The sequence below is a fragment of the Cherax quadricarinatus genome, chromosome 18 (genome assembly GCF_038502225.1).
Source record: "Cherax quadricarinatus isolate ZL_2023a chromosome 18, ASM3850222v1, whole genome shotgun sequence".
NCBI classification, from domain to species: domain Eukaryota; kingdom Metazoa; phylum Arthropoda; class Malacostraca; order Decapoda; family Parastacidae; genus Cherax; species Cherax quadricarinatus.
In genome coordinates this window covers 36751261-36823349 of record NC_091309.1, presented here as the reverse complement: position 1 = coordinate 36823349, position 72089 = coordinate 36751261, and the positions used below count along the sequence as shown (strand labels likewise).

At 39.9% G+C, this 72089-nt stretch overlaps 1 protein-coding gene and 1 long non-coding RNA gene across 2 annotated transcripts; one reads left to right on the top strand and one right to left on the bottom strand.

Annotated features, from left to right (window-relative positions):
* The first annotated feature begins 13195 nt into the window (after positions 1–13195).
* LOC128689480 (ceramide synthase 2) lies at positions 13196–37921 on the top strand. Its single transcript, XM_053777817.2, has 2 exons — positions 13196–13443; positions 36514–37921. The coding sequence occupies exons 1-2, from the start codon at positions 13369–13371 to the stop codon at positions 37603–37605; spliced, it is 1167 nt and encodes a 388-aa protein (XP_053633792.1). The 5' UTR covers positions 13196–13368; the 3' UTR covers positions 37606–37921.
* A 1245-nt stretch (positions 37922–39166) lies between these two features.
* LOC138852888 (uncharacterized) lies at positions 39167–49198 on the bottom strand. The gene is made up of 3 exons (XR_011392161.1): positions 48746–49198; positions 45918–46049; positions 39167–42120 (listed from the first exon to the last, which is right to left on the bottom strand). It is a non-coding gene; the product is annotated as an uncharacterized lncRNA (long non-coding RNA).
* Between the last annotated feature and the right edge of the window lie 22891 nt (positions 49199–72089).

Genomic DNA, 72089 nt, shown 5'->3' with positions numbered 1-72089 from the left:
GTGAACTAGCTGTAAGGCTACATTCACTAGTGACTGGAATTACTAACTGGTATACTCTTCTACTAGGAGTACCCAACTCGGCTGTTCGATACAGTAATTCTTGGTTCATGACAAAGTCACTGATGGATGCTGGTGGCTTCACAGTCAGAATAAGATCTACCTGGAGCAGGAATCGAATCACACCAGACCACATGGGATCTGTTCATTGAGCATTCTTTACATCCTCAGCAGTAAATGGAGGGTCTTCAGTTACTATACTAACATGTCGCGATAAAGCATCTGCGACTACATTTGACTTGCCAGGTAAGTGTTCAAAGGTAGGATTGAACTCTTGGATAGTCAAGGTCCATCTGGCTAACCTTCCAGTAGGTTGTTTGTTCTGGAATAAAGGTATCAATGGAGCATGGTCTGTCAATTCATGAACAGGATACTGATAAATAATGTCTCAGAAGTGCTTTAAAGACCATACTATTGCTAAAGCTTCTTGCTCAGTTACTGTATAATTACGTTCAGCCTTCGTAAGGACTCGGCTAGCAAATGCAACTGCGTTGTACTTGCCATCAGTCTTCTGAGCTAGTATGGCACCTATGCCAATAGAACTAGCATCAGTTGTAAGAAAGAAAGGCTTAGAAAAATCTGGAAATTTCAAAATTGGAGCAGATGTTAGCTTTTCTTTTAGAGTTCGGAATGCTCTTTCTTGACGGAAGGTCCAAACGAAAGACCAAGAAACTTGATTTCTGATCTGAAAAATTGATCTTTAAATTGGCTTCTTCAAGCTTACCAAGTACTACATCAAGTCTTTTCAAGTGTGTATCCATGTCTTTAGACATGACGATTATGTCGTCTAAGTACACCATAAGTGCATTACCTATGAGACCTCTAAAGATATTAGTCATGAGCCTTGAGAACGTGATAGGGGAGGATCGTAATCCAAAGGCCATATGGAGGAAGTGATAATGACCTGTAGGAGTGGAGAATGCGGTTAGCTTTTGGCTGTCCTCATGAAGAGGGACTTGCCAAAACTCTTGTAACAAGTCCAGGGTTGAAAAAACTTTGTTATCTCCGATGTTACGTAAAAAATCACCAAGTACAGGAAGTGGGAAGCGATCTGGAATAGTTTTCGCATTTAACTTCCTAAAGTCAATCAGTGGGCGCCAAGTACCATCCTTCTTAGGTACTAGGATCAAGGGCACATTCCAAGGCGAATTGCTAGGTGCAATAACTCCATCATCAAGCATTTGATTGATCAATTCTTCTGCGACAGCAACTTGTGAATGAGGCATTCTGTACGCAGGTATATAGATAGGTCTAGTACCAGGTTCAAGTGGAATACGATGGGACAATAAGTTTGTTATACCCATCTTCTCACCTGGTAAGCAGGGCCCAGGGCCTTCAGGCACTTGTTGCCCCAACAATTGTTGGTTGTGTGGCATGGGCTCTAGGTACGTTCAGGCTTCTACCTAGTAAATTAGTGCAGGCTCCATTGGATTTTTTTTTAAGCAGTTGGGAAGGGAAGGTAGGGGGTGAAAGGAAGGAAGAAAGGAGGAGTAGGAGAGTCAAAAGACAGGAGGGGTAGTGGCGAATCATCGTCTACATGTGGCGTCATCATCGAGGCGGCGGGTGGGCAGCCAATACAGGGATGAGAGTTCCCAGGTCTCAGACGGCCAGGTCCACCAGCCGGGCTGCGGTGTCTTCTTGGGTCGGGTCCCCAGGTGCCATTGGGAAGTGCCTCCGTCGGAGTGGCACCATCGCTGGGCAGTCGAGCAGGTATTGCACTAGTGACTTGGGGACCATCTGGTCGCAATGGCAGCAGTGCTCCTCTCGCACACGTTCGATGAGTCTTCTGGCGGTAGGGTAGCCAAGTCACAGCCGGTGGATCCCAACCTGCAACTTCCTGTCTAGCCTCCGCATGCTCGGTGGGGACATGGAAGGTGACTGTAACATTCTCTTCACTAAGCTTAAGCTCGATGCTGCACTAACCAAAGACAATTCCACGTCGCCTGGAGAGAGAGTTTTATATCTTTATTATGCACCCCAGACCCATGGTGTGGGTGGTAGTCAAAAGATTTCAGATGTACATAATGGGTCCAGGGACTGGGCCGTAAAATTTTGATAGCTAAATAAGTTACAGTTGTAATGAACTATTTACATGTTTATATCTGGATACAATCATTTATGCAGACATGTATTAGGTAAAATACTTTGACATTTGTTGAACATTTCTGAGCGAGTTGTTTCTGAATTTATTAATTTTATCACCACCACCAGATGGTGGTTGTGATAAAATTCAGTCACCACCAGATAGTGGTGATTGAACCTCCCAGAGATACTGGTAACCCAGCCAGAGCCTCACAATAGTGACAGGTGACTCCTCCTACATGATAAAGTGATGATAGGAACTGACTGGTGTCAGTCACCCTCAGTCACAAGCCAATGAAATGCAATTGAAGTTCTTTTCGTATAAACTGACAGCCCAAGATACAATCTCCTCCCTCTTTGAAGGCTTATAACTTGGCCAATTCATCAGTTTTATCATGCATTTGAAGACTAATGTGAGATGGCATACACAGAAGGTGTACTCCGATTCCACTGTCCACAAAATAATAACCTTTATGGTTATAATCATAACCATAATTTTTAAAGAGGTGGACCGGTAAACCAGTGGAAGGCCTTGGTCACATTACAAAAATCTCCAGCTGTAGGTCATATATGACTAAGACCCGCATCAGGAAACGCTTGTTCTGTTTCCTGACTAACATTATGTCTACCCACACTGTCCACAATCCTTTCATACCTGTGTCTGGCTTCTGACACAGGTATACCACAGTTGATACTCAGGGAGTTAAGAGCATTTATGGATGATAAAGAATCAGTTACAAGTAAAGCACCAAGATTAATACATAGACACATTTCAGTGCAAGGAGTATGGCAAACAGTTCAGTTTGAAGGTTATAGGACCAGTTATTGATGGGTGCTCCAGCAGCATAACCAGCTGCGGTAGTGCATTAATAATATAATAAAATCTTTATTTACTACAAGTACATGTACAAGGTATACAGTCCTGGCTGACATCAGTGACATACTACTATATAGAAAGCCGCTTGTTATGCTGAGCATTTCGGGCAAATTAGGTCAGTTTTGTCCCAGGATGCGACCCACACCAGTCGACTGATGGGTGAACATGGACAACAGGTGTCTTAAGGAAACACGTCCTGTTTTCCAGCCGTACCGGGGATTCGATATCCGGACCTCGGTGTGCGAGCTGAGTGCGCTAGCGATCGAGCTACTGGACACCTAACAGAACCATCAACATGCAAAATTTGTGAGTGTGCTGTGTGGATGGTACTACTTACAGCATACTAAGATTGTTCTGTCGAATACCGGGTAATTCTTTACTTAAATTATATAACATGAGCTATGTAACTGAGGAGCTTCCTAAATCATGAACCAATAGCTTCATCATTTCCATTCCAAAAACCAGTCAACATAATGAATTTCGCCCAATATTTTTTATTAGCTGTTTGTGTAAAACATTTAAGAGGGTGATTGTAAATCGTCTCATGCACACAGTCAAATCATTTGTCTCCCCTTGTGGAATGGTTTCATGCATAGGAGAAGTGTGCATCATTTCATTGCGCACATTTTCACCCTGCACACATACAGCTTCACTACCTTACTAGACCTTAAATCTGCAATAATTAGTGAACTTGCAAGAATGGATGTACGAGGATGGCTTCTCCGCTGGATTAAAGGTTACCTGTCCAACAGAAAGTCTTTATTGTTCCAGGGTCATAGAAGTGCAACTAAAAACAGAATTAGGAACCCCACAGGAAGGCGTCCTCAGTCCCACCCTATTTAATATTATGATTAATGCTTTACTAAATGCCAGCCCAATCATTATATGATCAGCTCTGCTGATGATGTAATGATTCACATCACCTGATTCTCCAGCACCTAAAATATCATTAACTAAGTACTAGTCTCGTGTCAGGACCTGGGATTGATTATCTCTGCTGAGAAAATGAAGGTACTTAACACATGTCGTCCACGACAGAGGCGCTCTCCGCTGAATCCACTTGCATGACGGGTCTCGGCTAGAGTATGTAACCAGATACAGGTATCCAGTTGTAATGAACTATTTGCATGTTTATATCTGGTCTTGTAACAAGATTTTTGTCGTCAATATAATGAGAGGCTGTGGTAGATTGAATATACCTGATCCGTGCTTGCTCTTGTATCAGACTGGATGCTTGGAGGGTTAGAAAAAATTCCGAACGAAGCAATTTGGATCAGGCTGGGATATCGTCGTACTGCCAAAATTTTAAACATGCAGAAAGAACTTAATAGTATTCTAAGCATGAGAGGTCGTGTCACTGAACGAAATGTCCTTATTTATAATAATATGCTCAGGCAAACCCATCCAAACCTTTGCACGGAAGCCCTGCAAACTTTCTTCAGCACCGAGGAGCATTTCTCTGCAATTTGTGATATTACCTTATTCCAGACAACTATCCCTCATTTTCTAATTACCCACCCCAAAAAACTCTTATATCACAACCAAAGCTTCGCCTTGAAACCAAATATGATGCCTTAAATTGTATTGATTCCTAAGTCACACAGCACTCTCCCACAAATTATGTTGATGGCTCAGTTCACCAATCCACTGGTACAGCTGTTAGTGGTGATGTCATAAAGAGTGATGGCTCTCATATAACCACTGAAACATACATCTATAACTGGGCTTCTGCCCTTCAAACTGAATTGTTTGGAGTACTCGTTGCACTTAGATGTGTCCATGTATCTAAGGTATCTCCTTCAGAGTGCAGTCATTGTATATCCCACCTCCAAGACTCAAGTCTGGCTAATTGGTTTCCCTGAATTCCTTCAAAGATGTTTACGTTGATCACACTCCAACAGCACATCGAAGCATAAAAACTACTTACCTTCACTCTTCAGGCTCACACAAGCCTGTTGGATGTCTAAGCCTTTAACATTTGAAACCTCCTTTATCTCTTTCCTCCAACCCTTCCTGGGACGAACGACCCTTACCTCTTCTTCCCTCCGTCCTAGTTTGCTTCATCCTCTCTAAATGTCCATATTACCTAACAGCACCTCCTGTGCTTTCTGTATAATACTGTTGGAAACCCTACACTTTCCATTCTCCACATTCCAAATTCTCTGCATAATATTCATACCACACATTGCCCTCCAACACGACATCTCTACTGCCTGCTTCACATCCCACGCTTCACATCCATACAGCAGTGTTGGTACTCGGGTACATTCCCCCTTTTTCGCCTTCATGGATAAGATTCTTTGTTCCAGAGATGCTTCAATGCACCATCCACCTTTTTTACCCTCGTTATTTTTACGGTTCACTTCATTTTTCATAGACACATATTCCCTCCCTCCCTCTAATACGATTTCTAATCTTTCATTACCTAGATTTTTGTTACCCTCATCACCTTGCTTTCTCCTATGTTCATTTTTTTAATCTCCTTTTTCATACCCTCCTCTCAGACACTGCATACCCTTTATGGGTTTAGCGCTTCCCATGATCATAATAATAAAATATACCCTACCAATTTTGTCTGCCAGTATTTGTAATTTGTCTTCAGAATCTTTCAAAAGAGCCATGTCATTGGCAACAAGCAAATGTGACAACTCCCACTTGGTATCAGGATCGTTATCTTTTAATCTCACAACCCCAACTGTAAATGCGTTAAACAACTAAGGGGAAATCAAACATCCCTGTCTAAGCCCTACGTTTACTGGAAGAAAATCTCCCTCTCTCCTACATACCCTAACCTGAGCCTCGCTATCAGCATAAAAACTCTTTACTGCTTTTAATAACCTACCACCTATTCCATACGTTTGCAACATCTGCCACATTGCTCTCATATCTACTTTATCATAAGTTTATTCTAAATCCATAACTGCAGCAATAAAGCTCCTTACCTTTATCTTAGTATTGTTCACTTATATGCTTCAATGTAAATACCTGGTCTACACATCTGTTACCCTTCCTAAAACCTCCGTATTCATCTGCGTTCCTCTTCTCTATCTTAACTTTAATTCTTTCGATGATAACTCCACCATGCAATTTATCCGGTATACTCAACAGACTTATTAACCTATAATTCTTACACTAGTATCCCTTTATCCCTTATACAAAGGAATTATACATGCTCTCTGCCAATCCCTAGGTACCTTTCCCCTTTTCTTGCAGCTATTGAACAAATGCACCAACAACCTCATTTCTGCCTTGATCTCATCTTTCCCAGCTGGTTTACTAATTTTCATTCTCCCTTTCTCACGCACTGCCCTCACACACACTTGTATCTGACTGACTCTTCTTCATTCGTACATGATGTTATACCTCCCTGCCTAATGCATAAAATAACTGCCTCTCTTCTTTTCTCAACTTTTAATAACTCCAGATATTTCCTCCATCTTCCCAGTCCCTCCACCTCCCTGTCAAATAACTCCCCTCTTTTGTTTATAACTGTTAAATTCATTTGCTCCCTTGGTTTTCTCAATTTATTGATTTCACCCCAAAATTTTTCCTAATTCTTATCAATAATTTTTGATAAAACTTCACCCAGTCTCTCACTGGCTCTTCGACTTCTATAATGGATCAAAACTCGTATAAACTTTCTATATTAAGCTGGAATATTGCATCACTTAGAAAAAGATTTCCTGACCTTCACCATAAAGTAACCACTGAACCCATTGATATTGTGTGTCTACAAGAATGCAGAGTCCCTGAAAAATCCCAACCCTCAAATCTACTAACTCTTGTGTTCTATATATTAAAAAATCATTTCCCCATCAACTTCTTGCACATAAGAAAACAGAGGGGCTATAATACCACGGTGTTAGGATATATACTGGGAACTCTGCTCTCAACTGGAGTCCTGCAGCAAATGGTTAGTAGACAACAAACTATCATTACACCTAGGGAAAACTGAAGCCATTCTCTTTGGCACGAAACATAAACTGAGAAGGGTAAATAATTTTAATGTTCAATGTAATGGGGAGCCCATCACTTTGGTTTCATCAGTAAAATATTTGGGAATCCCCTTTGACCCATGCATGTCAGGAGAATTGATAGGGAACAGTGTAGTAAAGAAAGCGAATGCCAGACTGAAGTTCCTGTATAGACAAGCACAGAGTCTACCTACTGAGGCTCGCAGGACCCTATGTCTAGCCCTTATACAATGCCATATGGATTACGCTTGCTCTTCTTGGTACTCTGCCTTGACAAAAAAAACTGAAAGATAGACTGCAAATCACCCAGAACAAAATCGTAAGATTCATCCTGGGGCTGGGACCAAGAGAACATGTAGGCCAGGATGAATTACAGCAGTTGGATATGCTGAATGTTGAAGACAGAGTAAAACAACTGAAGCTAAATCATGTTTATAAATTTGCTCACAGTGTCCAGAATATCTTGCTGTCAATTTTGTCAAGGTTGGGAACCAAAGCAATCATAGTACTAGGGGGAGAGAGCACAACTTTGTAGTACCCACAGTCAGTGGCCAGGCTTCAAACACCTTTTATTGTACAGCAATAAAGGAATGGAACAGACTGCCCGCACATGTCAAAGCCAGTCATAGCATGAACCAGTTCAAGAAGAGTGCCAAAAGGTGTCTGATGAATGTAGCTACAGAAAGGGAGGGGAATGATTTTCTATTTTTTAGCTAACATACGTGTAAATTTTACCTTATTCCTAGTAATGACCCTCGTATTGTAGATAGTCTTAATGACCTTGGTTTAGTAGATAGTCTTTTTAGTATGATAATAAGATGTTATCTTCATTGTAGAATAATAAGAAAATATTATAACCTTTATATTATAATAATAAGGTAAAAGGACCCCAATGGAAATAAGTCACTCTGTCTGACTTTTTTGGGTTATCCCAGGTTCTCTACACATATGCTGCTATGTATGATAATTCTATGTAACTGTATTTGTGTATACCTGAATAAACTTACTTACTTACTTATAACTTGTACGCTCCTGCTGATAAGTTTAATTACTTGGAGCTTCCAACTTGTGCTCAGTTTGAACCTGCTCTTATTATTGATGATTATAATGCAAGACACAAAAGCATTGGAAACTCTCAGTTTGGTAATCGTAATGGTAATCAACTGTTGTGACTCTTAAACAGTCATGATAATGTGCAAATTTTAGGTGACCTTGAACCCACACATATCTATGGAGGCGTCCTTGATCTGTGTCTTGGCTTCAACATTACTTCTGCCAGCTGTGAGTCTTCCATTGTAACAGATATAGCGTCTGATCATTTCCCAAGGCTAACCTCTCTAGATATTGGTAATACTATCCTTCCGGGTGTGATATTCAAACGGAAACGTTTTAATGTTTCCCCTGATCAGCATGATGACTTTGTTGCACATGTGACTGACTGATATAATTCCTGAGTGTCCCTCCGTTGAGACCTTTAACAATGACCTTGTGAGCAGTATTCAGAATTACTCAGAACCGCCGCTGAAACCCCATGGTAATATAAACTCATCTAACTTCCATAATAATCATACCTCCTATAAAAGCCATACTTATTACATTGATACTAAACTTCGAACACTGAAACGTACTACTCGCAGGCTAGGCCTAGCCTATAGAAACCATCGTACCCCTGGAATGTTGAGGCTCTTCCAAACTGCCCTTGCTGCTGCCAGAGAGCGTATGACAGAACTGCGGCAAACAGACTGGTGTCATTACGAACTCTATCTCTATACAGAGTTCAATTAGAGGCCCCCATTATTATTTACCCCGGGCACTCTAAACTTACCTACTATGCCCTATACAACAGTTTCTCTCATTTTAGCATTTAGAGCTCCCACACCAATTATTTTCGCACTTGATTCAAAGCTTCCTAAAGACGCGCTTAAATCCTCCCAATCTCTCTCTCTCTCTCTCTCTCTCTCTCTCTCTCTCTCTCTCTCTCTCTCTCTCTCTCTCTCTCTCTCCACACATTTCTTCCAAACTTTCTATAAAGAACTTTTCACATCACACCCTTATTCTAATCGACATAATTCATGAACTTATACACTTATATCCCCTCTTCTGACATAGTTAATCATTTAATATTATTGTCACACCTGACTTAACATTATTATTACTAACACAGATATACGAAGAAAGGCCTATTGTACCTAACCATAAATCAAGTGTCTAGACAGGAACCAGTCCTTAAGCAAATAAAAGCAAGGGCAAACACAGAGTGATTTTGAGTACCCGTATATTCCCTTCACCAATGTTTACAATATAAACAGTTCAACAGAGCACAAAGATGTTAATGAGCGATTGACTTTTCACCTCATACAAAATAAGATTTGTTCGGATTTTTATCCCGGGGGGTTAGCCATCCAGGATAACGCAAGAAAGTCAGTACGTTATTGAAAACTACCGGTCTTATTTCCATTGGGGGTTCTTAATTTTGTCCCCCAGGATGCAACCCACACCAGTCGACTAACACCCAGGTACCTACTTACTGGTATGTGAACAGGGACAGCAAGTGTAAGGAAACATGCCTAACGTTTCCACTCTACAGGGAATTGAACCCGGACACCTAGTATGTGAGGCGACAACGTTGGCAACAAAGCCATGGGATACCAGTATGTATGTATTCGAGCAGCCTCAGTCAGAGTTTACCCCGGAAACAACACATAGGGAATCGGAAAAACCACGGCCCCTCCACAGCTGCTCCGACGTAGCTGCCGGTTTGGCTTATGCAGAGGGAATGCAAGACGTGGTTGTGTGATGAACGCCAAATTAATTGAAACTTTCTTGATGCACACTACACCGTTGACACCCCACTGAAATTCTTCTACCCTATTGGTTCCACGTAGAGCTAGGATATCCAGCTTCATTTAATTCATAGCATTCACAATCAATTCTTTCTTCTCATCCATACTGTACCCATGCACATTCAAACGCCCCACCTTTAAAAGTTCATTTTTTTTCCATTTAGTTATTTATACAGAAGTTACAAGCCTTTTACGCCACGCATGTCTTACTGAGGAAGGACTCTTCTCCATGTCCCCATGGTAATGAAAGGAAACACTGTAAGAACAAGGACTGTTCAACGTGGTATCTCCACTGCCTCTAGCCTCCTCACTACAATGTTTAAAGCCCATGATTCACACTCATATAAAAGTGTTGGTACCAATGTTCTCTGGCACATTTTGCCTACACAAATAAGCTTTTTTTCTTTCTACAGATGCCTTAACATACCACCTACAGTTTTTGCCCTCGTCTACTCTGTAATTCACCTCGTCTCTCATAGACCCATCTGCCGACATGCTCATTCCAAAATATGTGAATGCATGCACTTCCTCCATATTTCCTTCAGTTTGATATCCAATCTTTCACTGCCTAGGTTTGTTGTTGCTCTCATCACCTTAGTCTTTTGTATCTTCACTTTTAATATTCCCCTTTAGGTTCCTTCCCCAGCCTTTAAAACATTTGTTCAAAATGTTCCAAAAGAACTGTCATCAGCAAAGAGCAACTGTGACAACTCTCACTTGTATCTTCTTCAGTGTCGTTAATCCCACACTTCTCAACACTCCAGCATTCACTTTTTACATACACATCTATAAATGGGCTAAACCTTCAAGGGAGGCTTGAGTCAGGTATGGGGGCTCTCGATCCAAGGAATTGACTTATCCTACCATTCCTTGGATGCAATATGAATGCCTCCTATTATCTGGATGCTATATGACCCCCACGGGCTTAGCGCTTTCCCGGATTAAAATATATGTTAAACCATGGGGACATCACACATCCCTGTCTAAGGCCTACTTTTAGTGAGAACTAGCCTCCCACTATGCATAATAGGCTGGATAATGAGAACCTTCAAAACTAGGGATGCAAAGCCCATGATGATTCTCTTCAAATCGCTTATGCTCTCTAGGCTGGAATACTGCTGTACACTAACGGCCCACTTCAAGGCTGGCGACATTGCAGACCTGGAGAGTGTACAAAGAACTTTCACGGCACACACAAGTATAATAAGGCACCTAAATTACCGGGAACGGTTGAAGTCCCTTGATCTGTATTCCCTGAAACGTTCCCAAAACTACTCAAGATGGCAAGGGTTACACCAATACATAAAGGTGGTGACCCTACAGACTTAAACAACTATAGGCCAATATCTAACTTACCATTGCTATCCAAAATCTTTGAGAAACTCGTGCACAGGAGACTGTATTCATTTATAACGGCTCAAAACATACTCAACCCCTGCCAATTTGGATTCAGGAAAAATAAAAGCACTAATGATGCAATCATAAAAATGCCAGATCTGCTTTACACAGCATTGGAAAATAAGGAATATCCACTAGGAATTTTTATTGACCTAAGAAAAGCTTTTGACACAGTAGACCACGCCATCCTACTCCACAAACTTGATCATTACGGTATAAGAGGCCATGCGCTTGCTTATTTCAAATCTTACATTACTAATAGGTATCAGTACGTCACCATTAAAGACACAGCATCAGCAACACGGCCACTTGATACTGGAGTTCCTTGGTCCCCTGCTCTTCCTCATATACATCAATGACCTTCCAAACGTATCCCAACACCTGAAACCCATTCTCTTTGCTGATGACACGACTTATGTCATCTCTCACCCTAATCTTGCCACCCTCAACACCATTGTGAATGAGGAGCTGATTAAAATATCGACTTGGATGACAGTCAATAAACTTACGCTTAACACTGACAAAACCTACTATATTATGTTTGGTAGCAGAGCAGGAGATGCTCAAATTAACATTAAGATTGACAACACTCTAATTACCAGAAATAATAGGGGCAAATTCCTAGGCTTATACCTTGACAACAACCTGAATTTCAGCACCCATATCCAGCATATAACCAAAAAAGTATCCAAAACGGTTGGGATCCTCTCCAAGATACGATACTACGTGCCGCAAAATGCCCTTCTCACACTATACCACTCACTTATTTATCCATACCTCACCTATGCTATTTGTGCTTGGGGATCAACTGCAGCAACACACCTAAAGCCAATAATAACCCAACAAAAAGCTGCAGTAAGAATAATCACTAAATCCCATCCCTGGCAACACACACCCCCACTCTTCATAGAACTAAACTTACTCCCAGTTCAGTACATCCACACTTACTACTGTGCAATCTACATCTACAGGGCCTTAAGCTCTAATATCAACCTTGACCTAAAACGCTTTCTTGATAGTTGTGACAGAACTCACAGGCATAACACCAGACACAAACATCTCTACGACATTCCCCGTGTCCGACTAAACCTTTACAAAAATTCAATGTATGTCAAAGGCCCTAAAATCTGGAATACCCTACCTGAGAACTCTAGAACTGCAGACACATTCATCACCTTCAAAACTACCATTAGAAAACATCTTATCTCCCTGATACACCCCGTCAACTAACTACACGAATACCACCTGGTGGTTCACACTTACACTCACTCACTCATTTGACCATAAACAGAAATATTAATCTCAATCTTAAAATAATGAATCCTGTGATACTCCAATACTGAAACTATGTACTGTGCCAAAACAAAAGCATTCACATTGCTAAACTCACAAACTAGTATTTAGTCACTTAGCCATAATACCAACTTACCTCATAATTTGTAATATTTTACAATTATGAATAAAACTAAGTCTGCCCGAAATGCCTAGCCATGCTAAGCGTTCTAGTGGTACACTCTGTAATCACAATTTTACTACATGTAAACCACACAATAACCAAATTTCTGTTAACTCAGCATTGTAATCCTTATAGAGAATAAACTTTGAATTTGAATTTGAATTTGAATCCAAGGTTCTCCCTTTAATGGCACTACTTGGCAGTGTGTTCCAGTCTTCTACAAAACTGCTCCTAAACCGGGTGCTTCCCTACATCCTAAGTCTAAATTTGTCCAACTTGAATCCCTTGCTGCGAATCCTGCCTTGATTCTGATATTTTCAGCACGTTATTTATGTCACCTTTATTTATTCTTGTTTTAATTTGGGTGATGCCTACTGATGTTAATATAATCTACGATAGAAAGCTGATTTTAGAAAGTCTGAAATCATGGTTATCTGTGATATGATAAAAGATAAGCTATCTACTTTGAAGCTAGCAGTGTAGAAGGCTGGGTTCAGTCTTGGTGTTACGCTGATGATAACACCGTCGCTGCTCCACACTACTATCAACAGATTCAATTATGGTGTTAAGTTTGTGTTAACAGCGTCGCATTACAACGTACCACAACCACCTTAGTCGAGCTCTTCAACACCAAATGTGAAGTGCGAACACAGAAAAGGAGAGAGAGTTGGTGCCAGCAAGATGTCGACAATCAAAAGTTATACAGAAGTGTTTATGAGCGCCACCATAACGCAGTACCTGACCAACAACACCCTAGTGAGTCTTATTTAATCTCCATTCTTCTATTGTATAAATTAGTACACTACATTGACTTGTTATCCTGCGTTATGTATAGTATTTTACAAGGTTAGACAGGGAATTAACATTGCTTTTGTTTACATAACATCCATCACGCAAGAGAGTTTTTCTGTCATACTCCACCACACAGGATGGTTTATACTCCACCACACAGGATGGTTTATACTCCACCACACAGGATGGTTTATACTCCACCACACAGGATGGTTTATACTCCACCACACAGGATGGTTTATACTCCACCACACAGGATGGTTTATAATCCACCACACAGGATGGTTTTCCTGTGATGGTGTGCGTGAGTAGGACCTGCCTAGTATGTCAACACCAGCCTTCCCTCACCACTTCAGCGTTCAGAGATGGTAAAAGTTGAAACAGGAGTACCATATCTGAGCGAAGAAAAGTTATAGGTGTGGTGCCTTAGGACACTTCTAGGTCCTTTGTTAATAACGTCTTAACAAAGGAGTGAATAGTAACATAAATATGCCGATGTCATTTAACATGTGGCGGGTAGTTAATTCGAAGACTCGAGGCTATGAGCTAAAAACAAAAAAAAAAAAAAACATACCATGGGCTAAAAATTAGTTAAACCAATGAGGTACCAAGTATCTGCTAAACAATATGAAAAAAATCAATAAATTAGACACTTGTGCAACATTTGGGTATTTATATTCTGTAAACGTTTCTCCACACAGTGGCTTCTTCGGTCTAATGCAGAAAAAGGTGTAAGATGAGGAGAGTTTGAGGTTATCAGTCCCTGAGGCTGGATCGATGTGTTCGGTCCACCAACCTTGACAAAAATGCAGCATATTCACGGAGATGAGGTGTCCGATCAGACACAGCATCGTCTTGGGATCTTGATTCAGGGATTTCTTCAAATACTTGTCTAACATATAGACACGACCTACTTCCACTAATGTTTTTGTTTGCTGGTGACTCCGTCTACCACTGCTCCACCTCATCTGTCATCAGTATATAAGAGCCCCATCCCCGTGAATAGACAGATTACTCCACTCCACATCTTACATCAATAAAAAGATAAATTTAGCCAAAGCCCGCCTGAACAATCTATACAGGTTTAATCAAGCCCCTTCCCACATCAAAAAACACCTGTACAAGATAATGATAAGACCTATGCTAGAATATTCCTGTGTACTCTTGTCATTAACAACTAAACCCAACATGCTACAGCTACAAAGAGTCCAGAATAGAGCATTCCGTTTCATCACAGGTACCAGGAGGAGAGACAGAATCAGAATGGAAGATCTACACATCCAACAGGACATAGATGCAATAAATGTAAGGCTTGACAAACTAAAGAAGAGACAACTACACGCCATGCAAGAACTCTATAAATTAGACAGAGAAAATCCTCCCCAACTTGCAAATACTACCGACTATATTATCAACACACCTTCCCACAGAACCCAAAGAATGACCCTTCAACAGAGAGTGACGATTCATCCACAGGGATAATCTCCAGAGGCCAAAGATCCTGAGCGACCTCCCAGAAGATATATATGTATGGGTAACACCGGAACTTCTTTTATGTCCATTAAGGATAACACCATCCTAATTTATGGAGACTTTCCTTATAACTTATCAACTATTACATTTAACCATGTAACATAGGCAAACCTACTATGACAGGACACCACCTCTGAAGAAGCCATTCGCTGCCTGGATGGGGTAGAGTGCGGTCGTGCTTAGCAACCCTCTATTGTTTACCCAGACGAGCTACTCAGAAACAACATGGCGCTAGGTGTGCGCCGGAGAGTGAATACAGTGGACATTGAGCTCGTCAGTGGGGTGCTAACGCCTACGTCATCCGAGGTGTTGTTGCCAAAAATTATACGAGAAACATACGGCATCAGGGACGAAGACTTATATGGAGTGGCACTGAATGGTGCTTATAGAATGTTTGTGAAACTGCTAACAGCTCAAGTGTATGAGGCGTTGGTGGATCGTTTCCAAGATGTCTGTATTAACATGACGCCGGCAGTGAGGGGCAGGTTGATGGATGTATCGTGACATTATACATGGGTCAAGCTCCGTAACATGCCTTTTGAGGCTGACGAAGTGGATATTCGAAGTGTCTTCGAAAGATATGGGACTGTTCATCTAGCCCAACCTGGAAAGTGGATGAAAGGGGCCTACGCAGGATTTCCGGGGGGCACCTTTAATCTTAAGATGACAGTGAGATATCCTATACCCTCTTATGTATATCTTGAGGAGATTAAAACCCAGGTAATGGTGGTGTATGCCGGGCAGAGGCGTACGTGCCATCTGTGTGGTGAATATGACCATATGGCAGCAGATTGTGGCAAGCGGAATTGGGCTCCTGGGCTGGCAAGAGGCGGAGCATCTGCGCATGAGAGAACGGTGTCTGAGGAAGAACGAGGTCAAGGAGGAGGGCATGGTCATACGAGGAGTGAAGAGGTGGTGGCTCCTCCTGTGGAAACGGGAGAGGATGTGGAAACCCAAGAATCACCCAGCCCATCGTCAGTACAGTTGTTGAGTGAGGAGGCACAAGTGTGCACCGAAGTGAAGGCTATAGAGGAGGAGTTGGCGACGGTGTTACAGGCTATGTTACAGCCTACCGAGGAGGAGAGTCACAAGGAGCAGGAGCCTGGGCTCAGGGCGGAAGAAGGTGTGTGTGAGAGGAGGGAGAACCATGTGGCACCTGCGATGGACAGTGCTGTGGACACAGAAGGCCATGGAGGCGAATTCAGGGTGGTGGAGGTGGAAGTCCATTATGAGACCTCTCAGGACACAGATATGGAGGCGGAGGTAGTAGCGAGGAAAAGGGCGGCAGCGTCAGATTCGGACGATGTCCTGACGCCGGTGCAAAGGCCCGGGAAAAAGACATGGGGTTATGGGACCCAGAGTGACCCTAAGAGAGGGCCACAAGAGCCGGGGGGGAGAGGGTTGGGAAGGAGAGTGGAGAGAGTGGCAAAGGTAATGCCCAGGGGAATGGTCAGAAAGTGAAGAGTGTTGAAAGGTGCCGGGGAGGGAAACCTTAAGTTGGCCTCAGGTGTGTAACTATAAATATAAATGGTTTGTGTGACGGCATGAAACGTGAGTACTTTAGAGTATTTTTGAACAGATATAAGGTAGACGTGGCTTTTGTGCAGGATCATAATTTTAAGCTTGGTCGTGAATTAGTGGTGTCTGGTTACCAAGCTTTTGTGTTGCCATCTGAGTGGTTGAAAGAGGGAGTAGGTGTGTTGATCAGGGAGGTGAGCCCATTTGTTTTGCACAGGAAGGAAGGAGGAGGGGGAGAGTATTATGTGTGGAAGGATGGTGGATGGGAGAGAGAGTGGCATTTGTGTGTGTATATGCCCCAGCTGAAAATGATACGAAAGTAAAGGCAGATTTTGTGCATGAGGAACTTGTGTACTTCCTACGCACGTTACCATCTGTGGCGATTGTGGGGGGTATTGGAATTGTGTAGTTAAGAGGGCATACATGGAACCCAGGGGAGCGGGGTATTTTTCTTCAGTCTTAGGAGGCCTTTTAAGAGATCTCCAGTTAAGAGATGCATTTAGGGGAGGTATGTGGGAGGTGGAGCATACTTTTGTATGGAGGGGATATGCAGCTTGGTTGGACAGGATATATCTATTGCAGAGGGTTTTGGTAGAGTCTTTTAAAACCATTGAGATGGTGTGTTCCGATCATAGGGCGGTAATGGTGGAGGTGGGGTGGGAGGCTTTGGCTCATAGGCATGGGAGTTATTGGAAACTGAATACAATGGTTCTGGGGGATAGGGAGGGAGTGGAAGGTTTTGCAGTATTATGGGAACAGCTCTGTGCAGAGGGAAGGACTGTGGAGGATGTGGTAGGATGGTGGGACAGTGTGGCAAAGGCAAGACTCCGTCAATTTTACATGAGGGAGGGCAAACAAATTAATCAATTGTGGTATGGCTTGTCAAATTTTTTGGAATTTAGATTACGGGAATGTTATGTGGGGGGACGGTGGCTGGGGATTACCCAGTGGAGGAAATACAAATGTTGAAGGATAGGATAAGGGATTTGCAAGAAGAGCGATTTGCAGTGATACGGGTACAGGCGGGGTTGGATGAGGTACTCTGGGGAGACAAGCCATCGGCTTGCATGCTATGAGGCCAGGAGGTGCGACAGCAAATGACTGCAATACCGGGATTGCAAGTCATTTCTTCAGTGGGGGGATTTCGAGTGGGTCAGGTATTACGAGAAACAAAGGGGATGAGTGCATATGTGGATAGATGGTATGAGGGGTATTGGGAAAGTCGTGGGGTGGATGGGGAGGTTCTCGGGCAGGTGTGTGGGTATGTGCCGTGCAAACTGGGAAGGAGTGATCGGGAGGCACTGGGTGGGGTCATTGAAGAGGAGGGAATATGGAGAGCCCTTATGGACATGAGTAAGGGAAAGGTGCCCGTGATAGATGGTTTACCTTGTGAATTTTATGTGCAACACCAGGGGCTGCTAAGAGGATTCCTAGTTAGGTTAATGAATGCAATGAAAGACGGAGGTAAGATGGGAGAAACGCAGTCATCGGCGGTGGTGGTGTTGGTTCCAAAGGGGAAAAAGCAGAGTACCCTTGGGGATTACCGAGCCATTTCGTTGCTATGTGCTGATTATAAGTTGTTTGCGAAAATCCTGGGGAATAGGCTTAGATGTGTTGTGGGGAGGGTGGTGTCTGAGTCTCAATTTGGGTTGCCAGGTAGGTCAGTGGTCGAGGGTCAAGGGATCATCAAGGGGTTCGTGGAGGACATGGAAGGGGGAAGAGGGGGTTGTTGGCATTGGATTGGCAAGGGGCTTATGACAGGGTGGAAAGGGGAGCTTTGCGGAATATTCTTATCAGACAGGGTTTTAGGGAAGAAATTGTGGGGTGGGTGGATACATTGTACTCGGGAGTGAAAGCACAGGTGCAAGTCAATGGGTGTATGGGGGAGGCAGTCAGCATGGGGCAGGGTCTTCGGCAGGGCTGTCCAATATCACAACTATTGTTTGCGTGTGTTCAGGATCCTTTTTATAGGATGGTGGAGGACTGCCTAAGAAATGGGGGAAGGGATGGTGTGAGGAAGCCTTGGCCTGGGTTGGTAGGTTACGTGGACGATACAACTATTCTGGTGTGTGAGGAGACGAGGTTAGGGGTTTTGGGGGAGGTTGTACACATGTTTGGGGGAGCTACCAGGATGAAAGTAAATCTGGAGAAGTCAATGATAATGGGGCTGGGAGAGTGGGCAGGGGGAGTGGAGTGGGGATGTGATGTGCAGCATTAGGCTGGGAGTCTGAAAATCTGTGGTGTCCTATATGGGGCTGACCAGAGCGCTGCAGGGGTGGACAATTCGAACAGGATGGTGGAATGGGTGCAGTGACATTTAGGAATGCTGCGACCTCACCATTTAACCCTTAGTTAAAGAGCAATTGTGACCAATGAATTATTATATAGTAAAGTCTGGTTTGTTTCGGCAGTGTTGCCGCTGACAGGAACGGCGATCACGAGTATTCTCAGAAGGGCGTTTAAATTCTTGTGGGGTTAGTTAGTTTAATATCTTTATAATGCACCCCATACCCATCCTGTGGGCGGTAGTCAAAAGATTACAAAGGTATATAATGGGTCCAGGGATTGGACCCCAAAGTTATGATAGCTGAACTAGTTACAAAGGTAATGAACTCCAGGTAGATCTGGTCACAATCATGGCAAGTTACGAAGGTAATGAATCAGGCTCACTCCTATACATGGTTACAGTCGTGAACAAATTACAAAGTGATGAGCCACTGATATGTCCACACCTGGTCACAATTATAAGGGTTCTGGGTGCGACTGGTTGCGACAGGAGGTAGTGACATTGCAGTGGAGGTGTGGAAAATATTGTATATTTTCCGAAAATGCAGTGTATTTTGTATGTAAATTGATGAAATATATTGTAGGTAATAAAAATTAATTTATAAATAAATACAGAACCAGCGAAATGGGTGAGCGTCGCTGGGGAAGAGTCGCCATGTTTTGAATGGACCAAGACAAATGTTAGTGAAAATCGGAAGAATTTTTGTCGCTGTAGAGGTTATATTGGGCTTAAAACCTCTCAAATAGGAGCCAAAATTGTTGGAATTGCAGTCCTGCAGAATGTGAGAATTAGGCGACTGGAAAAGACTCCGTAATTAGATGGAAACAGAATATTACCACAGATGAGTCGATGTCTATATTTATGTTGAAATTCTGGCCAGTATTTTCTTCATAATTTAGGCAGGGGGTTTTGTGTATGACACACCGTAATCTCCAGACTAATTGGTGAGTGGTATTAAGATAAATTCCTCTTCAATGTATATGTATTCATTTTTTAAATTTAATATACAGTCCACATATTTATATTAATGTTTTACCAGAATTCCTGGTGATGTATATTTCATTTGAAATTAATATAGGTCCAGAGTGACTTGTGGAGATAGAGATGTAGTAGGTATCGAAGGGGGACATTTTTTGCGACCTAAGTGTCCTAAAATTCCTACTTGTCTCTGTAACTTTGATAAAGAATAATTATCTTTGTTACAATTTACTGGTATGTATCTTATGAGATTCATCCAAGTAAATTTAATTTTCCACAGGAGGGTTGTGATTGTTGGACATGAGAAGGCCCATGAAATGTGTGTTTATTAAGAGGGAAGTGATGCGTGTAGGCGGATGGCTGGGGAGGGGAGCTTGATAAAGTACATGATCACCTACGGAAATGGTATGGGGGAGCGGAAATGAACGAATGTGAAACGGTGTTACGTGCCTTAGTGTTAGCTAGGGAACTGGGAAAAGTAAGCGTGGGAATTTTGTTTAAATTGTTTGAGGGAAACATAGTGGTACCGGTTGAAGGGATTTACTCTATGTATGCATGGGACGTAATATGGCGAAGATTCAGTAAATTAAGTATACGACCTAGGGCATGTGAGATTATATATCGCTTCCTACATGGCATATTGACGTTGGGAGCGATGCTCTGGGATAGGAGGGTCATGGAGGGTGGGGAGGAGACTGCGTATCATGTGGTCTATTTTTGTGAAGGATTGGAGTGCATCAGGGTATGGATGAATAGGGTAATAGAAAGGGTAGGGGGTCAAGGTGTGTCGGTATTGCGAGCGTTGAGTCTTGATATGGGTTGGGTGGATGAGGATGTAGCAAGGGGTTTAGCATATATAATCGTGGACTACGTATATGTTTTGTGGGGTATGAGGGGAAGGAGGGTGGGGAAGTGCGGAGAAGGGTATTGGCGGCGACGTTTTATCGAACATTGTGTCGCAATAGAGACATATATGGGAAACGGTGGGGTGAGGCTTTTTCTGAAGGTTAAAGAGGGCTAACAATAGGGAATTTATTGGTGTTATAACAGGTGTTTAAACTGCAGGGGTGAGTATGTTGATGCATGGGGAGGGGGGGGAATCAGGGGTTTGAAACGGGCTGACCACCTAGGGTGTGAGGTGATGGGTGGATGGGCGTGAGTGGAGGTATACGTGTGTAAATGGTTGTGTTGGTGTGAAAGGAATACTTATTGTTTAGTTCCCTTGTGGGGAAGGTATAAATGATAGGTTTAATATATGACGTACCATTGTTAAACGATATAGAGTTCTTGACATGGTGTGAATGTTGCGAACTGTGAGAGTGTGGTAGCAGGTTCCTTGATGGAAGAACATTAGTGCTGCAGGCTAATTGCTCATGTTGTTGAATGCCTGTGTATTCGTATTTTGTTACTGACCAAGCCTGGAGCATTTTAATTGGAGGCGAATGTGTCCTACTTGTAACGGTCTTGCATGTGTAATTTTTAACTTCTCTTGAGAGGATAAATCTTTCACTTTGTTCTTTGAAACATTGTGGTTTATTTGTATATTTTTGTAATGTGGTTCCTGCATCACCATTGAAATGTAGATACCTATTATTAAGTCAAGTGAAACAGGACGAGTGACCTAAATTAATATCTAATGTAATAGTGTGTAATATCGCACAAAATGCGTGCTAAAGGAATAACAGGAAAAGTTGGTAGATGGATCTATAATTTCCTCACAAACAGAACACAAAGAGTAGTAGTCAACAGAGTAAAGTCCGAGGCAGCTACGGTGAAAAGCTCTGTTCCACAAGGCACAGTACTCGCCCCCATCTTGTTCCTCATCCTCATATCCGACATAGACAAGGATGTCAGCCACAGCGCCGTGTCTTCCTTTGCAGATGACACCCGAATCTGCATGACAGTGTCTTCCATTGCAGACACTGCAAGGCTCCAGGTGGACATCAACCAAATCTTTCAGTGGGCTGCAGAAAACAATATGAAGTTCAACGATGAGAAATTTCAATTACTCAGATATGGTAAACATGAGGAAATTAAAACTTCATCAGAGTACAAAACAAATTCCTTCCACAAAATAGAGCGAAAACCCATCGTCAAAGACCTGGGAGTGATCATGTCGCAGGGTCTCAACTTCCAGGACCATAACATTGTATCAATCGCATCTACTAGAAAAATGACAGGATGGATAATGAGAACCTTCAAAACTAGGGATGCTAAGCCCATGATGACACTCTTCAGGTCGCTTGTTCTATCTAGGCTGGAATATTGCTGCACACTAACAGCACCTTTCAAGGCAGGTGAAATTGGTGACCTAGAAAATGTACAGAGAACCTTCACGGTGCGCATAACGGAGATAAAACACCTCAATTACTGGGAGCGCTTGAAGTTCCTGAACCTGTACTCCCTGGAATGCAGGCGGGAGAGATACATGATTATATACACCTGGAAAATCTTAGAGGGACTAGTACTGAACTTGCACACGAAAATCACTCATAACGAAAGCAAAAGACTCGGCAGACGATGCACCATCCCCCCAATGAAAAGCAGGGTTGTCACTAGCACGTTAAGAGACCATACAATAAGTGTCAGGGGCCCGAGACTGTTCAACTGCCTCCCAACATACATAAGGGGGATTACCAACAGACCCCTGGCAGTCTTCAAGCTGGCACTGGACAAACACCTAAAGTCGGTACCTGACCAGCTGGGCTGTGGCTCGTACGTTGGATTGCATGCGGAGAGCAGTAACAGCCTGGTTGATCAGTTTCTGATCCACTAGGAGGTCTGGTCACACACCGGGCCACGGGAGCTTTGACCCCCGGAACTCTCTCCAGGTAAACTCCAGGTAAATACTTACGTATCGTCTTTGCCCCTAAAAAAAAAAAACTTTTTATATGACTAATGTTGTAGTGAGGCAGGTGGTGGCAGACAGTGAATGTTGTAGTGAGGCAGGTGGTGGCAGACACAGTGAATGTTGTAGTGAGGCAGGTGGTGGCAGACACAGTGAATGTTGTAGTGAGGCAGGTGGTGGCAGACACAGTGAATGTTGTAGTGAGGCAGGTGGTGGCAGACAGTGAATGTTGTAGTGAGGCAGGTGGTGGCAGACACAGTGAATGTTGTAGTGAGGCAGGTGGTGGCAGACACAGTGAATGTTGTAGTGAGGCAGGTGGTGGCAGACACAGTGAATGTTGTAGTGAGGCAGGTGGTGGCAGACACAGTGAATGTTGTAGTGAGGCAGGTGGTGGCAGACACAGTGAATGTTGTAGTGAGGCAGGTGGTGGCAGACACAGTGAATGTTGTAGTGAGGCAGGTGGTGGCAGACAGTGAATGTTGTAGTGAGGCAGTGAATGTTGTAGTGAGGCAGGTGGTGGCAGACAGTGAATGTTGTAGTGAGGCAGGTGGTGGCAGACACAGTGAATGTTGTAGTGAGGCAGGTGGTGGCAGACAGTGAATGTTGTAGTGAGGCAGGTGGTGGCAGACACAGTGAATGTTGTAGTGAGGCAGGTGGTGGCAGACAGTGAATGTTGTAGTGAGGCAGGTGGTGGCAGACACAGTGAATGTTGTAGTGAGGCAGGTGGTGGCAGACAGTGAATGTTGTAGTGAGGCAGGTGGTGGCAGACACAGTGAATGTTGTAGTGAGGCAGGTGGTGGCAGACAGTGAATGTTGTAGTGAGGCAGGTGGTGGCAGACACAGTGAATGTTGTAGTGAGGCAGGTGGTGGCAGACAGTGAATGTTGTAGTGAGGCAGGTGGTGGCAGACAGTGAATGTTGTAGTGAGGCAGGTGGTGGCAGACACAGTGAATGTTGTAGTGAGGCAGGTGGTGGCAGACAGTGAATGTTGTAGTGAGGCAGGTGGTGGCAGACAGTGAATGTTGTAGTGAGGCAGGTGGTGGCAGACACAGTGAATGTTGTAGTGAGGCAGGTGGTGGCAGACACAGTGAATGTTGTAGTGAGGCAGGTGGTGGCAGACAGTGAATGTTGTAGTGAGGCAGGTGGTGGCAGACAGTGAATGTTGTAGTGAGGCAGGTGGTGGCAGACACAGTGAATGTTGTAGTGAGGCAGGTGGTGGCAGACAGTGAATGTTGTAGTGAGGCAGGTGGTGGCAGACACAGTGAATGTTGTAGTGAGGCAGGTGGTGGCAGACACAGTGAATGTTGTAGTGAGGCAGGTGGTGGCAGACACAGTGAATGTTGTAGTGAGGCAGGTGGTGGCAGACAGTGAATGTTGTAGTGAGGCAGGTGGTGGCAGACACAGTGAATGTTGTAGTGAGGCAGGTGGTGGCAGACAGTGAATGTTGTAGTGAGGCACGTGGTGGCAGACACAGTGAATGTTGTAGTGAGGCAGGTGGTGGCAGACACAGTGAATGTTGTAGTGAGGCAGGTGGTGGCAGACACAGTGAATGTTGTAGTGAGGCAGGTGGTGGCAGACACAGTGAATGTTGTAGTGAGGCAGGTGGTGGCAGACAGTGAATGTTGTAGTGAGGCAGGTGGTGGCAGACACAGTGAATGTTGTAGTGAGGCAGGTGGTGGCAGACACAGTGAATGTTGTAGTGAGGCAGGTGGTGGCAGACAGTGAATGTTGAGTTATGTGCAATGTATGTTAATAGTTGGTATATTTGTATGTACCGTCTTAGTTGTTATAATGGTTGTTGGTGTTTCTAATTTACTGTAGTCACGTTGTGTCATGTGGAGAAGCTTTATTAATGTCCTAGTATTGTATTCTTTTACTATATTTATGAACATGGAAATGGACGATTACATCGTCTTCACGTCTTCTGCTTCTATCAACTTTTCTCTACTCGACTGAAGAAGCCTACTGTGTAGGCGAAACGTTTGGAAATAAAGATACCTAAGTGTTACATATGTGTCTTATCTAACTGCTATATTTATACATCGTTGTACTTTCCAATAATGTAGTAATGTAGTGTATTTAATAGTACTATAAAATGTCAACTGTACTTTATGCAATGTTGTTATAAAGCGTGAACTTAATGGCGGCTACATTAATATTGATATTTATAACTTGTACGTGTATATTCCTCTACTTATAAAGGTTTATAAGTGTTCAGGAATGTAATGTTCTTATTTGTTAATAGTTTGTAATTTTATGTTTTGTGATTTTGGTGTTGGTTTACATATTATTCTTAAGTTATTGACGAGTTCAGGATATGATCCTAAATTTACGGTTAATTAATATTATGTTTCTTGAGAATGGTGAATGTGAATGTATTTTTAATGTGAGAGTGCGGTATAATGTTGAGTTTGCAGGATATGTTGTGAGTTGTATGTTTAGTTGTAATACTGCCATTATGTATGGTTTACCTGGAGTTTATCTGGAGAGAGTTCCGGGGGTCAACGCCCCCGCGGCCCGGTCTGTGACCAGGCCTCCTGGTGGATCAGAGCCTGATCAACCAGGCTGTTACTGCTGGCTGCACGCAAACCAACGTACGAGCCACAGCCCGGCTGATCAGGAACCGACTTTAGGTGCTTGTCCAGTGCCAGCTTGAAGACTGCCAGGGGTCTGTTGGTAATCCCCCTTATGTGTGCTGGGAGGCAGTTGAACAGTCTCGGGCCCCTGACACTTATTGTATGGTCTCTTAACGTGCTAGTGACACCCCTGCTTTTCATTGGGGGGATGGTGCATCGTCTGCCAAGTTTTTTGCTTTCGTAGTGAGTGATTTTCGTGTGCAAGTTCGGTACTAGTCCCTCTAGGATTTTCCAGGTGTATATAATCATGTATCTCTCCCGCCTGCGTTCCAGGGAGTACAGGTTTAGGAACCTCAAGCGCTCCCAGTAATTGAGGTGTTTTATCTCCGTTATGCGCGCCGTGAAGGTTCTCTGTACATTTTCTAGGTCAGCAATTTCACCTGTCTTGAAAGGTGCTGTTAGTGTGCAGCAATATTCCAGCCTAGATAGAACAAGTGACCTGACCTTTACATCCCTAGTTTTGAAGGTTCTCATTATCCATCCTGTCATTTTTCTAGCAGATGCGATTGATACAATGTTATGGTCCTTGAAGGTGAGATCCTCCGACATGATCACTCACAGGTCTTTGACGTTGGTGTTTCGCTCTATTTTGTGGCCAGAATTTGTTTTGTACTCTGATGAAGATTTAATTTCCTCGTGTTTACCATATCTGATTAATTGAAATTTCTCATCGTTGAACTTCATATTGTTTTCTGCAGCCCACTGAAAGATTCGGTTGATGTCCGCCTGGAGCCTTGCAGTGTCTGCAATGGAAGACACTGTCATGCCGATTCGGGTGTCATCTGCAAAGGAAGACACGGTGCTGTGGCTGACATCCTTGTCTATGTCGGATATGAGGATGAGGAACAAGATGGGAGCCAGTACTGTGCCTTGTGGAACAGAGCTTTTCACCGTAGCTGCCTCGGACTTTACTCTGTTGACGACTACTCTCTGTGTTCTGTTAGTGAGGAAATTATAGATCCATCGACCGACTTTTCCTGTTATTCCTTTAGCACGCATTTTGTGCGCTATTACGCCATGGTCACACTTGTCGAAGGCTTTTGCAAAGTCTGTTTATATTACATCTGCATTCTTTTTGTCTTCTAGTGTGTTTATTTTCTGTACTGGGGTTGTGATATTTGGAGTTTATTGTTAATATCCAGTATTATGATTCATTTTATTATACTTTTATACCTCCTTGTATTTGTCCTATGTTAAAAAAAAAAAAAAACTCTGAAGAGGCTGAGTCTGCCAGTATGTGCAGATAGTATACGACGGACATCACTTGTCTTGCTATCGTCATTTCCAGCCTACGTCCTGCAGTCGCAAAAGAAAGTCATTTGTAAATAGTATATCCCTTGGCAACTCACAGTCATGTAATTATACATTTGTTACAACTGTGTGAAACTGATGGGTAAGTATTATATCCTATTCAATGAAACTGATTTCATTAATGACACTACACACACACATACATGTATTAAATGCACCAAAGTGGTTGGGTCACTTACCTTTATTATCCCACCTCTCCTCCCCCATCCACCTTTTTCCCATATTTCCATCCTTACCCATCCTACTTCCTTCCCAATCTTACCAAAGCTCTGGTCACACAAGTTGTCAAGTTATTGCACTTTTGTCAATTTTAATAGACTGAAGACATCGAATCCAGGCTAAGGGACTGATTACCTCAAACTCCTCCTCATCTTCCACCTTTTTCTGCATTGGACTGAAGAAGCCACTGCGTGGCGAAACGTTTCCAGAATAACAATACCTAAATGTTGAACAATTGTCTCATTTATCAACTTGTCGGTTTTGCAAACCATTTTATTCACAATATGAAAAATCATATATCCGAATGTAAAAATGGACTCGAAGCCATTACTAATAAAAAAATAAAATAGAATCTGTATTTTCCAATAAGATGCATATTTTCAGACATATTGATATTTTACTACACGATAAAGCTTCTAGTTGCACAATATTTCGGGGAATTAAAACAAATTAAAATTGCTTGAAACTGATTAGCTCAAGGTAGATTATATGAACGCTAAGGTTACTATAACTACTCTGAGGGTAAGAGTTCAACACAGTGGTTGTTGTGTACGAATGGTATATAATACTGACAAGATGAGATTAAGACACATGTGCAACATCTGGGTATCTTTATTGTAGACGTTTCGCCATCCAGTGGCTTTATCAATACAAATTCTAGGACATAACTTGAAGACAGTAGAACTATGTACAGAAGATGAGGTAATCAGTCCCTCAACCTAGGAGTAGGTGCGAAGAGCACCATAGTCGTGGAGATATCACCTCCTCTGAACATTGAGTTCCATGGGGCACTGAAGAAGGTCAAACACCTCGAATAACCACTTTTTCTCACGTAGCTTAATTTCCTGGAGCGGGAAATGAAAGGTATACTGATGCGTTACCTGGTAGACATGCCACTAGAAGTAATAATCCACAGCAATTTAAAAATCATGTCAGCTGAGAGACTCCGAATGAAGGACAACAACGTAACAATGAGACAGGCCTTGACTCAACATATAAAGATTCTCTTAGCTTAATTTTTTTTGACTCCTGGGAAAAGTATCGGGTCAGAGAATATAACCCAGAACCTCTAAGGTTCTTCATAAGCCAGAGGTATAATCACCAGAGTATGAGAGGCCGGTGCCTCTCAAACTCTGAGAGAAGCTGTGATTAGTGTCATCCCTACTCTTGCAACATTGCACAGCTCCTGATGACGCACTGAGAAGTGTGAAAGCACTTGAGTTAAAGATTCCCCCCCCCGTGGCTTGTCTTGCATGTATATATATATATATATATATATATATATATATATATATATATATATATATATATATATATATATATATATATATATATATATATGCAAGACAAGCCAAGCCACGGGGAGGAAGGGGCTTCAAGAGTGACTTCAAGAGTGTATCAGTCTGCAGTGGAAGGAAGGCGTGGTAGGGGTCGGCCTAGGAAAGGTTGGAGGGAGGGGGTAAAGGAGGTTTTGTGTGCGAGGGGCTTGGACTTCCAGCAGGCATGCGTGAGCGTGTTTGATAGGAGTGAATGGAGACAAATGGTTTTTAATACTTGACGTGCTGTTGGAGTGTGAGCAAAGTAACATTTATGAAGGGGTTCAGGGAAACCGGCATGCCGGACTTGAGTCCTGGAGATGGGAAGTACAGTGCCTGCACTCTGAAGGAGGGGTGTTAATGTTGCAGTTTAAAAACTGTAGTGTAAAGCACCCTTCTGGCAAGACAGTGATGGAGTGAGTGATGGTGAAAGTTTTTCTTTTTCTGGCCACCCTGCCTTGGTGGGAATCGGCCAGTGTGATAACATAAAAAAAATAATATATATATATATATATATATATATATATATATATATATATATATATATATATATATATATATATATATATATATATATATATATATATATATATATATATATATATATAGTGCCGAATAGGTAAAATTGGTCAACTCATTTAAAATTAAGTCCTTTCTAAAATTTTCTCTTAAAAGTTTAAAGATATATTTTCATTTAATTTATGTTAATTTGAAAATGAATAATTTTGTACCAGAAGAACCTTAGAAAACTTACCTAACTTTATTATAACAAGCGCAATTTAATTGAGCCTAATCCATCTAAATATATTTTAGATAAGTTTACAATAATTTAATAATAAACAAACAAAATGAAATATACTTTTTTCGTTAGGTTCAGAATGATTTTTAAACACAAGAAATAACTCCTGTACCCAATGACACCAATCAAACCCAGCCCCTCCCACTCATATATTTGTCCAGTCTCTTCTTAAAGCTACCCAAGGTCCTAGCCTCTATCACCCCACTGGGAAGACTGTTCCACGCATCTACAACTCTATTAGAAAACCAGTACTTACCTATGTCCTTTCTAAATCTAAATTTATCCAACTTAAATCCATTATTTCTGGTTCTTACCTGGTTCGACACCCTCAGTACTTTATTAATATCTCCCTTGTTTATGCCCGTCATCCACTTATACACTTCAATGATATCCCCCCTCGTTCTACGCCTCTCCAGAGAGTGGAGATTTAAGGCTTTAAGTCTATCTTCATACGGGAGGTTCCTTACACAGTAAATCATTTTAGTCATTCTTCTCTGTATGTTCTCTAATGAGTCTATATCCATCCTGTAGTAAGGGGACCAAAACTGAGCAGCATAGTCTAAATGAGGCCTCACTAGTGATGTATAGAGCTGTAAAATAACTTTTGGACTTCTGTTACTTATACTTCTTGAGATAAATCCAAGTAATCTGTTAGCCTTGTTGCGCACACTTAGGCACTGCTGTCTTGGCTTTAGGTTTCTGCTTACCGTGACTCCTAAATCCTTTTCACATTCTGTATGATCAAGCTCTACTTCACCTAGTTTATAGCTTCGAGGGTTATTTTCATTACCAAGGACTAGTATTTTACATTTATCCACATTGAACTTCATCTGCCATTTTTCAGACTAAGACATTAATTTGTCCAAATCCCTTTGAAGTTCATTGCTGTCCTCCTCAGAATGAATGATACAGCCTATCTTTGTATCATCAGCAAATTTGCTGGAAATAAATGGTATAAAATACCGACACAATGGAAATATAAACACATATGCAGTTTAATGTGATCCTTTATTGGCAACGTTTCGCCCACACAGTGCGCTTTTTCAAGTCACAAACAGATCTACCTGGGAAGGAAGGTACGCGAGTATTTATAGTCAGGTTCGGAATGTTGAGGTCAGGTGGAGAATGCTGCATCTGATGATCTACCGAGTGGGGTTGTAGAGCCTAAAATCTTGGGTAGCTTGGAAGGGAGATTGGATAAGTTGTGAGCAGGCCTTCTGCAGGGTTCTTCCATTCCTATGTTCTTATGTGGGATAGCGATGAAGAAGTTTCTTGGCAAGTGGTTCAGCTATGTTATAGAAGCCATTGTTCTGGTTGAAGAATTGAGACACTTATGCAACACATGGGAATCTTTATTGAAGAAACGTTTCGCCACACAGTGACTTCATCAGTCCAATACAAAGTAGAAATGGGTAAGGAGAGTAGAAGTTTGAGGTAATCAGTCCCTCAACCTGGAATTGATGTGTTCAGTCCATCACTCTTGTAGGAAGTGCAGCATAGGGCCAGAGAGGTGGCTTATATACGGCAGTCAGATGAGTTGAAGCAGGAGGAGGCGGGATCACAGTGGGACCTGCCACTAGTGTAAGTAGGTCGTCGTCCAAAGGTTGGGCAAGCGTTGAAGTCTTTGTACCAAGATCCCATGATGTTGCAGTGTCTGACAGATGCAACATCATGTGTGGCGAAACGTTTCTTCAATAAAGATTCCCATGTGTTGCATAAGTGTCTCAATTCTTCAACTTGTCGGTTTTCAAAACCATTCATCACATTGTTCTGGTTGAAATTGTTGGTTATAGAGATAAGCGATGATTCCAGGATTCTTCGGTATTGAGTGTTGTCTTCTCTGGCGATAAGTCTTAAGTTTCTGTAGTTAATTAAATGGTTGTGTGAATTGCGGTGTTGTACACAGACATTCCTTGTATCGTCAGTCCTGCTTGCGTATTGATGTTCTGAAATACGTTTTTGGAGGTCTCTGCTGCGAATGTTCAACAGAAGATCAGACTTACTAGGAAACTACAAACTCTCTGCGATAATAGTCATTGGAAAAGTTTAGGAAGACCTGAAATTATTCAAAATCTTTCATCTCGTCCACTGTCAACCACAGAAACCGAAGCCCTCAGCTTAGGCCTCAAATTCGCAACAGGAATTACGAAACCAAAACAAGGCCTCAATTTCATCGCCAAAAACTACGGACACAATGACTCCGACTTCCAAAAAGGTTTTCTTCAAGGCATCATCTCAGCAGCCATCTCTACACGCAGCTCCCCAGTCATACCTCGACGTTACATCATTGCAGTTAAAGGTTCAGCAGAAGACACGACCAACAGGGTCACCACCGCTGATAAAGGAGGTGGTGTTATCATGAACACTGACGATTACATGAGCAAAATGCTCAATCTACTTAATGACCCAGATACCTACAAACCTCTCACAACTAACCAAGTGGACAACCTTACTAAAACTTTTCTTCAAAGGACTCGCCGCATTCTGAGGGACTCAGAACAACCCTAGAAGAAAATTGTCAAAGTGGGAAGTCTGAATGTGAGTGGATGTTGTGCAAATGATAAGAAAGAGATGATTGTAGATGTTATGAACTAGAGAAGCTGGATGTCCTGGCTTTAAGTGAAACAAAGCTGAATGGGGTGGGAGAGTTTCAGTGGAGAGGAATAAATGGGATTAGGTCAGGGGTTTCAAATAGAGTTAGAGCTAAAGAAGGAGTAGCAATAATGTTGAAGGATAAGATATGGCAGGAAAAGAGGGACTATAAATGTATTAATTCAAGGATTATGTGGAGTAAAATAAAGGTTGGATGTGAAAAGTGGGTTATAGTAAGTGTATATGCACCTGGAGAAGAGAGAAGTGTAGAGGAGAGAGAGAGATTTTGGGAAATGTTGAGTGAATGCGTGGGGAGTTTTGAACCAAGTGTGAGAGTACTTGTGGTTGGGGATTTCAATGCTAAAGTGGGTAAAAATGTTGTGGAGGGAGTAGTAGGTAAATTTGGGGTGCCAGGGTAAATGTAAATGGGGAGCCTTTAATTGAGCTATGTGTAGAAAGAGATTTGGTAATAAGTAATACGTATTTTATGAAAAAGAGGATAAATAAATATACAAGGTATGATGTAGCACGTAATGAAAGTAGTTTGTTAGATTATGTATTGGTGGATAAAAGGTTAATGGGTAGGCTCCAGGATGTACATGTTTATAGAGGGGCAACTGATATGTCGGATCATTATTTAGTTGTAGCTACAGTTAGAGTAAGAGGTAGATGGGACAAGTGGAAGGTGGCAACAACAAGTAGGAGGGAAGTGAAAGTGTATAAACAAAGAGAGGAGGAAGTTCGGGTGAGATATAAGCGACTATTGGCAGAAAGGTGGGCTAGTGCAAAGATGAGTACTGGGGGGGTTGAAAAGGGTTGGATGAGTTTTAAAAATGCAGTATTAGAATGTGGGGCAGAAGTTTGTGGGTATAGGAGGGTGGGGGCAGGAGGAAAGAGGAGTGATTGGTGGAATGATGAAGTAAAGGGTGTGATAAAAGAGAAAAAGTTAGCTTATGAGAGGTTTTTACAAAGCAGAAGTGTTATAAGAAGAGCAGAGTATATGGAGAGTAAAAGAAAGGTGAAGAGAGTGGTGCGAGAGTGCAAAAGGAGAGCAGATGATAGAGTGGGAGAGGCACTGTCAAGAAATTTTAATGAAAATAAGAAAAAATTTTGGAGTGAGCTAAACAAGTTAAGATAGCCTAGGGAACGTATGAATTTGTCAGTTAAAAACAGAGTAGGGGAGTTAGTAGATGGGGAGAGGGAGGTATTAGGTAGATGGCGAGAATATTTTGAGGAACTTTTAAATGTTGAGGAAGAAAGGGAGGCGGTAATTTCATGCACTGGCCAGGGAGGTATACCATCTTTTAGAAGTGAAGAAGAACAGAATGTAAGTGTGGGGGAGGTACGTGAGGCATTACGCAGAATGAAAGGGGGTAAAGCAGCTGGAACTGATGGGATCATGACAGAAATGTTAAAAGCAGGGGGGGATATAGTGTTGGAGTGGTTGGTACTTTTGTTTAATAAATGTATGAAAGAGGGGAAGGTACCTAGGGATTGGCAGAGAGCATGTATAGTCCCTTTATATAAAGGGAAGGGGGACAAAAGAGATTGTAAAAATTATAGAGGAATAAGTTTATTGAGTATACCAGGAAAAGCGTACGGTAGGGTTATTATTGAAAGAATTAGAGGTAAGACAGAATGTAGGATTGTGGATGAGCAAGGAGGTTTCAGAGTGGGTAGGGGATGTGTAGATCAAGTATTTACGTTGAAGCATATAAGTGACCAGTATTTAGATAAAGGTAGGGAAGTTTTTATTGCATTTATGGATTTAGAAAAGAGTGGATAGGGGAGCAATGTGGCAGATGTTGCAAGTATATGGAATAGGTGGTAAGTTACTAAATGCTGTAAAGAGTTTTTATGAGGATAGTGAGGCTCAGGTTAGGGTGTGTAGAAGAGAGGGAGATTACTTCCCGGTAAAAGTAGGTCTTAGACAGGGATGTGTAATGTCACCATGGTTGTTTAATATATTTATAGATGGGGTTGTAAAAGAAGTAAATGCTAGGGTGTTCGGGAGAGGGGTGGAATTAAATTATGAGGAGTCAAATACAAAATGGGAATTGACACAGTTACTTTTTGTTGATGATACTGTGCTTATGGGAGATTCTAAAGAAAAAATGCAAAGGTTAGTGGATGAGTTTGGGAATGTGTGTAAAGGTAGAAAGTTGAAAGCGAACATAGAAAAGAGTAAAGTGATGAGGGTATCAAATGATTTAGATAAAGAAAAATTGGATATCAAATTGGGGAGGAGGAGTATGGAAGAAGTGAATGTTTTCAGATATATATATATATATATATATATATATATATATATATATATATATATATATATATATATATATATATATATATATATATATATATATATATATATATATATATATATGCAATAAGATCACAGTAAACAGGTGATTTCAAAATATGCAAAACAACCACTCTGAAAGAATAGAGAAATTCCAAGCGCTTTCGTCACTACTCACATTATCAAGGAACTATGAAAGTAAAGCATCCAAGGAAGCTATATAAGGGGTCGGCCAGCACCTCACTATCAGATCCCACAACGGTTTAAACACCTGACGCGCGCCGACCCAACTTGGATAGGTCCTTGGCACAACTCACCCCACAAACTATTCTACCCAAGAAATAAGAAATTTTAACGATTATTTGTCCAGTGTATTATTAAATTCTTCCCAAATTCTATTAATTATAAATGGATCTAATTTATATAAACCAAAGGAAATATTCATATTATTGTCAAAACTGCTTTTTATGAAACAAGATTCAATTATATTCCTGTCGACCATGGACTTGCTTGATACTACTTTCTCAACTTTTTGAAAATCAATTGGATGGTTAAAATCTCTTACATGAATAAATAGAGCATTGGAATCTTGTCCAGTTCTAATGCTATATTTATGTTGTTTTAATCTTAGTTCGAGATTTTTACCAGTTTGACCGTAATAAACTTTATCGCAAATTTTACAAGGAATCTTATAGACACATCCATCAGCATTTTGGGGGGAATTCTTTATCAAAAGTTTTTTTACTGTATCAAGATTTTTGAATACAACTTTAATATTAAAAGTCTTAAGAAGAGAAGGCACATCAACCAAGTTTTCATGGTAAGGGAGAACCAACATATTTTTATTTGAATAAGGCTGGTTGTCCCTTTTTGGATTGTAAAAAGTATTTCTAGCAACTTTAAAAGATTTATCAATTACATTTCTTGGGTATTTTAAATCATTACCTATTTCATAAATTTTGGATATTTCCTCATCTATGAACTCAGGACTACAAATTCGTAAAGCTCTCAAAAACATTGATGAGAAAACAGACAGTTTGACTCTATCTTGATGCGAGGAATAATAGTGGACATAGGAACAGTTATTTGTAGGTTTTCTGTAAATTTTAAATTTGAATTCATTATTACCCTTAATAATTAAAACATCTAGAAAAGGCAATGAGTTATTTTCTTCAAACTCAACAGTAAAGTTTATAGAATGGGCTAAGCTATTTAATTTTCCTAGGAAATGGTGTATATCTACATTTTTGGGCATAAGACACAAAATATCATCAACATATCTGAACCATTTAGCTCTATTAGGGAGGATTGTGTTAAGTAACCTTGTTTCAAAAAATTCCATGTATAGGTTACTAAGAACAGGTGAAAGAGGATTTCCCATTGCCATACCAAACTTCTGAGTGTAAAACTTATCATTAAATACAAATTTTGCATCAACAATGCAAAGTTTAATAAGTTTAATGATAGTAGAAACTGGCAATGGTAAATCATAGTTAACGAGTTCTTCAGATAAGAAACTTAATAAATCATCAACAGGAACTTTCGTAAACAAGGAAGTAACATCAAAACTAACCATGTTAAAATCATTTAAGTCAGTCAAGGAGCTTAATTTATCAACCAAGTCTATGTTGTTTTTAACATTAAAGTTAGAAATTTTGCCAACAATAGGGCTCAAAATATCAACAAGCCATTTGGATAATTTATATGAAACTGACCCTATGGAGCTAATAATTGGTCTGACTGGATTCCCTGGTTTGTGTGTTTTTATTAGTCCATACATGTAAGGTAAAGATGGATTAGTGGAAGTAAATTGTTTGACTAATTCATCTTTGCCTTTCAGTAGAAGTTTTATTGTTTTATTGAAATTGCTGTTAACGGTTTCTAGGGGATTTTTCCTAAGTTTAGAATAGGTTTCAGTATCATCTAAGAGATTATTCATTTTTTCTTGGTAATCATTTTCTTTCATAATTACTATTGCATTTATTTTGTCTGCTTTAGTAAGGCGCAAATTTTTATTGTTATTAAGTGTATCATAAGACTTAAAGAATCTTTGAGGGCAATTGGGAATGTTTGGTTTTAACATAGAGCTATATACCATTCCTTTACTAATATTAATTTCATCAGAGGATAAATCAGAAAATTTTTCAAAGTTACAAAAGGCTTTTGCAATTTCAACATTTTCTTTCAGATTGGTTGTTTTGCATATTCTGAAATCACCTGTTTACTAATTTACTAATTTATGGCAAAACAAAATTTTCATTTGGTAATTCTGCAAAATACACCCTATGTCAAATATTCCAAACTCGGCGATTCGGCTTAATCGACACGACATATATGCGTACATACGTACATACATCCATGCATATAATATGGGCATTGGTTTGACAAAGTCACTGGTAGGCGAAACGTTGTTGCTCTTATAATCGTCTCATTAACTTACTTATATGTTCATTTAACTAATTAGGTTTCCTGAAATTCTCTTTATTAAATTATGTTCTTACACTTGGTTAAGACACCCTTTGGTCATAGATCTCTCGTGCTGAGGGCTTGAAATTTCCTCTGGTTAAAAAACTTCATATCGTATAATGTGAGCAACTTGTGTACAGTGGTAATAATGCAGGGGACCTGGTACTGTAAACAATACAAATTGTTTTGGCAGCCAAGTCACTTCACATATTAAAAGATGTCCTTTCTTTCAGGTCGGTGATTTTCTACGACAAGTAAGTGAGTCTGTGTGGAGAGCAGACTTCTGGCTCCCGTCTGGTCTCACTTGGCAGGATCTTCAGAGCACTGACAACCTTCAGTTCCCCGAGTTCAGTGATGTTTGGATTTATCCGCTACTATTTAGCTTAGTCTTTCTGTTTTTTCAATATAATTTTCTGGAACCATTGGTGCTTGCTCCTCTGGCGAAGGCAGTGGGTATTAGTAACTTCCGGCCTCCTCCTCCTCCGCCGAACTCTTCCATGGCGATCATTTTCCACCGATATGGGAGGAAAGTGCCCGAGGCAGTGCTGGTGGAGGCGTCGCGTGAATCCAAGCTGTCAGTGCGGCAGGCGGAGAGGTGGATTCGTGCTTGCTATAAAGCAACACGTGTAAATAAACATGACTTGTTCTTGAGCGCTGGTGTAAATGTCATCTCTCACACCATCTTCTTCATCGGTGGATGGTTGATCATGTATTTTAAACCTTGGGTGTGGAATATTACACTGTGCTGGCAAAACTACCCTTATCACAACGTGGATGCTGACGTCTGGTGGTACTATATGACAGTACTGACTTTTTTCTGGGCTTCCACAATCTCAGATATTGGCCAGCCTCGCAGAATTTCGGAAGGTAAACTGAAGATAATTGTTCACCACGTGTTAACAGTAATACTTATGACTTTTTCTTGGGTCTGCAACTTCACTCGCATTGGGACATTGGTGCTGCTGGTGCACGAGTGTGCCGACATTCCTCTGCTCTTGGCGAAAATGTGCATATACGCAAAAAAGCAAACGGCTTCCAACATTTTCTTCGTGGTGTTCTTGGTGCTGTGGCTCGCGACTCGCTGCGTGATGTACCCATTCTGGGTGATGCGCAGTGTGTTCTTCGAGGCCACCACCTATATGTTCATGCCGTCAGCCTACATATTCTTCTTTCTCTTAACCGCTGTCTTAGTACTCAACCTAATGTGGACACTGCTAATCTTCCGCACACTGATACGACTCTTACAGAAGAAAGGTCCTCTAAAAGAAGAAAAGTCATCAACGGAAAGTGAAGATGAAGTCGAAGAAACGAAGAAAGAAGAATGAGGCAGACACATTAAATTAAATATTTATTATTTTCAGTTTTCAAAAGTATTACACACATTTTAGTGTCCCACAAAGAACTCCAACGTAATTTACAACTCACATGGCTCATACATTCATTTCTTGTCCACATTATATGTTCTTATTTTTGCTAAAATAATTTTGAGTAACACTGTTAACCTTTATCAAAACTGATCCATTTGTGAAGGTTGATGTATAAATGCATGATGAACAGCATTATTATTATTATTATTATTATTATTATTATTATTATTATTATTATTATTATTATTGTTATTATTATTATTATTATTATTATAGTCAAGCGCTATACCCGAAAGGTCATGCAGCAGTAAGTAAGGGTAGGATGAATTAGCCACCTGAAATTTGATGCGAGGGGCGAGCTAGGCTCCCATGTCTGATGTGTCAGACATGTCCTCATGTCATGGCTTGTTTGTTGTTGCTGGGAGTGGTAGTTACCTTGAGTGTTGTTCCGTACAGGATGGTTATGCGGAATATAATAAAAGTATCAAATTCAGTGACTCTCAGGCTCACCCTGGAACAGGTCATTCACTCAACTGTCACAGACAAACTTCCAATAATTACGTCCATCATGTATGAAATACTCTGCATAGCATGGGCTTTCAAATTATTATTATTATTATTATTATTATTATTATTATTATTATTATTATTATACATTACCACAATGAGGCACCGTTATCAGTTGACTGTTAGAGGTATCTTTCAGTATCATGTCACAGGTTATCAGTTGACTGTTAGAGGTATTTTTCAGTATCATGTCACAGGTTATCCACGATGTTGTCATTCATATGACCTGAAAGGGATGTCGTAATTCTGGTAAAGGGCTTTTGATCCAAGGAAGTTGAGCTAACCCTCTCTTTCCTTGAATCAAACCTGATTATTTCCCATTACCTAGGTCCTGTATAACTCTCCTACGGTTTTAGTGCTTCCGCATGATTATAATGGTCATCCAAACAACTTCATTGGTATAAAGACAAAGACACAAGTTGCAGAACATGACAAAAACACTACACGGAGCACTAAATCCGTAAGGGGGCCACAGCCCCTGGGTAGGGAGTCTGTTTTGATCCAGGGAAGGGGATGTTAGGTCAGGTCGCCACCCAATAAGGGAAAATGTAGGCAAGTTGATCATGTACATAAAAAAAAAAAGAATTGTTACACTGAAATATATGTTAACTCTCTTTGCTTAATTAAAATTAACACGCTTCTAAACTTGAAATTATTTCTTATCTTTTCACTCTTCAATGTGGCATTTACTAAATAAGTGAAATACATTCATACATACATATATATATATATATATATATATATATATATATATATATATATATATATATATATTATATATATATATATATATATATATATATATATATATATATATATATATATATATATATATATATATATATATATATATATATATAATTTATTCTCTAACCTCTGTCTACAAAAATAAGGATGATAAGACACAGTGCAAGTTAAGGTATTTTATTAGTCAATAGTTTTCGTTCACCAATAATTTTTTAATCGCTAAAGTCCCTAACTAGAACGAAAGATCTCGGCAACGCAGCCTTCACTGTATCTCATCTCCATACATGAATAACGATTGCCTTTGATCTCGGTCTCTTTGTTTATATTCCTATGCTTTGCTAATCATATGTCACTCTTACAGCTATGTTGATTTTTATTTTAATGAAGGTAATGATTATTGCTATGAGAACTAGCTGGTGTTTCCCTTCACAGCGTAGTTGCTGGTTCCTATGATGTTATGTCAACTTACCTCCACAATGTGTACATTGAAAGTTTTTTTCTTTTGCCTTTGTAATAAACAACGATTTTTTTAAATATTGAATTTTTATTTTATTTAATTTCCTACTCGTCTTTATATGTTTTAAAAGTATGAACATAAGCATAAATCTATGAGCAAAGAGAGAAGAAGATGAGAGGTAACGAGATTGATTTATGATGAATGAAAGAAGGAAAAGGTGATTGGAGAGATGAAAACTGAGTAAAATCAATGTGTTTCTTTAGACTAGAACATATATAGAAAGTATAAATGGACGTTACAAATTTTCTTTGCCGAGATAAGAATTGAGAAATGAAAAATCCTACGTGAGACTATCCTGAAATGTCGACATGATCTGATAAAGATCACTCAGAAGAGAATGAAAATATGTGAGAAAGGGAGGACCTAAATGAAGAAGGTAAGAAGGAGAAGACGTAGCTCGATCGCTAGCATACTCTGCTCACACACTAAGGTCCAGGGATCTAATGCCCGATACGGCTGGGAAACATTAGGACGTATTTCCATAAGACACCTGCCTGCTGTTCCTGTTCACCTATCAGTAAAATGAGTATGTGGGTGTTAGTCGACTGGTGTGGCTTGCATCCTGATACCAAGTTGACCTAATTTGCCCGAAATGTTCTGCATAACCAGGGGCATTTTGTATAGTAGTATGTCATTGATGTCAGCTAGGCCTTTATACCTTGTACATGTGCTTGTAGAAATGAAGATATTATTATTATTATGACATATTATTATTAGTATTATTACTGAAGGAGGAGATGAGAAGGGGAGGACCTTACTGAAGGAGGTGAGAAAGGGAATATACCCTACTGAAGGAAGTGAATAGGATAGGACCTTACTGAAGGAGGTGACAAGAGGAGGACCTTTCTGAAGAAAGAGGTAAGGAGGAGAGGACACTACTGAAGGAAGGAGGGAAGGACTACTGAAGGAGGTGAGGACGGAAGCACTCTACTGATAGAGGTAAGGATTATACTGAAAGATGAGGTTAGGAGGGAAGAACCCATATTCTCCACTGGTTTCTTCCCACAGCCTATCCTCTTAATAAGTCAGTATTTCACTGTTGCTAAGAAGGCCAAATAGATAACCTATACAAAATTATTAAACAGTAATTATTCGACTGTTTTTTGTTTTGGGTGAGGAGGCAAGAGAGGACCTTCAGTACCTAGAACAGTCAGGCCTCAACCTGACCATATCTTATGTAGTTCGTGATGTATTTATATGTGTCTGTTTTTTTCTTGGCTGCCATGTTTGTGACATTTTTATTTCAAGATAAACAAGTTTCAGAACAATTTCTTATTCAGACATTTCGCTCCACGTAGTTTTATCATGACTCAATTAAGCTCTACACAGAGCTTAAGTTTGTTCTATAATTTTGGTCTCTGTCTTCATACTTATCGGCAGTGCTCTGTTTCATCTGGTTTGTTTCATATATTTCAGTCCTCTGCTTGGTGAAGAGTTCAATATTATGCTTCATTTACATATTATCTATTTTACGTGTATGTGAATTAGTCTGTAGAAGACTTTCAAATACAACAAACAAATTGGTTATTCGGAATAAAAAAGAACACCAATATAAAAATTTAATAAATAAAATAAATACACAATTGAAAACTATATATAAAAGGGAAAGAAAAAAGAGACGGGGTCGAGGGTTAGAGGCGCACAGTAACACCAAGTAGTGAAGGAGAGGGTTATTCATTTTTTTTTTTTTACAAAATTTGATACATCAGTATATAACAATATAATAGTACATACAAGTGTTGAAATTTGTCGGCCTAAGGGAAAAAGACTTCAGTAGAGCAATGATAGCATCAAGTATCGTATAAAGGTTCAGCGGCTACTAGAGCTTTAAAGACTCACGAAATCGTAACAACACGATAGAAAACAAACCACGTAACAGGTGGGGTATGAAGGCACTGCCCTGAAGTCTTAGGACTCACTCGCCATTGGTTCAGACCCCATCCGTTCTGTGGTTTGAGCTTCAAAGGTTTCGTTCCAGCAGAGTTGGAGTTACTTGTACATGGGAATAAACAGCTGATAATTCTCATTCACTGTTGGTGTTACACCAGCAGTGAAGGAAGTGTTAAAGGATTTGGGAATGGAGAAGGATAGAAGAATCTGGGGCAGATGAGGGTAGGTTTCATAATCTGTGTTGGTTACATTCTTGAAAGAGAAACACTGATGACTAGAATTAGTGAAAATGTGTGTGTACATCGGCGCTCTTACTACATATACTTATCTGACATTTTCACCACACGACATTTCAACATATTACTAGCAAAGAAATGTCTATTAAAATATGTATTAGCGTGGCCGTGCGGGATTTAGCACAAGCAGGTATGAGGCTCATTCGAGGAATTATGTCGTATGTACTGCAAGGTGAGGCAGGCGTTTGTTGTTTTCACTCAGATTTCGAGGTCAAGAGGTCTTGGCGAAGGTAAAGCCATGCCAGCTGACTAGAATGTCTCTTGTTTTATATATCGTCGATTCTTGTCTTGTCACAATCTGGAATAACCTGGAATTCCATCTAAGTAGCTGGTGATGGACTTCCATTGTTCGCCTCCCAAGATATGCTGAATACTGTCACAGCTCGTGGGTGTCTTCGAATCTGGAGTGTCTGTTAAGGGGGACATCTCAGGCACACGGTGACGACCTCCCTCATCCTGCACAAGATATACACATTAATTCTTTATTTCAATATGTACACATATCATTAAAAAAAATAGATTATGGGGAGCCTCGGGGCGCCAGCGGCCAGCGGCCTAAGAAGCGCTAAACCTACAAGGGTCATACAGCGCATCGGGAGAGGGAAGAATACAGTGGTTCTGAGGAGCAAGAGGGAGAAGTAACATAGCAACGGGGCAGGGGAAAGTACAGGGGGTATAGGGTAGCAAGAGGGAGAGGTAGAAAGGGCTACGAGGAATGCTAGAGGCAGCATCATCATCAAAGTTTGTGAAGTAAATCAGTTGCTGTCAAAAAGTCAACGAGAGAGTCTGAGTCAAAGGAGGGTGTCAGCAAGGAAGTAGAAAATGTGGGTTACTGTAGAGCAGTGTTGTGGAGGACACCTGGAGCCACCATGGCCGTGCTTCACCGATAACTGTGAGTACTGTGCACAAACTGGTGAATTTACCTGGGAAAACATAACTGTCATCAGTAGAATATGACAAAAGAAGCTCAGAATCACTAGGAGCATACATCGAAGTGGCTAGCTAGCTTATTGTTCACTTGTCCTGCGAGGTGTAGAGCAAGAGGACAGGATTATATAGGTTACAGTGAGTCTGTCAAACCCCACTGGACACAGTTAACATCTTTAAGATATTACGGTTATTTCGTATATTACAGTGTCATCACACAGCTGATCCACCCAATGTAATACGTAGATATAATCTCAAGAAAATAACGTATATTACTACTGAATTGCAGTGGTACTTTAGTACTTTACACTCTCATTAAGTAATAAATAGCTCATTCAAGTATCCGGTGCAAAACGTGGATGCAACTTTAAAAAAATTATTTGCCATTTATTATATAATGTGTTTGAAAGTCTTTAAAAAGATGGATGTTAGGTTACTAACCCTCCGCGTTAATAATCCCAAAAAAGTGTTTAGATAAGTGGTACTTTAGTAATTTAACTACAAGGGTTTAAAAATTACATATTAGCAAACACTAGAAAGTGTTTCTTCCCGGGACCTTGATAACTTTCGAAACGCTTTCTAATAAGTATCCTAGTGCTTGTTTAATTGTCTGTAAACCACTGGACGGTAGTCATTATTAAGGTTTATATCAATTAAACTGTACTTGTTTTGTACATTAAGAGAGCTGACCTGTGTAGCAATGTTTGACCACTAGTTCTTAACATGGCAGAATCGCATCCAGTGTTATAACCACATACACCTGCTATTATCTAGTATTAACAGAGCTATTATTTATGGTGTGTGGCTCAAGGAAGGGAGGGGAGACACTTTTTTTCACTCTCACGGACCCATCATCTCAAAGTTCCGCAGCCAAAACGTTTTTAATGTCCCAGTGTTGGATTAGTGTCTTTTTTAAACCGCTTCTCACCCTTACCTATAATAATGATAATAAAAATAAAATAATAATAAGGATGCATATAACTTATACGCCACTAAAATAGGGATTAAAGTAAACTCACAGAAAATATATATAATGTGATGCATAGGTGTATATATTTTTGTTGAAGAGCTATAACCTTAGCTTATTTCAAAGTCCAGGCCTATGTAAGGTATACTACTACCTCCCTAGGATGCGTCACACAACAGTCTACTAACACCCAGGTGTTTGTGTATATATCGCCTGCTCTTGCGAATTCCTTGCATATATATATATATATATATATATATATATATATATATATATATATATATATATATATATATATATATATATATATATACAGTGGACCCTCGATTTGTGTAAATAGATTATTTGTCTGTATTATAACAAAATATAAGCAATACTGAGAGAGAGAGAGAGAGAAAGAGAGAGGCATAGATAAGGCATGAATTTCTTACTCTTCCAGGGATTAAACTTTTTGTGGATTTTTTCACACATACGCTTCCGGGAACAAGATCAGACGATATTTTGCCTATCATTAACAAGAGAATGTCAAGTATTTGGTTACTCAAATGCATTAAAAATTGTTAGAAAAGAACTAGGAAAAAGTCTATGGAGACAGTAAATAGATCAATAGATTACAAGCTATTACTGCTATATGTATCTTTGGCAGTTCAATTTGTATTGAAATGTGAATCATATGAAATGTAAACTGTGTGGAAAGAGAGCCAAACACTGAAAGATTATATCTTACAATAAACAAATATCCACCCATTTAAGAGACATGTCCAAACAAACTTGACAGAAAATAGCAATCACTTCAGTTTTAATCATAAGATATCTGATATCTTGAATTTATATGTACACTTTACATGCTACGTTAATGAATTGTTATTAATGAGAGTGTAACCTAGTAAATGACTAGTGTTCATAATTGTAAATTAAGCTTCCTTGTCTACATATTGCATATTGCCAACCTCAACAGAACGCATGACCATAACACAAGGCACAGATCACTCTTTGATGTTCCTCGTGTCCATCTCACACTTTGCAAAAACTCAATGCACATAAAAGGCCCTAAAATCTGGAACTCATTACCTGTAAATATAAAAGAAACACTACCTGTTTATAAATTCAAGTCTCTTCTCAAAGATCACTTACTCACCCAAAACCAAATAAATACTGAATAACTGAACCTTATAAATTGTATATCTTAAATGTTTCTCACAATTATATCACATAAATGTTAAACCTAAAACCCAATCTAACTTTATTATTTTTTAAATACACTACCTAACAGAATACTCCATTCTACTGAATGTACAACAATGCATACAACCATATGACCTGTCTTTGTAATACTCACTTGTGCTTTATAGTAATCTGTTTACATTAAAGTTTTATCACCGATGTCATCATTGCTTAGTTCATCTTAAGTTAATTTTAAGCCAGCCCGTAATGCTATGCATAGTATAAGTGGCTTTGGCATACTGCTCTTTTCTGTATTTTTTGTACCTCTGTATGTGTGCACAAATTTTTAAATAAATAAATAAATAAATAAATGAATGTTTAGCTATAAGATGAGACCGTAATATATGAAATGACTAATATCTTGATGTAACTATGCCTAGTGGAGTCTGAAAAGACCCACTATGACTTTTTTTGCGCTGCTGCTCAGACGGCACATAGTTACTATAATTGAGGCCTAGAACCACGTAGGGGACTAACAGGGATCACAGAGACAAAATTTAAATTAGAAATTGGAAAAAAGGCTGCTAAGAACAATTTAGGGTAAAACAGAGACAAGAGAGAGCCATGATAGGCTAAATTAGAGAACATAAATATTAGAGATCTTAAGAGAGAAAAGGATCTAGACCCAGAGGTGGTAATACAGTAAACAAGAGCTCTTACTTATGTAAAACTATTTGAGAGAAAAACTTATGACGTTTCTGTTAGTCTTGGATCATAATCAAGTCGTGAGAGAGGAAAGCTGAGAAAACCAAATGATACGTTACATGAAAAGTTGAGAAAGCCAGGAAGCAAGTCATGTGAAGCTGATCAGAAAGCCAAGGCCTGATCATGTCTGAAAATTAGAGCATTTGACTATACACTGAAAATGGCATGCATCAACCAAAAAAAAAAAAAAGGGAGGGAGACTAAGATTAAAGTTGGGAATGTTGTGTAACGGCCGCTTCAACTAGGAGGCGTAAAGAATACATTTCACTTTCCTGTTGTTTCTTAAAAGTTCTCATTCCTGTAGCATTTCCTATCCGATTTACGAGGCTTGGTTTGAGACCTGACCAGGGCAGCGATGACCCTGCCCCCTGAACCATAAGAGTTATAATTATTTAGGTGGTCAATATATGCGTGATTGAGGGTGTCTGACCTTGCTGAAGCGAGCACAGTAGTTTCTCTCCACCAAGTCTCCATTACGGCTGTTACTGTCTACATCGAGTGAAGGAGGGCAGCTACATCAAGTGAAGGAGGGCAGCCAGTTGGGTTAGTGCAGTGGGTTCCCCTGGAATGGACAATGTCAGGTTATAACTTATCAGGCGTCACACAACTAGTGTAAATGAGTGGTGTTTAGTAGTGAAGGTGTCACAATAAGTAGAAGTGATTAGTATTAGTGGGGATGATGATACAGCTAGTGTAGGTGGGTGGTGTATAGGGGTGATGGTGCCACAGGTGGAAGTGGGTAGTGCTTAGTGGTGATGGTTATACAACTAGTGTAGGTGGGTGGTTTAGTGGTGATGGTATCACAGTTAGAGGTGGGTTGTGTTTAGTGGTAATAATATCACAAGTGTTGGTGGGTATTGGTTAGTGGTGAGTGTCACAATTAGTGGAAGTGGGAGATGCTTGATAACAATGATATGTGCCAACAATAATTGGAGTAGGGTGAACATTTATTTATTTATTCGTATTAAATAACAAGTCTCAGGTTCTGACTTTCCATTAAGCATCACCTTTAATTGAATAAAACTTTCAACACACACTGTTTAAAAACAGATTCAAACATGATAAACAGTCACAATGATATTACAAGCAAATTATTAGCTACATGTTGCTGTCCAATCTAACCACAATTATCCTTAACCTAACCCAGCATAACACTTGTATGAATCCTAAGATTGTCTAAGCTCCCTAAAATGGAAAAATACATTAACTAAATTTTTGTAACTGGACTTTTAATAAGTGCTTTCTTTTTGGTATTTGTTGGTAAGTAGACATATATAATGTGGTGTGAGAGGCTTCCTCAACCTCACTTGTAAATAAACAACGCTGGCAGACGGGTGTGTGTACATTGCACCATATTTTAGTTTAAAATGAATTAAGTGTATGTGTATGTGTGCGTTGGTCTCATCCAGAGTGCAGAAGTGGACTCCGTGTTACCGCTGATTTAATTCAAGGTAAGTAACAACTCTGCATTGACATTCCGTCATATTTTGGATGAAGTGCCGACCCAGTAAGTCATGGTATTGCTGGCAGCGCCTGGACATATTTCCTGTATTTGTGATAATAATGTACTTTTTGGGGGAGGATGGGGGCATTCTCTCATATATCCTTTTGGTATATCATTTTGTTTATAAAGTTAGACTGGAAAATTTATAATGTATTGCTGCGTTTACAGAATGGTGTTTGGAAAATGATTGCTGTTAAACTGACGACATTGTTGAAGAAAGCAGTGTTTGTGTGGTTAAAGAGAACAAACGATATTAAACAAATAATATAAATACAAGTAAAAGTTTTAACTGAAATGTGTTTAAAGCTCATTAATGGTTCATCAGCTGATTACTTACAGTATAAAAATCATCTGGTGATGGAAAAAACTTTGAAGTTTGTGCATTATTTTTATTTACGTGAAGTTACATTACTGAAATGTATTAATAATAATATAGGAAAATAGGGCTATAGTTACGGACAGTTATTCTGCCGAACTCGGGCATTAGTTTAATTTACGGCAAGCTTTTCATTACACACAGTTTAGTTTAATATCTTTATTTTACACCTCCATACCCAGCCTGTGGGCGCCATTACACACAACCTACGTGTTTACAGCGTGGAATAAGTATTTCTTGTGCAAATTGTTATTTTGGGAGATGCGAGCGAAAAGAACCTAGATTACGTTACTTTCAGCTACGTTAGGTTACGTTCAGTTACGATCAGGTTGAGTTACGTTTAGTGAAGGTTAGGTTGCATTACGTTACGTTACATTTGGTTAGGTTAGGTAAGTTAACCTGGAAAATGCCATCGCTAGTTGTGCGTCCATGTTTACATTTGACCACCATGCGCGAGATGCTTTAGTGTGTAGCGCAACTAGTAAAACAAGTCTAACCAGTGGTATGTGAGTCACTTAGTAAACGGCAACAGGCAGGTTGTTGCGAGTGACAGTAGGTATAAACCTTCACATGTGCACCAGTTACATGTGGTAGTGCTGGGAGGACAGGTGTGAGTGATGGGCTCTTCCTTACTGATGTCACCCCCTATTGTCTGAATTAGGTTATATATTCAGGTCATTGAAAAATGAATTACAAAATGTATATAAGGCTAGGTAAGGAGCAGTGACAGGAAAGTGCCAAAAGATTTGGTCATTGGTTGAATGAGAAGCAGTTGGAAATTAGGGCTGTAGTTACCGAAAACTACCTGGTGTAACGCAGTTATCATTTTATACTTTTAAGCTGTATATTGCTGTATAGCCCTTGGGGTTTAGCGCTTCTTTTTGATTATAATAATAATTTACACTTTTAAATCTCTACAACTTGTGTACATCATGGGATAAGTATTTTCTGTGCAGATTTTTATTTTATGGAATATTAACAAAAATAGGTTATGCTTGGTTTAGTTTAGTTAGGTTGGGGATGCTGGGCAACCGAAATAAATGTATAAATTTAACTTATATCCCAAAACAACAATTTGTACAAGAAATGGTTACCTATTCCGTGTTGTACAATGGTTTTATGTATCGAAAAGTGAAAAATAATGACCAAGTTCCACAGAGTACCTCTTAGTAACTATTACTGAAAACAGTGAATAACTAGAAGACATTAAATATCTGGGGAATAAGCGAAAGTGAATTATAATGATAAAGACAAGACACTGAAATGTGAGATATAATGACAGATTAGGCACCATAGCGTTATTAAGTGACCTTACTCGCTCTGCAGCAAATAAGGTTCATATACTATGAACTGTTAAATACCTTATAGAAGTAATTACCTGTTGACCTAATACTGCTCGTAAATAAATTGTAATATTGTGAATATGTTGTAGATGTGTTGCACTAAGTCCTTCATCACTTCTTGACACCTTTACTCTGTGTAGGACGCCAGTGACAAGTGTTATGAAAATTATTAATTTGTATAAGAAAAAAGTCAATTGAGAATCTTGCAAGTAGCTCAAGTTTTCAAAAAATATAAAATTTATAAACAAACTGGCAGATCTGTATTGTTTATACAAACATCACAGTTTTAATTATGATTTTTCAATTAAAATTTCAATTAGGATTATGCATTTAGATTTATTTTGAATAGTATTAAGGGATTATTCGACTTGTTCTGCCGAAGTGAACATTAGCTTAGTATTTTAGCTTCATTGGTTGCTAAATAATTTTGCTGTTATTGTAGCATCATATTCCCCCAAGAATGAACATAGGTGTTATTGTAGCCTCACCTGTATTGACGAAATATATAATGATATAGTCTCACCTGCGTCGACGAAATAAGCATTGATGTTATTGTAGTTTCACCTGCGTTTATACAGGTATGGTAGAGGATGTAGGCATCCCTCTCATAGTCGACATGGAAGTCGCGGTAGCAAGCAAAGTGCTTGTAACAAAACCTGTCTCCCAGATCAGTGTGCAGCTACAAGACCAGTCTTCCAACTCAGTGTACAGCTACCAGACCAGTCTTCCAGTTCAGGGTGCAGCTACCAGACCAGCCTTCCAGCTCAGTGTGCAGCTACCAGACCAGTCTTCCAGCTCAGTGTGCAGCTACCAGACCATCTTCCAGTTCAGGGTGCAGCTACCAGACCAGTCTTCCAGTTCAGGGTGCAGCTACCAGACCAGTCTTCCAGTTCAGTGTGCAGCTACCAGACCAGTCTTCCAGTTCAGTGTGCAGCTACCAGACCAGTCTTCCAGTTCAGGGTGCAGCTACCAGACCAGTCTTCCAGCTCAGTGTACAGCTACCAGACCAGTCTTCCAGCTCAGTGTGCAGCTACCAGACCAGTCTTCCAGCTCAGTGTGCAGCTACCAGACCAGTCTTCCAGCTCAGTGTGCAGCTACCAGACCAGTCTTCCAGCTCAGTGTGCAGCTACCAGACCAGTCTTCCAGCTCAGTGTGCAGCTACCAGACCAGTCTTCCAGCTCAGTGTGCAGCTACCAGACCAGTCTTCCAGTTCAGTGTGCAGCTACCAGACCAGTCTTCCAGTTCAGTGTGCAGCTACCAGACCAGTCTTCCAGCTCAGTGTGCAGCTACCAGACCAGTCTTCCAGCTCAGTGTGCAGCTACCAGACCAGTCTTCCAGCTCAGTGTGCAGCTACCAGACCAGTCTTCCTGTCAGTGTGCAGCTCGTACTGCGTCTGGTTGTCCATGTTAGTGAGCGATCATAGCAGGATGTTTCCTGCAACCACCTCAACAGTCTGTCGTGCGTCAGTCAGTCAGTCAGAGGGGGAAGGGGTCGTCAGGAAGGAAGAGAAGGATAAGGGATCAGGGTGAGCCTCAGAATTAGACGAAGTACGTAGAGAAAAAATGGAAAAATTATATAAAAAATAGTTAAGTTTTAGTCTTTTTAAAAACAGTGTGGAAATTAAACATTGTTGGCAGAATTATCACTTTCAGTGCTGGATAATTTCACAATAGGAAAAAAAAAATGGGTGTGAAAGAATCTGATCTAAAATATGTTAAGTTTCCTGGTATGTAACAGTCTGTTTTTACTTCTAGGTCTCGAGCGATCTGTTATTACTTTTAGGTGTCTATGTAAAATTTTTCCATTGTTTTAGTTCGGTGGTGCAGTTTTGCCATGGCTTAAATAAGTCCTGGCCCATTCAGTGGCTAAGATGGTAATCCCAGGCAGCGGATTTGAGTCCTGATCATTTCGTTCAATTGTTTACTGTGTTTATGCTGTTCAAAATGATGTCATAAACAATTGCCTCATATTGGTTGAAAAAACATGTTTTTGAATGAATTTTGGATAATTTTTTAAAATGACACTCATTTTGTTATGATAATTGTAACATGAGTTCCAATTCCATAAAGTAGGCTAGTAATTTTGTTTTGTTTTTAAACACATCACTCATCGCTGATTTCCGTCTTGTGGCTTCATTTGTTTTGATGTGAAATATACTGAAACAGATGTTTTGTATAAATATAACCTTGAAAAAGAATGGCAAATCCGTACATCTGACAAACAGTTGTGTTTTGTGTTGTATCTTCAAGCCTAGTCCCACGCATTGTATTTTTATAATACAAGGAATGAGGAATGACAATAAATATATGCATAAATACTGAGTAAACAAATTAACGGATACATAACCCTAGTGATTGACACCTCGTTAGAAAACCATCAAAAGGTGACATTAGTGTAATTGGTGATACTGTATTCGTTAAATTCCAATATTAGATTTGATAGACTAAAATAAGGGTCTTTGCGAATGAATACTCACTGATTCAGCAGGTTTGCCTTTTGATCATTATGGTAATATTATATTAATGGTTTTAATAGTTGTACTATAGTAGCAGTAATGTCTGTAGCAGCAGTAGTAGTAATGGTTGTAGTAATAAAGGGTGTAGCAACAATAGAAGTAAAATGTTACTACCAGGAACGGAAATAGTATTAAGTTAGTCACAACAGTATTAATAATACTGACGAGAACAGTATTATTAAAAGGTATAGAAGAACCGAGAAGAGTAATAATAATGTGATTGTTAAGAGTGAACACGAAAACCTCTACAGGTTACGGAAGTAGAAATACAGTGACATTTTCTAGTCTATATATTTTAGAAAATATAACTAATAATATAAAATATTTTATAATATGAAATAAAATCAGTTAAAATATTTAAAGCCAATTTAAATAAAGTGCGTAGAAAATATATTCTGAAACTAATTAGAATGAAACCAAATATAGGGTAAGAATAACTAAAATACAACATAATCAGTACTAAGTACTCTAATATAATAAATTATTATAATTTATGTATTCCCGTTAATTGCCTGATCAAGCAAGCACGCCAGTGATCAAGACTGGCCCATGGCCGGGCTCTGGGAGTACAAAAACTCCCGGAAGTCATCAAAGATAAATAAATTATTGGTGTATTTTTAGTTTGTAAATATTGTTTTCACAGGATTATGGAAAGGTATCTTTCTCAGCGTATATATGTCGAGAGCTTAAATGTCTATATTAGGGATGCAAGTACAGTATTCATGTCTGGTGCTTAAAAAGTTACGTGCAGCCTTAATGACCGTAGTATATTCGATAGGCTTAAAGCCTATTAAACAACCAATCAACATTGTTGCTTTTAACGGGCAAGTCATTGGCAGTCGGAGTATACTTGGAAGGTGTTCCAGGGGTCAGTGCCCCCACGGCCCGGTCCATGACCAGGCCTCTCAGTATTCTCATTATACAACTTGTGGGTAATTGTATAGAGCCATCAAGAAATTATACAAGGGAGTAGGATTGGACCACCTTATTAATTTAGGTACTTTGATTTTTATAAATATATTAATAGCGTGAAATTAGTTTAGGGTTGAAACGAAATAACTTTCAGAAAATATTCTAGAATCATGCAAGTTGAGAACGAGTCAGGAGCGACTCTGAAGAGTTGTAACATAATCACCAGGTTTGCCTCTTGCTGACGACGTTGGTTACAGGACTGGCTGAATCACAAGGAATTCTCTTATAACCATTGATTTTTTTTTCCAAAATTGTATACATCAGCAAACGTCCCGCTATTCCAGTCAGGAGCGACTCTGCGAGTTGTTGCAGATCACCAGGACTGGCTGAATTATAAGGAATTCTCTCATAGCTACTTACTTGCTTTTTTGCAAAATTGTATACATCAGCAATGTCGTGCTGTCCTAGTCTGTGTTTATTGTACCAGTCTATGTTTATTGTACCAGTCTATGTTTATTGCACAAGTCTGTTTCTTGTACCAGTCGGTGTTTATTGTACCAGTCGATGTTTATTGTACCAGACTGTATTTATTGTACCAGTCGATGTTTATTGTACCAGACTTTTTATTGTACCAGTCGATGTTTATTGTACCAGTCGATATTTATTGTACCAGACTGTGTTTATTGTACCAGTCGATGTATATTGTACCAGTCGATGTTTATTGTACCAGACTGTGTTTATTGTACCAGTCGATGTTTATTGTACCAGACTGTGTTTATTGTACCAGTCGATGTTTATTGTAACATACTGTGTTTATTGTACCAGTCGATGTATATTGTACCAGTCGATGTTTATTGTACCAGTCGATGTTTATTGTACCAGTCGATATTTATTGTACCAGACTGTGCTTATTGTACCAGTCGATGTTTATTGTACCAGTCGATGTTTATTGTACCAGTCGATGTTTATTGTACCAGTCGATATTTATTGTACCAGACTGTGCTTATTGTATCAGTCGATGTTCATTGTACCAGTTAATTGGTTGTTGTCAAGTCATTGTTATTATCAGTGGTTATTGTCAGTTATCTGTTATTATCGGTGGTTATTGTCAGTTATCTGTTATTATCGGTGGTTATTGTCAGTTATCTGTTATTATCAGTGATTATTGTCAGTTATCTGTTATCAGTGGTTGTCAGTTATCTGTTACTATCAGTGGTTATTGTCAGTTATCTGTTATTATCAGTGATTATTGTCAGTTATCTGTTATCAGTGGTTGTCAGTTATCTGTTATTATCAGTGGTTATTGTCAGTTATCTGTTATTATCAGTGATTATTGTCAGTTATCTGTTATCAGTGGTTGTCAGTTATCTGTTATTATCAGTGGTTATTGTCAGTTATCTGTTATTATCAGTGGTTGTCAGTTATCTGTTATTATCAGTGGTTATTGTCAGTTATCTGTTACTATCAGTGGTTATTGTCAGTCAGTGGTTATACTGAATGTTTAGTGTCAGTAGTTTCTTCCTTCAGTCAGTAATTACGAACACAAAGTACATTATCAGTGTCAGTAGCATCAGTGGCAATAGTATCAGTGTATCAGTGGTAATAGTATCAGTGTATCAGTGGTAATAGTATTAGTGTCAGTAGTATCAGTGTCAGTAATATCAGTGTCAGTAGTATCAGGGTCAGTATCAGTGTCAATAGTATCAGCCAGTGGCAGTAGTATCAGTCAGTGTTAGTAGTATCAGTCATTAGCAACAGTATCAATCAGTGGCAACAGTATCAGTCAGTGGCAACAGTATCAGTCAGTGTTAGTAGTATCAGTCAGTGTTAGTAGTATCAGTCATTAGCATCAGTATCAATCAGTGGCAACAGTATCAGTCAGTGGCAGTAGTATCAGTCAGTGGCAGTAGTATCAGTCATTAGCAACAGTATCAATCAGTGGCAACAGTATCAGTCAGTGGCAGTAGTATCAGTGGCAGTAGTATCAGTCATTAGCAACAGTATCAGTCAGTGGCAGTAGTATCAGTCAGTGGCAGTAGTATCAGTCAGTGGCAGTAGTATCAGTCATTAGCAACAGTATCAGTCAGTGGCAACAGTATCAGTCAGTGGCAGTAGTATCAGTCAGTGGCAGTAGTATCAGTCAGTGGCAGTAGTATCAGTCAGTGGCAGTAGTATCAGTCAGTGGCAGTAGTATCAATCAGTGGCAACAGTATCAGTCAGTGGCAGTAGTATCAGTCAGTGGCAGTAGTATCAATCAGTGGCAACAGTATCAGTCAGTGGCAACAGTATCAGTCAGTGGCATTAGTATCAGTCAGTGGCAGTAGTATCAATCAGTGGCAACAGTATCAGTCAGTGGCAGTAGTATCAGTCAGTGGCAGTAGTATCAGTCAGTGGCAACAGTATCAGTCAGTGGCAGTAGTATCAGTCAGTGGCAGTAGTATCAGTCAGTGGCAACAGTATCAGTCAGTGGCAGTAGTATCAGTCAGTGGCAGTAGTATCAGTCATTAGCAACAGTATCAGTCAGTGGCAACAGTATCAGTCAGTGGCAGTAGTATCAGTCAGTGGCAGTAGTATCAGTCAGTGGCAGTAGTATCAGTCAGTGGCAGTAGTATCAGTCAGTGGCAGTAGTATCAGTCAGTGGCAGTAGTATCAGTCAGTGGCAACAGTATCAGTCAGTGGCAGTAGTATCAGTGAGTGGCAGTAGTATCAGTCAGTGGCAGTAGTATCAGTCAGTGGCAACAGTATCAGTCAGTGGCAGTAGTATCAGTGGCAGTAGTATCAGTCAGTGGCAGTAGTATCAGTCAGTGGCAACAGTATCAGTCAGTGGCAGTAGTATCAGTCAGTGGCAGTAGTATCAGTCAGTGGCAGTAGTATCAGTCAGTGGCAGTAGTATCAGTCAGTGGCAACAGTATCAGTCAGTGGCAACAGTATCAGTCAGTGGCAGTAGTATCAGTGGCAGTAGTATCAATCAGTGGCAACAGTATCAGTCAGTGGCAACAGTATCAGTCAGTGGCAGTAGTATCAATCAGTGGCAACAGTATCAGTCAGTGGCAGTAGTATCAGTCAGTGGCAGTAGTATCAGTGGCAGTAGTATCAGTGGCAGTAGTATCAATCAGTGGCAACAGTATCAGTCAGTGGCAACAGTATCAGTCAGTGGCAGTAGTATCAGTCATTGGCAGTAGTATCAATCAGTGGCAACAGTATCAGTCAGTGGCAACAGTATCAGTCAGTGGCAACAGTATCAGTCAGTGGCAGTAGTATCAGTCAGTGGCAGTAGTATCAGTCAGTGGCAGTAGTATCAGTCATTAGCAACAGTATCAATCAGTGGCAATAGTATCAGTGTCAGTAGTATCAGTCAGTGTTAGTAGTATAAGTCAGTGTCAGTAGTATCAGTGTCAGTAGTATAAGTCAGTGTCAGTAGTATCAGTGTTAGTAGTATAAGTCAGTGTCAGTAGTATCAGTGTCATTAGTATAAGTCAGTGTCAGTAGTATCAGTGTCATTAGTATAAGTCAGTGTCAGTAGTATCAGTCAGTGTCAGTAGTATCAGTCAGTGCCAGTAGTATCAGTGTTAGTAGTATAAGTCAGTGACAATAGTATCAGAGTCATGTCAAAGTCAGTAATATCAGTGTTAGTAATATCAGATAGTGGCAATAGTATCAGTGTTATAGTATCAGTCAGTGGCAGTAATATCACTCAGTGTCAGCAGTATCAGTCAGTGGCAGTAGTATCAGTCAGTGGCAGTAATATCACTCAGTGTCAGCAGTATCAGTCAGTGGCAGTAGTATCAGTCAGTGGCAGTAATATCACTCAGTGTCAGCAGTATCAGTCAGTGGCAGTAGTATCAGTCAGTGGCAGTAATATCACTCAGTGTCAGCAGTATCAGTCAGTGGCAGTAGTATCAGTCAGTGGCAGTAGTATCAGTCAGTGGCAATAGTATCAGTCTCAGTATCAGTCAGTGTGACTATCAGTGTCAGTAGTATCAGTCAGTGGCGATAATATCAGTGTCAGTATCATTGTCAGAAGTACCAGTCAGTGTCAGTGGCAATAGTATCAGTAAGTGTCAGTAGTATCAGTGGCAGTAGTATCAGTGGCAGTAGTATCAGTGTCAATAGTATCAGTCAGTGTTAGTAGTATAAGTCAATGTTAGTAGTGCCAGTAGTATCAGTCATTGGCAATAGTATCAGTCGGTGTTAGTAGTATGCCAGTGCCAATAGTATCAATCAGTGTCAGTAGTATCAGTCAGTGGCAGTAGTATTAGTCAGTGGCAGTAGTATCAGTGTCAGTAGTATCAATCAGTGGCAACAGTTTCAGTCAGTGGCAGTAGTATCAGTCAGTGGCAGTAGTATCAGTCAGTGGCAGTAGTATCAGTCAGTGGCAGTAGTATCAGTCAGTGGCAGTAGTATTAGTCAGTGGCAGTAGTATCAGTGTCAGTAGTATCAATCAGTGGCAACAGTTTCAGTCAGTGGCAGTAGTATCAGTCAGTGGCAGTAGTATCAGTCAGTGGCAGTAGTATCAGTCAGTGGCAGTAGTATCAGTCAGTGGCAGTAGTATCAGTCAGTGGCAACAGTATCAGTCAGTGGCAGTAGTATCAGTCAGTGGCAGTAGTATCAGTCAGCGTCAGTAAGATCAGTCAATGGTAATAGCATCAGTGTTAGTATCAGTCGGTGTTAGAAGTATCAGTCAGTGTTCGTAGTATGTCAGTGTCAGTAGTATTAATCAGTGGCAGTAGTATCATACAGTGGCAGAAGTATCAATGTCAGTAGTATCAGTCAGTGGCAGTAGTATCAGTGGCAGTGGTATCAGTCAGTGGCAGTAGTATCAGTGTCAATAGTATCAGTGCCAGTAGTATCAGTGTCAGTAGTATCAGTGTCAATAGTATCAGTGTCAGTAGTATCAGTGTCAATAGTATCAGTGTCAGTAGTATCAGTCAGTGGCAGTAGTATCAATCAGTGGCAACAGTTTCAGTGGCAGTAGGATCAGTCAGTGGCAGTAGTATCAGTGTCAATAGTATCAGTGTCAGTAGTATCAGTCAGTGGCAGTAGTATCAATCAGTGGCAACAGTTTCAGTCAGTGGCAGTAGGATCAGTCAGTGGCAGTAGTATCAGTGTCAATAGTATCAGTGTCAGTAGTATCAGTCAGTGACAGTAGTATCAGTGTCAATAGTATCAGTGTCAGTAGTATCAGTCAGTGGCAGTAGTATCAGTGTCAATAGTATCAGTGTCAGTAGTATCAGTCAGTGGCAGTAGTATCAATCAGTGGCAACAGTTTCAGTCAGTGGCAGTAGGATCAGTGTCAATAGTATCAGTCAGTGGCAGTAGTATCAATCAGTGGCAACAGTTTCAGTCAGTGGCAGTAGTATCAGTCAATGTCAGTAGTATCAGTCAGTGGCAGTAGTATCAGTGGCAGTGGTATCAGTCAGTGGCAGTAGTATCAGTGTCAATAGTATCAGTGTCAGTAGTATCAGTCAGTGGCAGTAGTATCAGTGTCAATAGTATCAGTGTCAGTAGTATCAGTCAGTGGCAGTAGTATCAATCAGTGGCAACAGTTTCAGTCAGTGGCAGTAGGATCAGTCAGTGGCAGTAGTATCAGTCAATGTCAGTAGTATCAGTCAGTGGCAGTAGTATCAGTGGCAGTGGTATCAGTCAGTGGCAGTAGTATCAGTGTCAATAGTATCAGTGTCAGTAGTATCAGTCAGTGGCAGTAGTATCAGTCAGTGTCTTGTATCAGTTTTATTGTATCAGTCATTGTTTGATGTATCAGTATCTTGTATCAATCACTGCCTATTGCGTCAGTGTCTATTGTATCAGTGCATACTGTATCAGGCAGTATCTATTGTATCAGTCAATATCTACTGTATCAGTTTCTGTTGTATCTATCTACTGTACCACTGTCTATTGCATGGATCAGTATCTGTTGTATCATTGTCTATTGTGTCAATCAGTATTTATTGTATCAGTCAGTATCTATTGTATCAGTTTCTATTACATCAATGTCTATTGTATCAGTGTCTACTGTACTGTATCAGCGTCTATGGTATCAGTTAGTGTCTATTGTATCAGTGTCAATTGTATCATTGTCTATTGTATCGTTGTCTATTGTATCACTATTGTATCGGTGTCTATTTTTATGTGTATTGTATCAATGTCTATTGTATGTGTCTATTGTATCAGTGTCTACTGTATGTGTATTGTATCAGTGTCTATTGCATCAGTATGTATCACACTGTCTGACTTTTTTGTGTTATCCCAGGTTCTCTACACATATGCTGCTATGTATGATAATTCTATGTAACTGTATTTGTGTATACCTGAATAAACTTACTTACTTACTATGTACTGGATCAATGTCTATTATATCATTGTCTATTGTACCAGTCATTGTCTGCTGTAACAGTCATTATCTGCTGTAACAGTAATTGTCTGCTGTAACAGTCATTGTCTGCTGTAATAGTAATTGTCTAATATATCAGTCATTGTTTGCTGGAATAGTAATTGTCTGATGTATCAGTCATTGTCTGCTGTAACAGTCATTGTCTGCTGTAACAGTTATTGTCTGCTGTAGCAGTCATTGTTGTAACAGTCATTGTCTGCCGTAACAGTAATTGTTTGCTGTAACAGTCATTTTCTGCTGTAGCAGTCATTGTCTGCTGTTACAGTAATTGTCTGCGGTAACAGTCATTGTCTGCTGTAATAGTAATTGTCTGATATATCAGTCATTGTCTGCTGTAACATTAATTTTCTGCTGTAACAGTCGTTTTCTGCTGTAACAGTCATTGTCTGCTGTAACAGTAATTGTCTGATGTATCAGTCGTTTTCTGCTGTTACAGTAATTGTCTAATGTATCAGTCATTGCTGTAACAGTCATTGTATGTTGTAACAGTAATTGTCTGCTGTAACAGTAATTTTTCTGCTGTAACAGTCTTTGTCTGCTGTATCAGTCATTGTCTGCTGTATCAATCATTGTCTGATGTATCAGTCATTGTCTGATGTATCAGTCATTGTCTGCTGTAACAACCATTGTCTGACGTATCAGTCATTGTCTGATGTATCAGTCATTGTCTGCTGTAACAGCCATTGTCTGCTGTAACAGTAATTGTCTCATGTAATAGTAATTGTCTCATGTAACAGTCATTGTCTGTTGTAACAGTCATTCTCTGATGTAACAGTCATTGTCTGCTAGAATAGTAATTGTCTGATGCATCAGTCATTGTCTGCTGTAACAGTCATTGTCTGTTGTAACATTCATTGTCTGGTGTAACAGTCATTGTCTGGTGTAACAGTAATTGTTTGCTGTAACAGTCATTTACTGCTGTAACAGTCATTGTCTGCTGTAACAGTAATTGTCTGCTGTAACACTCATTGTATGCTGTAACAGTAATTGTCTGATATATCAGTCATTGTCTGCTGTAACAGTCATTGTCTGCTGTAACAGCCATTGTCTGCTGTAACAATAATTGTCTGCTGTAACAGTCATTGTCTGCTGTAACAGTAATTGTCTGCTGTAACAGTCATTGTTTGCTGGAATAGTAATTGTGTGATATATCAGTCATTGTCTGCTGTAACAGTCATTGTCTGTTGTAACAGTAATTGTCCGATGTATCAGTCGTTTTCTGCTGTAACAGTAATTGTCTGCTGTAACAGTAATTGTCTGCTGTAACAATCATTTTCTGCTGTAACAGTCATTTTCTGCTGTAACAGTCATTGTCTGCTGTAACAGTAATTGTCTGATGTATCAGTCGTTTTCTGCTGTAACAGTAATTGTCTGCTGTAAAAGTAATTGTCTGCTGTAACAGTCATTTTCTGCTGTAACAGTCATTGTCTGATGTATCAGTCATTGTCTGCTGTATCAGTCATTGTCTGATGTATCAGTCATTTACTGCTGTAACAGCCATTGTCTGCTGTAACAGCAATTGTCTGCTGTAACAGTAATTGTCTGATGTAACAGTCATTGTCTGATGTAACAGTCATTGTCTGATGTAACAGTCATTGTCTGATGTAACAGTCATTGTCTGATGTAACAGTCATTGTCTGATGTAACAGTCATTGTCTGATGTAACAGTCATTGTCTGATGTATCAGTCATTGTCTGATGTAACAGTAATTGTCTGATGTATCAGTCATTTTCTGATGTAACAGTCATTGTCTGATGTAACAGTCATTGTCTGATGTATCAGTCATTGTCTGATGTAACAGTCATTGTCTGATGTAACAGTCATTGTCTGATGTATCAGTCATTGTCTGATGTAACAGTAATTGTCTGATGTATCAGTCATTGTCTGATGTAACAGCCATTGTCTGATGTAACATTAATTGTCTGATGTAAGTCATTGTCTGATGTAACAGTCATTGTCTGATGTAACAGTCATTGTCTGCTGTAACAGTAATTGTCTGATGTAACATTGATGTAACAGTCATTGTCTGATGTAACATTGATGTAACAGTCATTGTCTGATGTAACATTAATTGTCTGATGGAACAGTCATTCTCTGATGTATCAGTCATTGTTTGATGTATCAGTCATTGTCTGCTGTAACAGTAATTGTCTGCTGTAACAGTCATTTTCTGTTGTAATAGTCATTGTCTGCTGTATCAGTCATTGTCTGATGTAACAGTAATTGTCTGATGTAACAGTCATTGTCTGATGTAACAGTAATTGTCTGATGTAACAGTAATTGTCTGATGTAACAGTCATTGTCTGATGTAACAGTCATTGTCTGATGTAACAGTAATTGTCTGATGTAACAGTCATTATCTGATGTAACAGTCATTGTCTGATGTAACAGTCATTGTCTGCTGTAACAGTAATTGTCTGATGTAGCAGTCATTGTCTGATGTATCAGTCATTGTCTGATGTTACACTCACTGTCTGCTGTAACAGTAATTGTCTGATGTAACAGTCATTGTCTGCTGTAACAGTAATTGTCTGATGTAACATTGATGTAACAGTCATTGTCTGATGTAACATTAATTGTCTGATGGAACAGTCATTCTCTGATGTATCAGTCATTGTTTGATGTAGCAGTCATTGTCTGCTGTAACAGTAATTGTCTGCTGTAACAGTAATTGCCTGCTGTAACAGTCATTGTCTGATGTAACATTCATTGTCTGATGTAACAGTAATTGTCTGATGTAAGTCATTGTCTGATGTAACAGTCATTGTCTGATGTAACAGTCATTGTCTGCTGTAACAGTAATTGTCTGATGTATCAGTCATTGTCTGATGTAACAGTAATTGTCTGCTGTAACAGTCATTTTCTGTTGTATCAGTCATTGTCTGATGTAGCAGTCATTGTCTGCTGTAACAGTAATTGCCTGATGTAACAGTCATTGTCTGCTGTAACAGTCATTGTCTATGTAACAGTAATTGTCTGATGTAACAGTCATTGTCTGATGTAACAGTCATTGTCTGATGTAACAGTCATTGTCTGATGTAATAGTCATTGTCTGATGTAACAGTCATTGTCTGCTGTAACAGTGATTGTCTGCTGTAACAGCCATTGTCTGCTGTAACAGTAATTGTCTGTTGTAACAGTCATTGGTGTAACAGTCATTTTCTGCTGTAACAGTCATTTTCTGCTGTAACAGTCATTGTCTGCTGTAACAGAAATTGTCTGATGTATCAGTCGTTTTCTGCTGTAACAGTAATTGTCTGCTGTAACAGTCATTTTCTGCTGTAACAGTCATTGTCTGATGTATCAGTCATTGTCTGCTGTATCAGTCATTGTCTGCTGTATCAGTCATTGTCTCGTGTAACACTCACTGTCTGCTGTAACAGTAATTGTCTGATGTATCAGTCATTGTCTGCTGTATCAGTCATTGTCTGCTGTATCAGTCATTGTCTGATGTATCAGTCATTTTCTGCTGTAACTGCCATTGTCTGCTGTAACAGCAATTGTCTGCTGTAAGAGTAATTGTTTGATGTAACAGTCATTGTCTGATGTATCAGTCATTTTCTGCTGTAAGAGCCATTGTCTGCTGTATCAGTCATTGCCTGCTGCAACAGTAATTTTCTGATGTAACAGTCATTTTCTGATGTAACAGTCATTGTCTGATGTAACAGTAATTGTCTGATGTAACAGTCATTGTCTGATGTAACAGTCATTGTCTGATGTAACAGTCATTGTCTGCTGTAACAATAATTGTCTGATGTAACAGTCATTGTCTGCTGTAACAGTAATTGTCTGATGTAAGTCATTGCCTGATGTAAAAGTCATTGTCTGATGTAACAGTCATTGTCTGATGTAACAGTCATTGTCTGATGTAACAGTCATTGTCTGCTGTAACAATAATTGTCTGGTGTATCAGTCATTGTTTGATGTATCAGTCATTGTCTCATGTAACACTCACTGTCTGCTGTAACAGTAATTGTCTGATGTAACATTGATGTAACAGTAATTGTCTGATGTAACATTGATGTAACAGTCATTGTCTGATGTAACATTAATTGTCAGATGGAACAGTCATTCTCTGATGTATCAGTCATTGTTTGATGTATCAGTCATTGTCTGCTGTAACAATAATTGTCTGCTGTAACAGTAATTGTCTGCTGTAACAGTCATTTCTGTTGTAACAGTCATTTTCTGCTGTATCAGTCATTGTCTGATGTAACAGTAATTGTCTGATGTAACAGTCATTGTCTGATGTAACAGTCATTGTCTGATGTAACAGTACTTGTCTGATGTAACAGTCATTGTCTGATGTAACAGTAATTGTCTGATGTAACAGTCACTGTCTGCTGTAACAGTAATTGTCTGATGTAACATTGATGTAACAGTCATTGTCTGATGTAACATTAATTGTCTGATGGAACAGTCATTGTCTGATGTAACAGTCATTGTCTGATGTAACAGTCATTGTCTGCTGTAACAGTAATTGTCTGATGTAACAGTCATTGTCTGCTGTAACAGTAATTGTCTGATGTAACAGTCATTGTCTGATGTAACAGTAATTGTCTGATGTAACAGTCATTGTCTGCTGTAACAGTAATTGTCTGATGTATCAGTCATTGTCTGATGTAACAGTCATTGTCTGATGTAACAGTCATTGTCTGATGTAACAGTCATTGTCTGATGTAACAGTCATTGTCTGATGTAACAGTCATTGTCTGATGTAACAGTCATTGTCTGATGTAACAGTCATTATCTGCTGTAACAGTAATTGTCTGATGTATCAGTCATTGTCTGATGTAACAGTAAGTGTCTGATGTATCAGTCATTGTCTGCTGCATCAGTCATTGTCTGCTGTATCAGTCATTGTCTGCTGTATCAGTCATTGTCTGATGTATCAGTCATTTTCTGCTGTAACTGCCATTGTCTGCTGTAACAGCAATTGTCTGCTGTAAGAGTAATTGTTTGATGTATCAGTCATTGTCTGATGTATCAGTCATTTTCTGCTGTAAGAGCCATTGTCTGCTGTATCAGTCATTGCCTGCTGCAACAGTAATTGTCTGATGTAACAGTCATTTTCTGATGTAACAGTCATTGTCTGATGTAACAGTAATTGTCTGATGTAAGTCATTGTCTGATGTAACAGTCATTGTCTGATGTAACAGTCATTGTCTGCTGTAACAATAATTGTCTGATGTAACAGTCATTGTCTGCTGTAACAGTAATTGTCTGATGTAAGTCATTGCCTGATGTAAAAGTCATTGTCTGATGTAACAGTCATTGTCTGATGTAACAGTCATTGTCTGCTGTAACAATAATTGTCTGGTGTATCAGTCATTGTCTGATGTATCAGTCATTGTCTCATGTAACACTCACTGTCTGCTGTAACAGTAATTGTCTGATGTAACATTAATTGTCAGATGGAACAGTCATTCTCTGATGTATCAGTCATTGTTTGATGTATCAGTCATTGTCTGCTGTAACAATAATTGTCTGCTGTAACAGTAATTGTCTGCTGTAACAGTCATTTTCTGTTGTAACAGTCATTGTCTGCTGTATCAGTCATTGTCTGATGTAACAGTAATTGTCTGATGTAACAGTCATTGTCTGATGTAACAGTCATTGTCTGATGTAACAGTAATTGTCTGATGTAACAGTCATTGTCTGATGTAACAGTAATTGTCTGATGTAACAGTCACTGTCTGCTGTAACAGTAATTGTCTGATGTAACATTGATGTAACAGTTATTGTCTGATGTAACATTAATTGTCTGATGGAACAGTCATTGTCTGATGTAACAGTCATTGTCTGATGTAACAGTCATTGTCTGCTGTAACAGTAATTGTCTGATGTAACAGTCATTGTCTGCTGTAACAGTAATTGTCTGATGTATCAGTCATTGTCTGATGTAACAGTCATTGTCTGATGTAACAGTCATTGTCTGATGTAACAGTCATTGTCTGATGTAAGTCATTGTCTGCTGTAACAGTAATTGTCTGATGTATCAGTCATTGTCTGATGTAACAGTAATTGTCTGATGTAACAGTCATTGTCTGATGTAACAGTAATTGTCTGCTGTAACAGTAATTGTCTGATGTAACAGTCATTGTCTGATGTAGCAGTCATTGTCTGATGTAACAGTCATTGTCTGATGTATCAGTCATTGTCTGATGTAACAGTAATTGTCTGATGTAACAGTCATTGTCTGCTGTAACAGTAATTGTCTGCTGTATCAGTCATTGTCTGATGTATCAGTCATTGTCTGATGTAACACTCACTGTCTGCTGTAACAGTAATTGTCTGATGTATCAGTCATTGCCTGCTGTAACAGTAATTGTCTGCTGTAACAGTAATTGTCTGCTGTAACAGTCATTTTCTTTTGTAACAGTCATTGTCTGCTGTATCAGTCATCTGATGTAGCAGTCATTGTCTGCTGTAACAGTAATTGTCTGATGTAACAGCTATTGTCTGCTGTAACAGTCATTGTCTGATGTAACAGTAATTGTCTGATGGAACAGTCATTCTCTGATGTATCAGTCATTGTTTGATGTATCAGTCATTGTCTGATGTAACAGTAATTGTCTGCTGTAACAGTAATTGTCTGATGTAACATTGATGTAACAGTCATTGTCTGATGTAACAGTCATTGTCTGATGGAACAGTCATTCTCTGATGTATCAGTCATTGTTTGATGTATCAGCCATTGTCTGCTGTAACAGTAATTGTCTGCTGTAACAGTAATTGTCTGCTGTATCAGTCATTGTCTGATGTAACAGTCATTGTCTGATGTAACAGTCACTGTCTGCTGTAACAGTAATTGTCTGATGTAACAGTCACTGTCTGCTGTAACAGTAATTGTCTGATGTAACAGTCATTGTCTGCTGTAACAGTCATTGTCTGATGTAACAGTCATTGTCTGATGTAGCAGTCATTGTCTGATGTAACAGTCATTGTCTGATGTAACAGTCATTGTCTGCTGTAACAGTCATTGTCTGATGTAACAGTCATTGTCTGCTGTAACAGTCATTGTCTGATGTAACAGTCACTGTCTGCTGTAACAGTCATTGTCTGCTGTAACAGTAATTGTCTGATGTAACAGTCATTGTCTGATGTAGCAGTCATTGTCTGCTGCAACAGTCATTGTCTGCTGTATCAGTCATTGTCTGATGTAGCAGTCTTTGTCTGCTGTAACAGTAATTGTCTGATGTAACAGTCATTGTCTGATGCAACAGTAATTGTCTGATGTAACAGTCATTGTCTGCTGTATCAGTCATTGTCTGATGTAGCAGTCTTTGTCTGCTGTAACAGTAATTGTCTGATGTAACAGTCATTGTCTGATGCAACAGTAATTGTCTGATGTAACAGTCATTGTCTGATGCAACAGTAATTGTCTGATGTAACAGTCATTGTCTGATGTATCAGTCATTGTCTGATGTAACAGTCATTGTCTGATGTAGCAGTCATTGTGTGATGTAACAGTCATTGTCTGATGTAACAGTCATTGTGTGATGTAACAGTCATTGTCTGATGTATCAGTCATTGTCTGATGTAACAGTCATTGTCTGATGTAGCAGTCATTGTCTGATGTAACAGTCATTGTCTGATGTAACAGTCATTGTCTGATGTAACAGTCATTGTCTACTGTATCGGTCAGTGTCTGCTGTATTGGTGAGTGTCTGCTGTATCAATGTTTCCTATGGTAATGGTGTTTTCTGCGCCAGTTATTGTCAGCGGTTGATGCCAGTCAGCAGTTATTGTCAGTCAGCGGCCATTGTCAGTTAGTAGTCGTTGTATTGTCAATCGCTGAGTATTGTTTGTTTCTACTGTTAGTCAGTGTTTATTGTCAGTTATTGGTTATTATCAGTGGTTATTATTAGTCAGTAGTCACTGTCAGTGTTTCTTTTCTGTCAACCAGCGGTTGATGTATGAGAGGGAATTGTCAGTACTTGTCAGTCTAGGTAATGTTAGTCGTTAGTTGGTCAGTACTTGTCAGTCTAGGTAATGTCAGTCGTTAGTTGGTCAGTACTTGTCAGTCTAGGTAATGTTAGTCGTTAGTTGGTCAGTACTTGTCAGTCTAGGTAATGTCAGTCGTTAGTTGGTCAGTACTTGTCAGTCTAGGTAATGTCAGTCGTTAGTTGGTCAGTACTTGTCAGTCTAGGTAATGTTGTTAGTTGGTCAGAACTTGTCAGTCTAGGTAATGTTAGTCGTTAGTTGGTCATAACTTGTCAGTCTAGGTAATGTTGTTAGTTGGTCAGTACTTGTCAGTCTAGGTAATGTTGTTAGTTGGTCAGTACTTGTCAGTCTAGGTAATGTCAGTCGTTAGTTGGTCAGTACTTGTCAGTCTAGGTAATGTTAGTCGTTAGTTGGTCAGTACTTGTCAGTCTAGGTAATGTCAGTCGTTAGTTGGTCAGTACTTGTCAGTCTAGGTAATGTCAGTCGTTAGTTGGTCAGTACTTGTCAGTCTAGGTAATGTTAGTCGTTAGTTGGTCAGAACTTGTCAGTCTAGGTAATGTCAGTCGTTAGTTGGTCAGAACTTGTCAGTCTAGGTAATGTCAGTCGTTAGTTGGTCAGAACTTGTCAGTCTAGGTAATGTCAGTCGTTAGTTGGTCAGAACTTGTCAGTCTAGGTAATGTCAGCCGTTAGTTGGTCAGAACTTGTCAGTCTAGGTAATGTTAGGTGTTAGTTGGTCAGAACTTGTCAGTCTAGGTAATGTTAGTCGTTAGTTGGTCAGAACTTGTCAGTCTAGGTAATGTTAGGTGTTAGTTGGTCAGTACTTGTCAGTCTAGGTAATGTCAGTCGTTAGTTGGTCAGTACTTGTCAGTCTAGGTAATGTCAGTCGTTAGTTGGTCAGTACTTGTCAGTCTAGGTAATGTCAGTCGTTAGTTGGTCAGTACTTGTCAGTCTAGGTAATGTTGTTAGTTGGTCAGAACTTGTTAGTCTAGGTAATGTTGGTTGTTAGTTGGTCAGAACTTGTCAGTCTAGGTAATGTTAGTCGTTAGTTGGCCAGTACTTGTCAGTCTAGGTAATGTTAGTCGTTAGTTGGTCAGAACTTGTCAGTCTAGGTAATGTTGTTAGTTGGTCAGAACTTGTCAGTCTAGGTAATGTTAGTTGTTAGTTGGTCAGAACTTGTCAGTCTAGGTAATGTTAGTCGTTAGTTGGTCAGTACTTGTCATTCTAGGTAATGTTAGTCGTTAGTTGGTCAGTACTTGTCATTCTAGGTAATGTTAGTCGTTAGTTGGTCAGTACTTGTCAGTCTAGGTAATGTTAGTCAGTCGTTGGTTTGTCAGAACTTGTTGTCAGTATAAGTATTGTCAGTCAGTGGTTATTGTGCGTCAGTGGATATTATCATTACGTGGTATTTGTCAGTAGATATGTCAGTCAGTGGTTACTGTCAGTGACTGTCAGCATTTATTGTTGTCATTTTCAGTTAGTGGTTCAGTCAGTATTTATCGTTTTTGTTACTAGATATTTGTCAGTGGTTATTGTCAGTCAGTGGTTATATTAATTTTTTATTGGTTTCTTCTGTCCTTAATGTCAGTAGGTGTTGTCAGCCAGTGGTTATTGTAATTTTTGTCAGTTAAGTGTCAGTGGAATTTTCAGTCAGGAGTTGTCTGAACTTGGATGCTTGATTGCAGTTAGGTAATTTTTGTCAGTTATCTGTCACCGATTATTGTCTGTGAGTTACTACGCGAAGCTGTGTTTATTTCAAGTCAGTGAGTTAAGTGAATCAGTTATTCTCGTCTGTCAGTAGGTATTGTCAGCAGTTTTTCTTTGTCAGTCGACGTGAATTGTTAAGTGATTATTACCATTCAGTAATTATTGTCCGTCAGTAATTAGTGATTATTGTCCGTCAGTGATTAGTGGTTATTGTCCATCATTGATTAGTGGTTATTGTCAGTCAGTTGTTAGTGGTTATTGTCAGTGGTTATTGCCAGTCAGTGGTATTGACTTTCAATGATATTGCCAGCCAGTGGTACTGTCAGTCAGTGGTATTGTCATTCAGTCATTGGTTGTCAGTGGTTTTTGTCAGTCGATGTTAATCAGTAGTTATCAGTGATATTGTCTTTGGTTATTTTCAGTGGTTCTCAGTGGTTAGTGCCAATGTTTGTTGTCAGTGGTATTTTCTGTGGTCATTGTCAGTAGTGCCATTGGTTGTTGCCAGTAGTATTGTCTGTGGTCATTGTCAGTAGTGGCAGTGGTTGTCAGTAGTGTTGTCTGTGGTCACTGTCAGTAAGTGTCAGTTGCTGCCAGTGGTATTGTCTGTGGTCAATGTCAGTTGTCATTATTGTCATCCAGTCACTGGTTACTGACTAGTTACAGAGAGTAGATATTGTCAGTGGTTATTGTCTGGCAGTCATTGGTTATCAGTTTTTGTTGGGGTGTGGTTCTCAGCCAGTGGTTACTGTCGTCAGCAGTTATTAATAGTCAATAGTTGTGAGTCAGTGCTTATTGTCAATGGTTGTCAATCTGTAGTTATTGTCAATCAGTAGTTATACCTGGAGTTTACCTGGAGAGAGTTTCGGGGGTCAACGCCCCCGCGGCCCGGTCTGTGACCAGGCCTCCTGGTGGATCAGCGCCTGATCAACCAGGCTGTTGCTGCTGGCTGCACGCAAACCAACGTACGAGCCACAGCCCGGCTGATCAGGAACTGACTTTAGGTGCTTGTCCAGTGCCAGCTTGAAGACTGCCAGGGGTCTGTTGGTAATCCCCCTTATGTGTGCTGGGAGGCAGTTGAACAGTCTCGGGCCCCTGACACTTATTGTATGGTCTCTTAACGTGCTAGTGACACCCCTGCTTTTCATTGGGGGGATGTTGCATCGTCTGCCAAGTCTTTTGCTTTCGTAGTGAGTGATTTTCGTGTGCAAGTTCGGTACTAGTCCCTCTAGGATTTTCCAGGTGTATATAATCATGTATCTCTCCCTCCTGCGTTCCAGGGAATACAGGTTTAGAAACCTCAAGCGCTCCCAGTAATTGAGGTGTTTTATCTCCGTTATGCGCGCCGTGAAAGTTCTCTGTACATTTTCTAGGTCGGCAATTTCACCTGCCTTGAAAGGTGCTGTTAGAGTGCAGCAATATTCCAGCCTAGATAGAACAAGTGACCTCAGTAGTTACTGTTAGTAGTTATTGTGAGTCAGTATTTGTTAGTGGTTATTGTCAGTCGGTAGTTATTGTCAGTCAGTAGTCATTGTCAGTCAGTAGTTATTGGGAGTCAGCAGTTATTGTTAGTGGCTACTGTCAGTCGGTAGTTATTGTCTGTCAGTGGACAGTGTTACTGGTTGTCGGTCAATACTGTCTGGTTATTGTCAGTATATATCAGTCATTGGTATTGTTAGTCGGTGGTTATTGTCAGGTTATTGTCAGTGGTTAGTGTCAGTGGTTATTGTAAATCAGTGGTTATTGTCAGTGGTTGTCAGTGTATATTGCCAGTGGATATTGTCAGTGGTTATTGTCAGTCAGTGATTATTTTCAGTGAATGGCAGTCAGCAGTCATTGCTAATCAGTAGTTACTGTCAGTCAGTAGCTACTGTTAGTCAGTGGTTATTGTCAGTCAGTAGTTATTGTCAGTCAGTAGTTACTGTCAGTCAGTGGTTATTGTAAGTCAGTTATTGTCTGTCAGCAGTTATTGTTAGTGGATGTTGTCAGTCAGTTGATATTGTCAGTCAGTGGTTATTGTCAGTTAATGGATACTGTCAATGGTTATTGTTAGTCAGTGGTTGTCAGTCAGTGGGTATTGTCAGTGGTTGTCAGTCAGTGGGTATTGTCAGTGGTTGTCAGCAGTTACTGTCAATCAGTGGATACTGTCAGTGGTTGTGAGTCAGCAGTTGTCAGTCAGTGGTTATTGTCAGTCAATGGATATTGTCATCAGTGGTTATTGTCAGTAAATGGATACTGTCAATGGTTATTGTCAGTCAGTTATCGGTTAGTGGTTATTGTCAGTCAGTGGATATTGTCATCAGTGGTTATTGTCAGTAAATGGATACTGTCAATGGTTATTGTCAGTCAGTTATCGGTTAGTGGTTATTGTCAGTCAGTGGATATTGTCAATGGTTATTGCCAGTCAGTGGTTATTACTAGTCAGTGGATATTGTCAGTGGTTGTCAGTCAGTAGTTATTGTCAGTCAGTGGTTATTGTAAGTGGTTATTGTCAGTCACTAGTTATTGTCAGTGGATATTGTTATTCAGTGGTTATTATGTCATTGGTTGTCAGTGGTTATTGCCAGTCAGTGGATACTGTCAGTCAATGGATACTGTCAGTCAGTGGATATTGTAAGCCAGTAGTTATTGTCTGCCAATGGATACTGTCAGTCAGTGGATATTGTCAGTGGTTCGTGTATATCAGTGGTTGTCAGTCAGTAGTTATTGTCAGTGGTTATTATCAGTCAGTGTATATTGTCAGTGGTTGTCAGTCAGCAGTTATCGTCAGTCGGTGGTTATTGTCAGTCAGTGCTTATTGTCAGTCAGTAGTTATTGTCAGTCAGTATTGTCCGTCAGTAGTTATTGTCAGTCAGTAGTTACTGTCAGTCAGCAGTTATTGCCTGTCTGTAGTTATTGACTCAGTTATTATCAGCCAGTGGATATTTTCAGTCAGTAGTTATTGTCTGTCAGTCAGTAGTTATTATCAGTGGATATTTTCATTCAGTGGTTATTGTCAGTCAATAGTTATTGTCAGTCAGTTGTCAGTCAGTGGTTATTGCCAGGCAGTGGATACTGTCAGTCAATGGATACTGTCAGTGGATATTGTCAGTCAGTAGTTATTGTCTGTCATTGGATACTGTCAGTCAGTGGATATTGCCAGTGGTCAGTCAGTGGTTGTCAGTCAGTAATTATTGTCAGTGGTTATTGTCAGTCAGTGGATATTGTCAATCAGTAGTTATTGTCTGTCAGTGAATATTGTCAGTCAGTGGATATAGTCAGTGGTTATTGTCAGTCAGTGGATATTGTCAGTCAGTAGTTATTGTGTGTCAGTGGATATTGTCAGTCAGTGGATATTGTCAGTGGTTGTCAGACAGCAGTTATTGTCAGTCAGTGGTTATTGTCAGTCAGTGGATATTGTCAGTCAGTAGTTATTGTATGTCAGTGAATATTGTCAGTCAGTGGATATAGTCAGTGGTTATTGTCAGTCAGTGGATATTGTCAGTCAATAGTTATTGTCAGTCAGTATTGTCCGTCAGTAGTTATTGTCAGTCAGTAGTTACTGTCAGTCAGCAGTTATTGCCTGTCTGTAGTTATTGTCTCAGTTTTTGTCAGCCAGTGGATATTTTCAGTCAGTAGTTATTGTCTGTCAGTCAGTAGTTATTATCAGTGGATATTTTCATTCAGTGGTTATTGTCAGTCAATAATTATTGTCAGTCAGTTGTCAGTCAGTGGTTATTGCCAGGCAGTGGGTACTGTCAGTCAGTGGATATTGTCAGTCAGTAGTTATTGTGTGTCAGTGGATACTGTCAGTCAGTGGATATTGTCAGTCAGTAGTTATTGTATGTCAGTGAATATTGTCAGTCAGTGGATATAGTCAATGGTTATTGTCAGTCAGTGGTTATTATCAGTCAGTGGATATTGTCAGTGGTTG

Bases quoted from the DNA above. Each gene is read 5' to 3' on its own strand.
- LOC128689480 (XM_053777817.2), top strand. From the start codon at position 13,369: ATGTCGACAATCAAAAGTTATACAGAAGTGTTTATGAGCGCCACCATA. The intron at 13,444-36,513 runs GTGAGTCTTATT...CCTTTCTTTCAG, and splicing joins ACCTGACCAACAACACCCTA to GTCGGTGATTTTCTACGACA.